General features: G+C 39.6%; 2 protein-coding genes and 2 pseudogenes across 2 annotated transcripts; all 4 read right to left on the reverse strand.

Annotated features, from left to right (window-relative positions):
• Positions 1-3,923: 3,923 nt before the first annotated feature.
• Positions 3,924-9,775, reverse strand: LOC143859456 (uncharacterized). The gene is made up of 2 exons (XM_077370162.1): positions 7,048-9,775; positions 3,924-4,318 (listed from the first exon to the last, which is right to left on the reverse strand). Exons 1-2 carry the CDS (start codon positions 9,773-9,775, stop codon positions 3,924-3,926), a joined length of 3,123 nt encoding a protein of 1,040 aa, XP_077226277.1.
• A 26,689-nt stretch (positions 9,776-36,464) lies between these two features.
• Positions 36,465-38,198, reverse strand: LOC143859368 (putative receptor-like protein kinase At3g47110). Its single transcript, XM_077370088.1, has 2 exons — positions 38,005-38,198; positions 36,465-37,052 (listed from the first exon to the last, which is right to left on the reverse strand). Exons 1-2 carry the CDS (start codon positions 38,123-38,125, stop codon positions 36,655-36,657), a joined length of 519 nt encoding a protein of 172 aa, XP_077226203.1. The 5' UTR covers positions 38,126-38,198; the 3' UTR covers positions 36,465-36,654.
• On the reverse strand, positions 38,160-39,064 carry LOC143859457 (putative LRR receptor-like serine/threonine-protein kinase At3g47570 pseudogene; annotated as a pseudogene).
• Positions 39,065-45,391: 6,327 nt separating this feature from the next.
• LOC143859458 (N6-adenosine-methyltransferase non-catalytic subunit MTB-like) lies at positions 45,392-50,833 on the reverse strand (annotated as a pseudogene).
• Positions 50,834-55,579: the final 4,746 nt, after the last annotated feature.

Below are 55,579 nucleotides of genomic sequence, written 5' to 3' on the forward strand. Positions count from 1 at the left end.
CCCCCCGAATTCTATAAATAGGGGGGAAGGTAAGCGTAAATCATATTTTAACTTCTCTCTGGTTTAGATTTTTAACTCCTGGTTATTTCTCTTCTGGTTTTTCAGTTCAAAATCTTTTCCTGATTTCAGAAAACCCTAGTTTCTTTACTTTAGAAGAGAGAAAGTAGAGAAATTCTTAGGTAGCTCACACTGGCTGTTAGCATTCCGCCGAATTTTCGAAGATTCATAGCGACATCTTTCAAATATCGCCATTGTTCTGCCAAATTTAGCAGAACTACGAGCTGTTTTTTCAATAATATTGTCATGTACAACTAAATCCTATGTCCAATTCACTTGATATTGATTCATATAGGCTCCAAAGGGTTTTGTAACTCCAAAGCTGTTAGAATTCTGTTTAGAGGGTTAAACTGTGAGCTTCGAAAAAGCTCTTAACTGGGCCATTTAATGTATCATATTGGTTTAAAACTAGACCTGAACTTAAAATAAGAAAAAAGGAAACTTGAAATTAACAACCCTATTCGATTCACATTGACAGGGACCATCAATTTATGATGACATCCCCCTAAATTATCGATAATCATATTATTTCCCTCTAAATTGTTTCTAACATGAATTTTCTTGCAAAGTTTGGAAAGGAAAAGTGTCACTAAAATTTCTTACATTTTTAAAACAAGAAAAAAGGAAACTTGAAACAACCCTATTCGATTTACATTGACAGGGACCATCAATTTATGATGACATCCCCCTAAATCATATTATTTCCCTCTAAATTGTGGGAAGAAAAAATTTGTGTAGGCTCCGTTTCTTTGGACGTAAAATTGGACATAAAATTTGTTTTATGTTCATTTTTTTGATGTGCCACAACACAATACATTGTAATCCAAGAGTCTTCTCCACGGGATGATCTAAACCGTTCATTAGGTGGACCACTTCACACAAACGGATTGCATCCCACAGGCCTATTTTTTGCTGGCTGATCCGAGCCGCTCAATTTATGATCCAAAATATAAATCGCTTCTATCCACAAATCATTTCTATGGGCTGATTCGAGCCATCCATTTGATAGGGTTGCGGTGCAAACAAGTTGCGCCCCCCGCATTGCTTTAGAATTATCCAAACCGTCCATGTCACGAACCTCTTTGGGGAAATAATGAGCCTCACTTGAGTGACTGAATCCCTCTAGAATAATTTTCAGAATTTATTGTTAGTGGGCCCAAACAAGACTAAAACTCCCTTGAAATTTGAACTTTTTCCAATCGAAAATTATGTTGGCTCGCTTGTTCAACCCAAATCACAATTGTAGGACCACAAAATTCGCACAAACTCCTCTCATTAAGAACTTCATGAACACTCTTTCTCAACACTTGCTAGAAAAGATGGAAAACATGGTGGAAATGATCGAAAAGATCGAGATAATGTAAGAAACGGACACGGAAATAGAAAACACTAGAAAACCGGTAGAAAAACATTAACTTCTTTGTTAATTAAAGCGGGGCAAAATGGGGGTGTCTACAGATGCCCCTCTTTGGTAGAGATGACGTAGTCCTTGAATACCAAAGCAAAAGTGACAACATCATTTTGCGCAGCGTTTTGCCAACAAAGGACTCTCTAAACAAATTTTATGTCGATAGAAACGGAGCTGTAAGAAAAAATTTCCTGTGAATTTTTTTTTTTTTTTTTGCAAACCAAAAAGGACTTTAAGCACTCTCTCTCTCTCTCTCTCTCATGTGAATATGATAAACGTATTGAACTTAAAATAATATAAAAGATAAATAAATAAATAAAATTAAAACACATCATGAGGAGGTCATACACCTTGGAGAAAATGGAAATTCCAATGGGTGGATCGTGAGAAATCACAATGACAATGCCAATGGGTGATCCTCCGTTTATAATTTAGGTTCGCTCTAAATCTCTCTCATTAGACATGTAGAATGAAGATACGAACAAATTTTTTTTATTTGTTGTTTGTTCTTATCAAGTGGGATAAGATAAAAAGATATGAAATTAACGATAGGGAAAGATAAATGCCCCCCTATTCATTACTTAGGAAGAGACAAATAGAAGGGAGTAATGCTAGGAAAATAGGGCTGCAATTAATCACACGGAAAAAAGAAAAAGTTGGTTTGGCCTCTTGCATTGCAATGCTTCCCTAGGATGTAAACATGCTTTTGAGGATGGCTATTGATACAAATAAATTAAAAAAGCTCATCCTCAAAGAAATGGAAGGCAAGGAAGGAAGTATCTTTCGGCTTAAGGAGTTAATTAAGTTCCTTAGGATTCCTGATATGGCTTTGAATATAGAATCACACGTAAAAAATAGTGTCAGCTGGAGATGGTTTTAAACTCCAATTGAAGAACTTTTGTCTTGGCCGAAACACTATCATGAAAACGGAAATGGAAGTGGGAGAGTGAGGCAAAACAAACTATAAATGGCTTTTGTCTTTTGTCACCTGCTGTTTGTTTTGGGGAAATGATTTCAACACACACATCTTTTGACACAAGAGGCTCATGTTTCTTGTCTTTTATATTTAAAGAGATGTAAAAGGGTTTTTACTGTCCCCAAAAAGCACTTACCTGACAAGTAAATGCTAAAAGACAAGATACATGAGCGCATGTATCAAAACATAGTTGTGCCGAAATCATTTCCCTTGTTTTAACTTCTCTTATAGTTTGACAGAGAACCCACCAACCTCAAATCTCAATTAATCACTCCTCAATGGATTGGAATTGAAAACTTTTTTCTTATTTTCATGTGGCTAGAGTAGAGTAGAATGTGGTGTTGTACCATTCACCCTTCCTAAAACAGGGTATTCTTCACCCATCTTTTAAGACAGTAGTTCTAGGCTTTATTCTTCATAAAATTGGTTTTATATTACACATCACGGAGTAATATAAAACGTCCTTTATTTCTCATGTTTAATCATAGTTAGCAAAACTCTGTTTAAAATGACGTTTTTTTACTTTTTGTTTTATTGGTGTGCCGTTTAAAACTTTTACAACGAATAAAACTCTATTTTTTTGAGGCAAATGTTTTAAGCACGTTTAAAATGCATTTAAAACATTTTAAACACGTTTTTCCGGCCAACTTTCTAATTTTAGCACCACCATATTTTGTAAATGACAAAATTCTAAACTCATTTTCTTGTGTTTCTTTTTTTTCCTATGGTTTTTTCAACCAGTACCGTATTAAACTCGAATTTTTGCTGTACCGTTTTTTTTTTGCCGAATCACATTTTGCTAACTATGGGATTATTCGGTTTGTGCGTGCTGAGTCCAATAATGGAAAACAAAATAATCAAGGGGTGGCCTAAAGGAAGGAAAAATCAAAGAGAAATTTTGAAAGCAAAACCTGAAAAATTCAAAGGAGAATAAAAATAAGCAAAAGTAGGAGAGTGTTTCTCATCAAAATAGGCCTATCTCACTCCGTACAAACTTGGAGAGAGGGTTTCTCCAAGACTGAATGTGAAGAAACACATTCATCACATACAAATTCAAATGAAAGGAGAAAAAAGGAGAATGAAGAATAAAGCCTTCTTCCACAAACTTATCTTTAATTTCCAACATGTGGCTACCTTGTTCCAAGAATGGCTTGGTAATCATCTTCCATAAATCTTGCAAGATGGAATGATCAATGTATTGCAGTGGAAACCTTCACACTCAAGTTTTGATAGTAATTTTGTATTAATAGGTGAAGAAAATATAGATATGAGAAAGAACATTACTTGCAAGTGGCACCACCAAACAAAACGCATATAATATAACAATAACTTACAAATACATTGAAGAAATAACATGTAAAATTGTAATTTTTGTCCATTGGGAAACAAAAGCGGATGTAGCGGTGAAATTATTTTTTCCATAGTATCTCAAAAATTACCGAGGTAAGATAAACCTTCACTGACAAATAAGGCCCTATTTCATCATTCTCTATGGATCCCAGCACCAAGATATATGTTTCTAACAGAACACATTTCCTTTACAACGTCTGCCATCTCCATTCGTTCTCTCGGAGATTCTGCAGAACACACCACTCCAATCCTCACTAAGGATACCAAACACTCTTGCAAACGACGTATCTTATCATTGTAATTCTCAACAATGTTTGTAGCTCTTTCTTCATCATCTTCTAAAAGAATTAATGGATCCAGAATCTCCATCACTCGATCAGGCAAAGACAACTGGACAAATTTGTGAAGACTTAGGCCATCCTTAAACATGTCATCTGTGGGGTGCTTTCCAGTGAATATCTCCAATAAAAGAATCCCATAGCTATACACATCTCCGGCTATGGACACATGACCACCTGCCCCATATTCTGCAATTCCACACATCTTTTACACTTTTTGTTGTGATAAAGGATATAAGATTCCAGGTAGAAACTAAAAGTAAATATGAGGTTTGATTTTGAAAAAAAAGGAGGAAATTTTATCTAAGAGATGATAGATAATTGAATGATCTCTTCACATTTAGAAACCTACGTTGCATGGAAAGAGTCTAGAATTTTTAGAGAAACACATAAGAAGCGATTTAGCACAATGAAAGAAAATGTAGAACTTATGTCCTGTGTTGCATTTTTACAGGTACGAGTGTCAGAATCTTCTGACTTGGGTTTTTAGTGTCAAATAAAGTAAACCTAAAAAAGAATGATTTATAGATTCGCCAAAATATTTTAATCATTTGTCAAATTTTAATTTTTTTTCATAATACTATTATTTTAACCAATAACATATTTAATTTTTAATAAGTTAAGTAAATATAATGTTTTATTTCTTTTTAAAAAAAAATTACTAATAGGATGGGTAAAATTCAAAATGTGTGATAATTATAAAGTTGTGGAAGTAGCATCTAGAAAAAACAGAAAAGAGATAAAAGAGATCGACTGTCTTAGAGACTCCTGCAATTTGAGACGTACGTGTCCCACATGGGTACTTCACCCATTTAGAAGAATCCATATAACATGGGTTTTGGCCAATCAAGTCATGTAAGTGATGAATAGCATTCCACTATATATTACTCAAAACTGCTAGCCAATTTTGGTTCTCAACATGACTTTTTCATCTGAAACCAACCAAGTCTTAGTGATTACACATGCAAAAGCACTACAAAAATAGATCAAATTAAACTTCATACTATTTATAAGGTAAAAAATTCGTAGAAGTAGAAGGAAATGAAATGATATCATTTTCTAAGTACAAACAAAATAGTTGTAAATATCATCTTTAATTTCACTTTCATGTTAACTTGGGAGAGGCTACTTAAAAGGAAATTGTTGAAAATCCATTAAACACAAGAAAGTAGAATGAATAGTGCACGCCAACCAAACGTGTCTTCGAAAGGGAAATGGCATAAATTTACCTTCCTTTCCAAGGGAAACACTATTTCAGTCACAACATTAATCCAAAAGTCTCGTATTTATTATTAGTAATTATTAGAAACCTCCTTGACCTATATTTATCAAACACCTTGAATTTAGGGATTATGGGCCCTAAGTCCTGGACATGACTCTGTCTAGAACTATATAACCAGACTAGGAAAGTATCGCTTGTCATGTGCTCAAGCTATTTTGGAGAACCTAATTCATCTTTCTCCCAAACCACTTTTCTTTGAAAAAAATCACCAAAAGTTGAAATGTTTGACTAGCGATTAATAGAAACAACTATTTATTAGACAAAAGAAAGGGCTCTAAGTGTGGGAACCATCCTCCACTGACATCTAGAGGGAACTGTGTGCACCTTCAGCAGATGGCGTGGAGTGAACTTGTGATGCGCCAATTGGGATCTTTGGCGGCACTCATTAATCTGGAAATCCTTGTGAGGCCGATGCCAGAAAGGGGCTACTTGACCCCCACCCTTCGTCTGAACCAGTGGAGTGAAAACAAATACCTAACTCTATGTTTTATTTAAAAGAATTGACATTGCATTAATAGTCAAAAAGTATTGGGCGGGGACAAGATGTCCCACGCATAATACTTAAAAGTGGTCCGGAGACCCATTACAAAGCCTGTTAGATAGGTGAGATAACCGGCGACACGACTAACATGGACTCCCTATGCTAGAATATCCACCGCCTCATTAGCCGACCTCCTACGATGCTCAATCCTTGGCTTCAATAATCTTATTTAGTCCAAAATCTCAACAATTAATGCAGTAACCACAAAATTTACAGATGTAGTAACCACAAAATCTACAGATGCAAGAGGAGACAAGGTGTTATAGCTTCGTGGATGATTAGTTGCTAAATGGTCGGCTTTGTCACACTCCTCAGAGTGTTATACCTTCGTTCAAGGGTGGTTGCCGATCGTCCAGCTCTAGAAAATCTTGGCAAATGGTTCACCCAATCTTTGAAATGGCAAAGGGGTTGCACACATGGTTTAAGGCTGTGGCAATGATGCCTAGCGGTAGTGGGATCCAATCAAACAGAGGCTCGTCCGATTGGCCAACTCCAAGGCGTTTTGGTCCTTTTTGAAAAGTTGGATAATTTTGAAAAAGGCACTTTTCATGGTAGTTTTGCTTCTTTCATTGGAATATATTTTCTCTCATGGGTCTTTGGGGTGTTTTACTGCTCTAGCTCATTTAAGAAGCACGATTTGATTCATCATTGGAGTGTTGGGCCATTTTTTGTTGAGAAACATTAGTCATGGGTTTTTTTGGAAATTTATTTACAAAATTTCTCATTATTTTCTAATAATATTAGAGATTTTATTGAATAATTAAATAATTACTTCTCCGAATTTTTCCAAAATTATAACCTTTTAACCATTTACATGATTAGCATTTTCTACACAACTATTTTGCATAAAGAACTCATGGTCATAGGTACTAAAAAGGCCGCCTATTATTCGGGTGACATGTACGAGACCACTTGATGTAAAATAACATTCCTATATACTCTGTCAATAAATATAGAAATGCTATCAAGTAATTTTTTTGGTTCAAGATGCTAATTTAGCCTTTGTTGCACTACATTATATACCTAATAAGTGAGAAATATTTTAAAAAACTCATTGAGAATAGACAGTATGACGAAAATTGATAAAATTATTACCTGGAGCAATGTACCCAATAGTTCCCTTTAATCCAGTCGTGCTGCTTTGGTCTTCAGATGAGCTCTGAATGATTCTTGGATAAAACTTGGCTAACCCAAAATCACCCACATGAGCATTCATGTCTTCATCCAAAAAAATGTTGCTTGGCTTTAGATCACAATGAGCAATCGGTGTATGGCAATGATGGTGAAGATAATCCAGCGCAGAAGCTATGTCAATTGCTATGTTTAATCTCTTAATGAAGTTTAAACTTCCTAATTGATGTTGCCCATCTAATTTTGAATGCAACCACTTCTCTAGACTCCCATTTGGCATGAACTCAAGCACGAGAGCTTTGAAATCATTACCTCCAAAATCGATGCTTGTACAAGAAGTTATGATCTTCACAAGATTTCGATGACGAATGTTTCTCAATGCGTTGCATTCAGCTATGAAACTCTTTGAAGCTCCCCTTAAGTGAAGGTTGAGTACTTTGACAGCAACAACATTTTCAATGCGACTGAGGATTCCCTTATACACTGATCCATAACTTCCCGTGCCTATCAAATTGGCTGAAGAGAACCCATCTGTTGCCTTAAAGAGCTCTGCATAAGAAACCTTTAAATGCCGACCCTCCATAGAAGATATGGAAGATGGTTTCTTGCTTGACTTTCTTATCCAATAAAGAGAAGCAGGGACACACAATAAGAAAATCAAACATACAACCGCACTTACTACTAGGATGATTACTCTAGAAACATGGGCTTTTCCTCGTTTGTCATTAGCTAGGACTGGGCATGTAGGCAACTTTAATTCTGGGATACCACCACAAAGATTATCATTTCCCGTGACTGAAATTGCACTGGCATTTCCATAGACCCCTTGTTTTGGTACTTCACCCTCAAAATTATTGAAAGACAAGTTTAGATATTGTAGAAACTGAAACCCCTCTAGATATTTTGGAATCTTCCCTGAGAAGTTATTGTATGAAAGATCAAGGACTTCAATGGATGTTAAAGTAGTAAAAACCGATGAAACATCTCCTCGGAAGGCGTTACCCTGAATATAAAGTTCTCGCATGCTCTTACAATTTGCAAGAGTGCTTGGGATTTCACCAAACAATTTGTTCTGAGAAACATCCAATAGCTCTAGAATTTTCAAGTTACCCACTTCTGAATGGAGAGAGCCAGTAAAGAAATTTTGAGACAAATCGAGTGCCATTGATAGCGAAGAAAGGCCAATAATTTGTTTTGGTATCGTACCTGTAAGGTTATTTTGTGAAAGGCGCAATCTTAAAAGTTTTGTACAGTTTGCAAGAGATAGAGGTATGCTTCCTTGCAGGTTGTTACATGATAAATCGAGGTCGGTCATTTGAGTAATATTTCCAATATTGTATGGGATTTTCCCGGACAAACTATTACCACCCAAGCGGAGTTGTTGTAAGTTCTGGAGCATCCCAATTGAAGTGGGAATAGAACCCGTGATGAAGGTTCCATATATACCCAAATGATTTAAGTTGATGAGATTCCCGATCTGACTAGGGATGTTACCAGAAATTAGGTTTTCTCCTACTGACAACCAAAAAAGTTGAGTTGAGAGATTGGCTATGGAGTTGGGAAATAGGCCAACAAAATGATTTCTCTGTATGCCCAACCAATTTAGGTTACTACAGTTGGTCAAAGAAGTGATAAATTTCAAGTCATCAGCTCTACCAAGGCCTAGGTAATTATAGCTCAATTCAACTCTGAGTAGATTCTTTCCCCATCCAATATTTCCAGGCACTGGTCCGCTAAACTGGTTATCATTCATTTCAAGCCATACAAGACTTGAAACATTGGATAATGAATTTGGAATGTGTCCGGTAAATTGATTGCCTGATAAAAGTAGATATTGGAGTTTAGGAAGAGAGAATCCTATGTTGGGTGGAAGGGTTCCGTGTAACTGGTTATCTGTCACGGCAAACTGCTCAAGAAACGAGAGATTATTATAAAAAGAGGAAGGAACCGTACCAGATAATACATTTTCAGAAAGGACGATCCATTTCAAGTTATTAATTCGGGCCAGGTCATCTGGGATGTGTCCCACCAAACTATTTCCCCTTAAAAAGAGACGGGTGAGAGATGAAACGTTCCCTAGTTGAGGAGGAATGCTTCCTGTAAGATTATTAGGACCCAGATACAACCAGGATAGCTTCGGTAGAGTGCTAAGTTGGATGGGAATTTTCCCTGTCAACTCATTGTAATTCAAATAGATGACTCTGAGGTCCCTACAGTGGGTGAGATTGGATGGAATTTCCCCTCCCAAGGAATTATGGCTCATATTAAGATGTCGCAGTCTCAATAGACGGCCAATATCTTGGGATATTTGGCCATTGAAGCTGTTTTCTTGGAGGTGGATTTCCTTAAGGAATGTGAGGTTGGATATGGCAGGAGACAAATAACCCACCAATTTCTGCCCACTAAGGTTCAATACAGTGACCCTTTGATGCCTCCGACCGCACGTGATTCCATTCCACTGGCAGAAATGGAGAGTATGGTTCCATGATAATAAGGCTCCAAGAGGATCACTCACACCATCCTTGAATGAGAGCAGAGCCATTCGATCGGTTTCGTTTCCTAGTAAGGTGGTGGTGGTTATAGATTCTGAAAGTAGTACATTCATAGCAAAGAAGAGATTTAAAGAGAGGATAAATGACCAAAGCTCCATGCTGGTTGAAGCTCTTCTTGTGCTGAGGAACAGATACGCCATTTTTTTTGTCTGCCCATTTTCATTTCATCTCACTAGACCTATATGTGGAATTTGGACTCCAAATTTCAAACTCTAGTATTTGGTTTTTTTTCCTTCAAGGCGGTCCACGAAAGTCAACTTTCAATTAAATTTCTGTACTCTCAACTCCAGTCCAAAAAATTTCTCTCTATTATAGTGATTGGTGATGTAGCCATCAATTGACTTGACCTCGTCAATCCCTTCAATTATAACACTGCTCGCTCCAAGCCGGCCCAGTCGGTTTTTGGCTTTTAAAATAAATTTTAAATCCAAAACTGATTACCGAGTCAAATTGTGTTTATTTTTAGTCCAATGTTCAGCTTTGGACTCAAAATCCAAAACATAAACTGGCTTAGAGAATTCCATGACTAACCATTTGTAGTTAATGAGAGTTTGCATAGTGTCAGAAAACGTGTCACAAGGTGTCTAGGCATTAGAGTTACTAGTTAAGTCTCTATTCGTTTTGGATATTGAGAATTGGTTTTTTGACCAAAAACTGATTATATTTTGGACTAAAAATCAATTCTCAAAATCCAAAATGAACAGGACCAAAGTCTTTCACAGAGGATCACTTCTTATACCATCCTTAAAGGAGAGCAGAGCCATTCGATCAGTTTCGTTTCCTAGAGAGTCTCCCTCATGTGGACGAAGCCCTGACGCGCATTTGCCATTTCAGGAAGTGGAAGCCACCCTTAGGAAGCAAATGGACAGGAATTCCCATGAGTTGTCATAAATGGTAGCTTGCCAAATTTCTGAAGTGATGAGGTCCTTTCAGTCCTCTAGCGAGATTTTTCTACGTAGGTAGACAGACTGTTCGGTTTTCTATCCGACAAAATGGTGCCAATTGCGCTAGTACAATCACCTCTCTAGCACGATAACAAGCCTGTCCTGTAGCTAACGTACTGAGGCTGTGCTTCTGAGTGCTCCTACTAGTTGGAGGGTGGAATTAGGTTCGTTTAGGTCCAGCTTTTATCTAGACTGAGTCCTAAAAATGACCGAGTCAACTAAGTATATAAAATCTTGAGTGTAGGGTTTCCATTGCGGGATAATTAGGTTCGTCTAGGTCCTTGTCCAACTCATGACCGAGTCTACAGAAAACCCACCAGTCTCAAACGGAATTAGGTTCGTCCAGGTCCAAGTTAATCAGTCAAAGATTTTCCGAGTCTCCGACACTCGCCCAATAAAATCTTTGTATCTTTGAAGAAAGAAAAATAAAATCCCTTCAAAGAGGGTTACAAGATGTATTAGCAACATGGGGAATCTGTGGATCATTTGTTCATGCACTGTTCTTTTACCAGGATCATATGGAGATGTATCTTTCTGAGGTTTGGAATCACTTGGGTCTTCCCAAGAACTATTCAGAATCTTTTGAGTATTTGGGGGTTTGTGCCATGGAAAAAGAGAGGGAAATTATTGTGGAATGTGTGTTTGCTAGCTACGTAGTGGGTGGTTTGGAACGAAAGAAACTCTAGGGTGTTTGAGGGTTTGGCCAAATCACCTTATTATTTGTACATGCGGATTATAGCATTGGTCATATCGTGGGTTAGATGTCTTCCATCCTTTCTTTTTGTATCGTTCTTTGATCTTTGGGAACATTGCAGGGAAGTGTGCTCTAGTAGTGAGAGGAAAATTAACATAGTCCAAAGATGGGAGCCTCTGATGCTAGGAATGTTGAAAATCAACTTTGATGTGCTTGTTTTGGAAACCCGGGTCCAGCGGAGGTGGGGGTCTTTGTCGTGATGAGTTTGGTGAGATACTTTAGGCTTTTTCTGGTCCTATTGGTGTGTGTGATTCTTCTGAGGCGGAAGTCAAAGCGGCCTATTTTCGGATCAAGAAGTTGAGTAGGGAAGTCTTGGACCATATTATTGTTGAAGGGGATTCATTGAATGTCATTCGGTGGTTGAAGGGTGGTGTAGCTCCTCCTTGGAGATTTTTGGCGTTATTTGATGAAATTGAGGATTTTGTTGCGGGTTCGACTATTGTCTTTAATCACATTTGGAGGTCGGAAAACGAAAAGGCGGATGTGTTAGCCAAGCAGGGAGTTGGGAGGGAGAGTATTTTCTGGTTAGATCATCTTCCCCCGTAATATAATTTTGTTATTTTTATTGTCTCTTTTCTTCTTCTTCCCTGTTTCTTCTTTCTTGTTTTTGTTCTCTGGGTTGCCCGTTCTCGGGTGCTCCCTTGTCAATTAATACAAATCAATACAAATCGCTATTTCAAAACAAAAAAGATGTAAAGAAGATGTACAGAGAAGTCCTATATCCAAATCTTGTTCAAAGGATGAGAGGAGCAACTTAAGTTGATTCACTCTTTTAAGACGTTCCAAATAAGTTTGAGTGCCTGAGGCTAACTTCATATAGCTTATATGAGGTGGCGCTCACAAAACATAAGGGGCCCACATTCTTAGGATGATCCAAAGCATTCATTTGAAAGGCCCCATTGGATCATCCTAACCCATCCAAAAGTGGAGGGCAAAATGGATAGACACTTTTTGTCTACAAATCTGCCCATTTTTGCCTCCACTTTTGGAGGGGTTAGGATGATCCAATAGAGTTGATTTGTTGTACACACCCTATCTATGATGGGGCCTTGCAAATGAATGGTTTGGATCATCTAAACAAAGTAGGTGCCTTATGTTTTGTGAGCGCCACCTCATATAAGCTTATATGAGGTTAACCTCGGGAACTTTACTCTCTCTCTCTCTCTCTCTCTCTCTCTATATATATATATATATATATATATATATATATATAGTTTTAGACTAAAACAAGTGTTGGAATGGCATGTTGGTAAATCTACTAAGTTCCGAAACAACTAGCTGATATAGCCTAACAACTAGTTTTTCAGCCCACTCCAATTGACTGCCCTTGTCGACTGGGGTAGGGCAATCGCTTGGCCCTGCTAGTTTGCACATTTAAAGCTCAATGTATTTCAATCTTTTGGGAGAGTTGGCTAGGTCTTGTCCCATGTATATTATTACGTTAAGGGACACTAATTAACTTAAATAAGTGCCTCTAACAACCTCAAAACAAGAAGAGGACTTTTACATTCTAAAAAGAGTTGAACTCAACTTGATCTACTCTTAAACTTCAAGGTTTCAAGTCCATCTTGGCTCCTTGGATCTCCTAAGTCTTTGGCACTCAAATATGCTCTAAATTAGCTCCTTTGACTTTATCCAAGCATCCTTGAATTGCACAACCCAAACATTCAAACATATTACTGATATAAAATCACTTGTGTTTGGAATCATCAAAACAAGATAGTGTGGATCCGTGATATGGGAGCGGGTTGCTGGTCGGGGATAACCCCTTCTAGCAATCAAGTCCCAAGCAATGCATCAACTCCAAGACATAACAAGAGTAAAAGAGATGAAATGGCCACTGTCTTACTAAGATATCAATGTCTTTGGATCAATATTTTAAGGCGAAATATATGGTGAGTGATATTGACACATATGCATGCCTTTATGTTTTTTGCTTCTTATGGATTAGGTATGATGAGTGATATTGAAACCTATGTTTATATAGCATTAATGCAATGCAAGGTCGTCCTCCAAAACAAGAAGTTTGAGATTTTGTCTTCAACTTAGAAGGGTTGACAGTAGAGGAGAGACACGATGCATATGCTTGTGACTATCGATGTGGAACGAGCTTAATGATGAAGAGAAGCGGAAATGGAGTAAGTCGGTCTCTTGTGACCATTAATGCCCAAAAAATGGGTGTAAACAAATACAAAACCCCTAAAATTTCTACAAGCCAACTATGTCTTAGGGCTTAATATACCCTAACATTAGTCGTTGGAACTTCTTAGTACTCCGATCAACCATTGGATGCAGCATATCAGACCAATTACTGACAATTACTCCTAATCATTCGGAAATTAAAATTAATGGTTTGGATCATCTAAACAAAGTGGGTGCCTTATGTTTTGTGAGCGCCACCTCAAATGAGCTTATATGAGGTTAACCTCAGGAACTCTCTCTCTCTCTCTCTCTCTCTCCATATATATATATATATATGGGTCCCGCTGGGTCCCACTTAAGCGCACCAATGGGAGACGTTATAAGCGCACCAAAAAAATGGTGCGCTTAAGCTCACCAACAGTTTTCTCATATATATATAGTTTTAGACCAAAACAAGCGTTGGAATGGCATGTTGGTAAATCTACTAAGTTCCCAAACAACTAGCTGATATAGCGTAACGACTAGTTTTTCAGCCCACTCCAGTCGACTTCCCCAGTCAACTGGGGTAGGGCAATCGCTTGGCCCTGCTAGTTTGCACATTTAAAGCTCAATGTATTTCAATCTTTGGGAGAGTTGGCTAAGTCTTGTCATATGTATATTATCACGTTAAGGGACACTAATTAGCTTAAATAAGTGCCTCTAACAACCTCAAAACAAGAAGAGGACTTTTACATTCTAAAAAGAGTTGAACTCGACTTGATCTTCTCTTAAACTTCAAGGTTTCAAGTCCATCTTGGCTCCTTGGATCTCCTAAGTCTTTGGCACTCAAATATGCTCTAAATTAGATCCTTTGACTTTATCCAAGCATCCTTGAATTGCACAAATAACACAAGATCTACAACCCAAACATTCAAACATATTACTGACATAAAACCACTTGTGTTTGGAATCATCAAAACAAGATGGTGTGGATCCGTGATCTGGGAGCGGGTTGCGGGTCGGGGATAATCCCTTCTCGCATCACGCCCATGCGGTAATCAGGTCCCAAGCAATGCATCAGCTCCAAGACATAACAAGAGTAAAAGAGATGAAATGGCCACTGTCTTACTAAGATATCAATGTCTTTGGATCAATATTTTTAGGCGAAATATATGGTGAGTGATATTGACACATATGCATGCCTTTATTTTTTTTGCTTCTTATGGATTAGGTATGATGAGTGATATTGAAACCTATGTTTATATAGCATTAATGCAATGCAAGGTTCTCCTCCGAAACAAGAAGTTTGAGATTTTGTCTTCAACTTAGAAAGGTTGACAGTAGAGGAGAGACACTTCAATATGATTAACGAGCTTAATGATGAAGAGAAGCGGAAATGTAGTAAGTCGGTCTCTTGTGACCGTTAATGCCCAAAAAATGGGTGTAAACAAATACAAAACCCTCAAAATTTCTACAACTCGATATCTTAGGGCTCAATATAAAACCCCCAAAATTTCTACAAGTCAACTATGTCTTAGGGCTTAATATACCCTAACATTAGTCCTTGGAACTTCTTAGTACTCCGATCAATCATTGGATGCACCATATCAGACCAATTACTCCTAATCATTCGGAAATTAAAATTAGTGGTGGCTAACTCCCCAAAAATTACATAACAAAAAAGAAAATCTGATGGTACCGATATTTTCAGAATGATGGAATTGTCTTGAGATGTGTCCAGATTTAATGGAATCAGACGTTGTAAATTACAGATCAAGGGTCACAAATACCACTTTATGTATTTTCCATATCAACCATCCATTTGTAGTGCCACCAATGGGAATGCTAAGATATGAGTAATTGATCTAATCTCAGCTTATGGCCAAAGTTATATATCATCAAGATCGAACAATAAGGGGTGGATTTATCACTTCCCTAAGTTTTGGGTCCGACATGGGCATTTATGTATAATTGATACCGTTGATCTTATAGACCGTCAGAAAACTTCCCACGTAGCTCTGATAACAATTAATTCAGAGGCATTGAGGAGAAGCACTTTTAGGATAAGGGGCTAGGATCATCCTATCAAAGTGGGTTCAAGGGCAATGGAGCACGGATGTGAACGTTGATCAGTTCAATGGATCCAATCACTTGTCCGTGGTACATTTCGGCATGAAAACCAAAAACGGTTTCTACATACGGTTTCTACACACTAGCTTAAAATACAGTGTCCGTGGATCCAATCACTTGTCCGTGTGAGGTAGGGTGTCCACAAAAAATCAGCTTCATAGGATCATCCCAACCCTACGTCCATTTTACCTCCACAAATCGTAGGGTTGGGATGATCCTATGGAGCTAATTTTTTGTGGACACTCTATCTATGTGAGGGCCAATTAGATGAATGCTTTGGATCACCCAAACAATGTGGGCCCCCACTGTATTTTAAGCTAGTGTGTAGATAACTTATCTACACTTGTGTGTAGAAACCTTTTTCTCGACCAATATTATATATTATCCAATCCTCTAAGCCGTTGTGGGGCCACGTGTCAGCCCCTCTCTATCCAAAGGTTTTAAAATCGCAATTAAAGCGCAATTAGGGGGTCTTGGGCAACGCATCTCATTCTCTCCTAAATCGAATGCTCCCTATAAAATAGTAATTGATAAATACTAGAAAGCAATTAAATATCATATAATTTCTCTCCCTCTTTATTATTAACGTTTTAAAGAGAAAGTGGAGAGAGAGATTTACACATGGTAGGCTTACCTTCTACACATGCTATGCTATATAAACACAAAAGCGCAAGATTTATTCTCCTCTATGAATCTACTAATTTGTTTTTCTTACAATGGCAGGAAAAAGTTGACATGGAGCCTATATCCCTAAGGATCCCATTGACAAAACCATAATAAAAAGGTTTGTCTGGTGAGCCATAGCATTTGGAAGTACATAGCATTTGTATTCTTTCATTGTCTCTTGTTTTCTAATCTTCACTGTCTCTTGCATATGGGCTTTCTCGCTGATTTTGCTGTGGTCATTACTATATTTTAATGCTCACTGTCTCTTGCATTACCTTTCAAATAGGATGAGATCATCGGGAACAGGGAGAACATGTGTGCCAGTAAACGGCAAAGCGACTCCCGTCTCATGGAGTCCAACTAACTTTCCATATGTCTCTCTACACGATATCTAACTGATTTTATCGCTGGTAGTTTTCCAAACGTATACGACCTTAATAAACTTACTTTGGGGCCGGGTATTACACTAGGATCATCCGATCAAAGTGGGTTATGCGCAATGGAGCATGGATGTGACGCTTGGGCCAATAATTTGGGCGGCCAAGATCATTTGACCCAATCCGAACATCAGGTTGAGGAGGGTCAACTCTAACCCAACCAACCTTTAAATCTATCGACCCTAACCCAACCCATCTAACCCGATAAAGGGTTGGGCTCGGCTTGGTCAGGGCAAAAACAGAAAAGAAAATATATAAAAATGGATGTTAGGGGGACAACCTTGGGTTCAGGTCTGGTCCGATGGCGAGACTTCAACTCAAACCCAACCCAACCCTATGTAAGGCCAACTTAACCTAAGCTGAAATCGGGTGAACCCATCAGGTTCAGGTTAGGTACTACTCAATTCCACATTACCGTACTTCTCTTAGATCCAAATGGGATCCATGCTTCTGTAGCGAGTGATTTCAAAGTCAGACCCTTCTTCTTGTTTGCCTAAGTAAGCAGTCCAACCCTTATACATTTCTCATGAGGATCTCATTATAGAGCTCCACACCACGCATGGGAATTTGGCTCCAAGTCGCCCAGCTTTTGAATGACTCAACTGGTGTTGGATGTCATGAGGCAATCGATCAGCCCCTCTTTCAAGTTAATTGAGTTGTGATTAGCAGTCTTTATAGGACATGTAATCTGTGTATAGGAATAATTCTATGCATTTTTAGTTTTAGCTTCTCATGATGAACACTAAACAAGGTGGTTGCTATATCATTTTGAATCCCTCTTTGAATGCATGTGACCATGTTCACGGATTGGAAAGGGTTCCTGAGCATAGTTAACTGATAATGTAGTACAAATTCAAATGAAAAATCAGTTTCCTACTCAATATAGCCATTGAACCTGCTAGTTCAGCTCCCAAAATTTAATTGTCAGCGGAATTTAGCTATTTCTATAAGTACTTTTTGGTTAACTAATGGATAAAGATATACCTTTCTGTAACTTGGATGGATGGGCATGTGAAGATTCTGTATTCCAATTTCTAAGACTTAATCGTGCTTGCATATTTGATGATCTAAAAGTTCAAAGAAAGAAATTTTTTTTCACTAACATTTAAAAAAAGGGTTTTTCACCATCATTTGTTAGGTTTGTCACTAATCTAATCTCTCTCCATTATCTGCATTTCTTTGACAGGCAGAGGTTGTTCAACCTGCCTTTGCGCTGGGAAAGCCTCAACATCAGGGACTCCTATACATGAATGGAGCATGGTAATGGAGATGCACCGAGTCATTGTCGTTTTTGTACATGTCAACTACTTTGAGATCAACCAATTTGTTATATACTTTTAGATCAAATTAAAGTCTGCCCACAATTCATGTTAAAAGGGGGGGCACATAATCCTACGCGCAGGGGTGGGGTGGGGGGGATCATCTCCCCAAACTAATTTGTAAATAGTTGAAGACACCCAATTTTGTCAAGGTGGAACTAATGGTAGGTTGTCGCGAGGAAAAATCTCATGTCGAGTCCTAGAGCACCGGCTCCTTTTCTCTCAATCTCTCTTTAGGTTATTGAAACAGGAAAATACTTTTCGAAAATGATTTTATCCCAGAGATGCAACAAAAGCCTGTCTTTACACATCACCCGCCTTTTACGGCAAAACCAAAAAGCCCATTATCACACGCAATGTCAGCCGAGAAGTTAACTTTGAGTAAAAAACATCTGTTTAACCCAAAAATACTTCGTGTCTCGAAAACTAACTATATTAGATTCATTGGAATCTTCCCCGGAACGAGGAATTCAACGGATTTGATCGCGCGTGATTCGGAGTCCAATCGGAGGACTTACGGTCAGCCGAAATTCCCCAAAAGAGATGAAAAATCACAGTTTTCGAAAAAACACAAAAGACAGGAAATCACATTTCCCCATACAACTGACATGGCACTGATGTGACTCCAAATTTCGCAAATTGTGAAATTGGGTTTTCCAATTTCGTAATTTGAGAAATTTGAGTGGAAATTTACAAAAATACCCCACGCCCCCGCCGGAATTCTATAAATAGGGGGGAAGGTAAGCGTAAATCAGATTTTAACTTCTCTTTGGTTTAGATTTTTAACTCCTGGTTATTTCTCTTCTGGTTTTTCAGTTCCAAACATTTTCCTGATTTTCGGAAAATCCTAGTTTCTTTACTTTAGAAGAGAGAAAGTAGAGAAATTCTTAGGTAGCTCACACTGGCCATTAGCATTCCACCGAATTTTTGAAGATTTGTAGCGACATCTTTCAAATATCGCCGTTGTTCTGCCGAATTTAGCAAAACTACGAGCTCTTTTTTCAATAATAGTGTCGTGTACAAATAAATCCTATGTCCTCACTTGATATTGATTCATATAGGCTCCAAAGGGTTTTCTAACTCCAAATGGCTTACCAATTGAGTTTACGAGTGTTAGAATTCTGTTTAGAGGGTTAAGGAACCTATATATAGGCTAGGGTGAAAACTAGTCGTTTGAGTGGCATTTTAGTAAAAACTGCCAAGTTCCAAGAACTAAGCAAATCTCGGCCCACACTTTCTATCTGTTCTCTCTATTCTTGTTTGTACATTTGATTCTATCTTTAATTTGTGGATTGTTGTTTGATTTGCCATTGAGTTTGAATTCCGCATTATTTCTAGCAAAAGTTTTTATGACCCAATTTTCATAATACTAATCTAGTGAGCTCAACAATAGTCGGTAAAACATGATTCGGCAAAAAAAAATAAAAAATAGGAAAGCCAAAATTTTATATTGCATTTGTTCAAAAAAAAAAAAAAAACTAAGTAAAAAAACGGAGACACAAGAAAATGAGTTTAGAATTGGGAAGTGATATATCCGCCCCTTTTGATCACTAGGAACACCCCTGTCAATGTTTTTGGCAGTCAGGGGCATTTAATTCTTCTGACAAAAAGTACAACAGCCCCTCTTTAGTCATTGATGCACTGACGGGGGTGTTCCTAGTGATCAAAAGGAGGGGATATATCATTTCCCTTAGAATTTTGTCATTTACAAAATATGGTGGGGTCAAATAAGAAAGTTGGCCCAACAAATATGTTTAAAACGTTTAAAACGCCTTTAAAATGTGTTTAAAACGTTTGCCTATTAAATGGAGTTTTATTCGTTGTAAAAGTTTTAAATGGAACACTAATAAACGGAGTTTTGCTAACAATGGTCGGTATTGGATTGGATTTATCCAAATCCCACGTGTAACTGTTGCAGTTATCCAGGAGACCTGTCAGTTGTGATTACTTAGATAGAATTTCCCTTTTTATAGAACTCTCAATTGAAGAGAGCATTCATTCGTTTCTTATCATCCTTATTGACCGCCACAAATTAGCTTAAAATAATCACTGATGTTTTTACATTTGCCAGTGGTAAGGACCACCTGTCACATTATTGTCACATTTTATCAAGGGAAATGACATCACCACAACCATGTTTTAATAGTTGCACTTTCCCACCTTGTCTTTTCTTTTTAATTTTCTTGTGGGAACTGTTATAACCTTCTGACATCTCTTTAAATATTAAAAGACAAGATGCTTTAGTGGAAATATCAAAACATGGTAGTGCTGATATCATTTCTTAGCAAGCAATTGCCCATTTTTGTTACATGTTCAAGCAATTAGGGTTATTATATTAATGTGAGTTTTGTGCAATGATCATTCTACCCTTTTTCGTCGACCAATATTATAGATTATCAGTTTACATGTGTCCCACGTTAAATATTAAAAGACAAGCTGCTTTTGTGGAAATATCAATACATTGTAGTGCTGATATCATTTCTTAGCAAGCAATTGCCCAGTTTTTTTACATGTTCAAGCAAATAGGGTTGTTAAGTTAATGTGAGTTTTGTGCAATGACCATTCTAATCTTTTCGTTGACCAATATCATAGATTATCAGTTTACATGTGTGCCCCCTGGATGATTGAGATTAGGGCTGCAACAGGGTCGGGTTGGGTCGGGTTTTTCAAAACCCTAGCCCAACCCTGGATCCCATTATCTCAGCCCTGACCCGCCCTGACCCTGAGTCAGGGCCGAAAAACCTCAACCCATTACCCGCCCTACAGGGTATTGTGCTGGCCCTGGCCCGCCCTGATTAGCCCTGATTGGGCCGGGCCGGGCCGGCCCTAATTGACCCTAGTGCAAATACCTGTTAAGAGTGCCAAAAATAAAGCAACCACTTATCATATGGAACAAAATGATCAATAAACAGAGAAAGGGAACAAAACAAGACAATATGAATTTAACAACATGAGGGCAACAGAGACAATTAATAATAATAATCTAAAGAAACATCAATCCAAGATAATTGAAAACATTAGCAAAAGAAACATGCACAGATGGTTCAATTCTATAATAGAAAACTCAGGGTCGGGCCGGGTCAGGGTACCCGAGGCATTAACCCAAAACCCGCCCGACCTGAGTCAGGGTAAAAAAAAAATGAACCCTGACCCGCCCTCAGGGTTAGAAAATCCAGCCTTGACCCTGTTGGGGCTCAGGGCGGGTCAGGGCCAAACTTGCACCCCTAATTGAGATAGTTTTAACAAGACATAAAATAACATATATTGCTTTGTTGAATCTCAGATTTATCCTCCCCAAGCCCCACAAAATCCTCCCCAAGCCCCCAACTCCTACTTCTTCTTCTTCGGGGAAGAAAGCTGTTAGCAGCAAGGGTACCTCACCTCGTTTGAGTTCGCCTGGAAGTTCTTCTTCCCAGAAGCAGTCTAAGAAATCCCGAAAGAAAGCATCTAAATACCCTTCCCAGGCAAAAGTAAAAAGTTATGACAATTACGGTGAAAAGAATTTCCCTGAGAAATTCTCCCATTTTTCCTTTGATTTTGAGAAATTCGTCCGGCGAATTTCGAGAGTTACACATCACCGACAATCGCCCGACATAACCGGCGGTCAAAATTCCAATTTTTGCTAAATCCCTACAAAACACCCCTCGGGTAATCAGGAGAATTACATTCCCTGCTATTTTACTCAAAAAAACGTAACCAAACAGAGCAAATAGGTATTACCCTTCCCACCTACGCCCCTGAAACTTTTGAAATTCAAAATTTTCCCGCCCTTTCTCCTTTGCTTCCCAAGGATGTCTTGATATCCGAATCACCAAAAACCAGTGGTCAAAGCCCCTCCCCCTCTCCCCCAAGTACGGGCCCACCCATTATCCCACAGCTTGTTGAGGCTGTAAAATCCTCTATCCCCCCCAGAATCCACTCACCAGAATCTTGTATACCCCAGCTGACAATAACTCCATGGAGCTCCCTTTTCCACAGAAAGGAGGCAAAAACATGAAAGCTCAATTTCTTCAACCCTGACATGGATGCAACAGGAAATAGAAAGATTCAGTTCAAGGAGGAAGAAATGCGAGAAATTGGAAACAAATGGAGACATACTCTTGTGGGATATTTCATTGGAGAACGTCCCTACTTCCTAAATCTTAAAGACAATCTCATGAAGAAATGGAAACTTAAAGGTGAGCTGCAAATCTATGCTTTAAGTAATGGTTTTTATCTATTTCAATTTACCTGCCAAGAAGACAGTGACCATGTCCTAGAGTCATGTCCCAATCTTATGGAGGTCGGCCGATGGTCTTGAAAAAATGGTGCCCTGGTACCTACTTTGAAAAGCTCATGCTTACCTCTGTTCCCATTTGGATCCGCCTACCCGGGCTCCCCCTAGAATTCTGGAGTGCCAAAGGAATCAGTAAAATCACAAGTTTTATTGGCAATCCTCTGTATATGGATTCACATACTGCCGAGTTTACCAGACTAAATTTTGCCAGACTATGTGTGGAAGTAGAAGCTGGTGCCGCCCCTTATCCAGAATTTATTCCGATCCACTCACCCAATGGAATCCACAATCAGGTTGTGGAGTATGATTGGAAACCTGTAGCTTGCAAAAATTGCAACAATTTTAGCCACTCTTCTGAAGCTTGCCCCAAAAATGTTGCCCACCTGATATAACACAAATACAGCGTCGTTCTCAGACATCGCCACGTGTCGCCCATACACAAGGAGAACCTAGCCATCATGAAGAAAGACGTTGGAAAATGATAAAGACCATGCAAACATGACACGCGTCGCCGTCCAGGCCTCATCATCACAAACTATGGAAGGAGATGGCCGACGAAGCCACGCGCGCTGACAAGGCAGGGGACGGCCCAATCCTGCAAAGGAAGGCTTTCTCTCCATAATGATGAAAGGGGCCGCGCGCCTCCCTTTAAAATGGAGGGAAAGGAAGAAGAGAGAAGAGCCCACATTATCTAAAAAGGATTTCCCCCATTCTCAGCTTCACAGAAAAGCCACCGGAAAAAGAGGCGAGGCAACAACAGAGGAGACTAGGAACACAGTCCTACTCTCCCTACTAGCCCCCTCCGACCTACTCATTCACACACCCAGAAAAGAACCCGCGTGTTGGCCCTGGTAACCCTGATCGAAACCCCTTCCCCCTCTCACTGTTCTTTATATTGATTGGTCGAAGGATCTGACTTGGGTGTCGAAGTGGTCGTCCGGGACCCACTCCGGACCCCCTAACCCCCTTTGTTTGTAATTGCAGACCCCGCGGAGGCCCTCTACCGACCGTGCGATCGCAGACCCGGATTCAGACGCCATCATATTGGCGCCATCCGTGGGACTCGTCGAGCACTGAACGCCTTATGGCGATGAGAAACCACACCCAACAGCAAGAGATAGGGGTAATGACCAGAAGCCAGGGTCAACGCGCGCAAACCCACACCTGAAGCTCCCGGGAACCCGACTCACCGCTCTCGGGCCGACACCAGCCCTCCTCCAGCACACCGCAGATGGTCCCCACCATGGAGATGTTCAACGAACTCCGCCGAGAACTACTCCAACGCTTGCCTCCTCCGGCCCCGGAGAGGCCCCTGACAACACAGGACCAGACAGAAGCCTACGACGAAGGCAACGAGGAACAGCCAGGGGAGCGTCATCCCCGGCGAAAGCGAGCACCGACTCGCCGGACGCCGTCTCCATCAACAAATAGTCCTTTGCCCCCAGCAGCTAGGGGGCGCCAGCGAGACGGCGGGAAGCAGGCTACACTGAGCCGCACTCCCCCTGTCCAAGTTGCCCGTCTCCAGGAACCACCCCTGGCTCGGGCGGAAGAAGTGGCAACCTCAGCGCAACCGTCCAGCGTGGATCCAATAGCCGACTTGCAGAGGCAGATTCGAGAGGTAAAACTAGAAATGAAGAAGCCCTACGCCCATGGCATCCTCGACGAATGGGAAAGGGAAACGACATCCCCGTTCACCGCGGAAGTCTTAAAGACCCCAGCAGAAGCAGGCATAGACCTCTCCCGTTTCGGTTTGTACGACGGAAGCACCGACCCTCTCGAGTTCCTCCAAACCTTCAAAAGGGTAATGACGCTCCGAGGAGCGTCGGACGGATTCATGTGCAGAGCCTTCGCCTCCCTGTTAAGAAAGACCGCTAACGACTGGTACATGAGATTGGAGCCCGACTCCATCGCATCTTTTCATGAATTCGGGAGGAAGTAGATTCGCCAACAACCGCCTCCGCCATGATCCAGCGGACGCCCTCTTAGCCCTCCGGCAGGGAAGAAACGAGACCCTAAGAGACTTCATGTTAAAATTCAATGCCGAATTAGCCCAACTCTCTAACATGGATGTCCAAATAGAGGTCGCCACACTAAAGCATGCCACCACCGATCCGAATTTAAAGCTGCATCTCACCCTCAAGCCGCCACGGGACCTACAGGAACTTGAATCCAAGGCTGACAAGTTCTACGGGCAGAAGAAGCCTGCGCCCGAGAGCGGAACCAGCCCGGCCCCGATGAAAGAAAAAACAACGACGACCGAAGGATCCTGAGGCCGAGGGCCGAGGAGAAACAGGAGAGCCGGAACCCCATCCCCGTCTTCGAAAGACTGGGAAGCACCCCGCTAAAGGTTCCCCTCTCCCATGTCCTACTAGCCATCAGAGATCAGGGTCTCCTGACCCCCCCCCAAGCGAATGGCCACGGACCCAAAGAAGCGGTCCGCCAAAAAGTTCTGCGAATTCCACGGGGATCACGGCCATGAAACTGACCATTGCTTCCACCTCCGCCTCCAGCTGGAAAAGCTCGGCGAGGAGGGCCACCTAAACCAATATCTCAGGAGCCCTGGCGAAAGTTTGCGCGAGGTCCAGCATCCACCCGACGAGCCCAGAGGCAGGCGTCGGTCACCCGGTAGGCGCCGGTGGAGCGGCCGCCACCGATCCACTAGCCGGTACCGATCCCCGAGCAGGCATTGCTCCAGAAACAGACGTCGATCCCGTAGCAGGCACGGCGCACACCGCCACCAGCGCCCTCGGAAAGACGAGCCCCCCGAACAACCGCAAGCCCACGAACAGCCGCCTACCATCATAGGAAAAATCAATATCATCGCGGGAGAACCGGCAGCGGGAGGGCCGACAACAGCCGGTCGACGGGCCTACGCAGAGCGGGTGTTCTCCATGGATATGCCCTCCAAAAAGGCCCGAACAGATCCACCCCGACAAGACCAGATCATTACCTTTTCCAACGAAGACCTCGACGGGCTACAGGTCCCGCACGACGACGCACTGGTCATCAGACTAGTCGTCGCCAACTTCGACATAGGAAAGATTCTGGTCGACACCGGAAGCTCCGTCAACGTATTGCACCTCGGAACTTTTGAAGAGATGAAACTAGGTAAAGAGAGGCTGGGACCTGCAAAGTATTCCATCTACGGGTTCTCCGGTGCGTCCGTACGGGTCGACGGTAAGATCGACTTACCCGTGACTTTTGGGACGTACCCCCTCCAAAAAACCATTTTGACCACCTTCATGGTCGTAGATATACCATTCACTTACAGTGCCATCATTGGGCGCCCCGCTCTAAGAGATTTGGGGGCAGTGGTCTCCACCCCCCACCTCAAGATGAAATTCCCCACTCCAACTGGAGTAGGGGAGGTCCGGGGACAGCAGATGATAGCACGCCAATGCTACGCAGCGAGCCTAAGAGGAACCAATGCCCCGGCAGAAAACTTCATAATCGGTAGTGAAGACCCCCGGCAGCAGGCCCACACAATCAGAGGAGAACCCGCCGAGGAGCTAGACTCCATCCCAATAGCTGAAGATCAGCTGGAGAGACAAGTCCGGATAAGTTCCCTACTGAAAGGCGCCCTGCGAGACCAGATGATCGTCTTCCTCAGAGCAAACAAAGACATGTTCGCATGGTCCGCAAAGGACATGCTCGGAATCCCCAAGGAATTGGCTATTCACAACTTAAACGTGAACCCAGCCCTTAAACCCGTTCTGCAAAAAAAGAGGAACTTCGCGATAGAACGTCAAACTCATATAAAGGCCGAAGTAGAGAAGCTACTACAAGCCGGGTTCATCAGAGAAATCCGGTACCCTGAGTGGCTGTCTAACGTCGACGTTATGGTCAAAAAAGCTAGTGGAGGCTGGCGGGCCTGCATAGACTTCACAGACCTAAACCGGGCCTGCCCAAATGACCCCTACCCCCTCCCGCGCATAGACCAACTCATCGACGCCACATCCGGGCACGAACTCCTCATCTTCTTGGATGCGTTCTCGGGCTACAATCAGGTGAAAATGCACGAGCCAGACATCCCAAAAACAGCGTTCATTACCGATCAGGGGGTCTACTGTTACACCGTTATGCCATTCGGGCTCAAAAACGCGGGCGCCACCTACCAGCGGCTCGTAAATAAGCTATTCCGGGCGCAAATCGGAAGGAACGTAGAAGTATATGTAGACGACTTGCTGGTGAAAAGCCTGGAAGCCTGCAAGCACATCTCCGACCTTCAGAAAACTTTCGACACTCTGCGGCGAGCCCGGATGAAGCTGAACCCCACCAAATGCGCCTTCGGGGTAACTTCCGGAAAGTTCTTAGGGTTCATGGTTAGCCAGAGAGGGATCGAGGCCAACCCTGAAAAGATCCAGGCCATCCTAGACATGGAGCCCCCGACAACAGCGGTAGAAGTACAAAGGCTCGCGGGTCGAATCACAGCCCTCGGCCGATTCATGCCAAAGTCAGCGGAGAAATGCCAACCCTTCTTCAAACAACTGAAAAATATACAAGAATTCGAATGGACCCCGGCCTGCCAAGAAGCGTTCGATGCCCTGAAGCAATACCTTCAGACACCACCCTTACTTGCAAACCTGAGCCGAGGGAGGAACTATTTCTGTACCTAGCCATCAGCCCCACGGCGGTGAGTGCGGTATTGGCCAAGCGAAGCGACAAGCATTTGGAAGTACATAGCATTTGTATTCTTTCATTGTCTCTTGTTTTCTAATCTTCACTGTCTCTTGCATATGGGCTTTCTCGCTGATTTTGCTGTGGTCATTACTATATTTTAATGCTCACCTGTCTCTTGCATTACCTTTCAAAATGTAGTTGACTAAAATTTCCAATATACTTATGTATATTACGCTTACTATCCCTACTTTTGTATTCTAATAACTAAAAAACCTAGACTCCCTTCACTTTTGCTCAGCCGTTTATTCGACAGGGAGGTAAGTTATATGATAAAATTTTAATTTTCTTCTTATTGTTTTTGTTTCTTTCGATCTTAGCGGTTCTTTCATATCTGTCCCTTAAAATAAAAACCCACCATGATCTTGGGTTTGTATGTTGCTGTCTATTTTTTTGTAGTTGACTTGAGCCGTTGCTTATATGTAGTTGTTTATTATACATGTTCCAAAAAGAAAGTTACGTAATTTGGATGATAGGATTGAGATGTAGGATGAAGAGGTAAAAACAACTACTTTTGTTCGTTCCTCTTTTTTTTCTACCGTATTTGGAAATTGGTTCATGATGTGCAACCATATTCTTCTCTGATCATTTAGAATTTATTATCTTTAATTCCTTCTGTGATTTCTCTGTTTGATTTTGTTCCAATGCAGGATGACTGTTCAAAACATGAAACTGAGGAATTCAAGATTCTAACTTTTGTCTCTTTGAATTGCTTGATTTTTTTTCCTGTTTTTAATAGTGTTATTGGTTTTGGTCTTTTTTGTTTGTTTTTGGATGCAGAGGTTCAGGTTTATTTGACTTTGAGATGGTTGGAGCAGAACATGACTCTCTCTCTCTCTCTCCCTCTTCCTCTTCCTGTTTGAAATTTGAAAATATCCCGTATGTTTACTGTAGTTATATAATTGAGAATTTTGATCGTATAAAACCTACCTGTTACCCAATGGCTTGCAGATGGAAATAATTTAGAAAATACCCATAGACACTAATTGCTATTTAACAATCAAAGCTTCTGAATGATTCAACGACCACCCAATTTCTATTGCCAACCTTCACGTCATCCCTTTTTTGTACCCAAGGTGCAATGTTGGTTGTCATTGAAAGGTGTGCCTTATGACTACATTCCAGCTGTTAATATTTTGGGCACCAGCGCAAATAAGCGTTGCCCATAAAATCAACCTTCAGGTCATCATATGGAGATGATTTTCGGGGAAAGACTTATTTACATTGGACCCCATCAAATGAACGGTTTGGATATTGGAATAAAAATCGTAATGAATTTTCTAATAAATATGTGTTATATGGTGTAATATGAAGGCAAACGTATTTTTTTAACATAAACTGGGGTCACCTTTTTCAAAGATCTAAACCCTTCAGTTGGAAGGCCCCAACATAGATACGTCGCACAACGAAAATCATCTCCACTGGATAATCCTAACTCTTTGATCTATAGAGATTTCTTTATGGTGTAGTTTATCTATAGATTAAAGAGATAGGATCGTCCAATGGAGCTGATTTTTGGAGCACAGTCTATTAACATTAAGGCCCAACAAGTGAGAGGTTTGGATCCTCAAACAAGGTGGTTTTCATTATATTTTTGAAATATATGCTCACCTACGGATTTCATTATTCATCTAGCCCTCCCTAGACCCTGTAATGGCAGGAGCCTCGTGCACTGGGCCGCCCTTTTTTATGCTCACTTACGGACATATGCAACACAATATACACTGGGCCCACCTCACCTACGTGCATGCATCATATAACGCGGCTTTTTTTTTTTTTAGGAAAATTCGAAGATCCAAACCATTAATTTGTTGAGCTTCAACCTAAGTAGTTTGTAACCCAAAATCATCTCAATGATCCCTGTGGAATGCCTGCCAGGCGTATAACATTATTAACTTGGTCCAAACGAGTCATCATCTGATAAGTTGGTCTCTTGTGTAAACAAATACAAACTGGGTGTAAACAAATACAAAAGCCCCAAAATTTCTACCAGTCCATATCTCAGGGCTCAATATAAACCCCCAAAATTTCTACAAGTCAACTATGTCTTTGGGCTTAATATACCCCAACATTAGTCGTTGGAACTTGTTAGTACTCCGATCAACCATTGAATGCACCATATCAGACCAATTGCTGACATTTACTCCTAATCATTTGGAAATTAAAATTAGTGGCTCTAACTCCCCAAAAATTACATAACAAAAAGGTGTGGGATTATTGTCTATAGGGAGTGGGAATATCAATGTCAATCCCCTAAATATAAATATCAATATTGTCGAATTGTGAGCCCCTCATAAACGAGTTAAATAGCTAAAAAATATTATTAGAAACAAATTCGTGCCAAAAGATTGTGTAAATGATCTAATCTCAGCTTATGGCCAAAGTTAGTTACCACCAAGATCAAACAATAAGTATTGGGTCGATAGGGGGGCATGGGCATTTACGTATAATTGAGACAATTGATCTTATAGACAGAAAACTGCCCACGTAGCTCTGATACCAATTAATTCAGAAGCCTAGAGGAGAAGCACTTTTTGGATAAGGGGCTAGTTGTCACGCCCCAAACCCCACCCTGGGCATAGGACATGACAGCGCCGAATACCTGCAAAGCAAGCCCTACAAGTATACAAGGCTAGCAAAAAATATCAGATCCAAACATAAAAATAAGCTGAACTTAAAGAAATTTAGAAACATCTCTTACAGGGTTCACATAATACTCACTGCCTAACTGACCAAATCAAACTAAAAGATCTCCAAGGTTAAGCCTCGACTTCCTCGTTCGCCTCACGATGATCTAAATCTGAAAATGTTATAAACCACATTCAGCTGAAAAGCTCAGTACATAATAAAGCACTACTCTAAGTGTAGGTCTAAGCATGCCATGGTTCAATAAGGGTCAAATAAGGTCAGAGCTGAATAATGTAAGTCTCAAACAGAAAGAGTGGGTATAACGATAATCGAAAGAGCATATCAAAATAGAATACTGAACGGATGTGCAGTCGAAACTAAATAGTATCAAACAGTAATCAAAGCTAGTATCAAAATAGAAGTCAAAGCCAGCATCAAAACAGAAACCAAAGCCAAAAAGGGTGTCCAGAATATCAAAACAATAGTCAATGCCTTCGGAATTCAAAGTTCAAAATGCAAACTCCACTTCGAGATCATCGGCTTAGTCCAAAAAGCAAGTTATTTTCACCCCGACTGCCCACGGGTCCAAAAAGCAAGTTATTATCTCCCCGATTGCCCACGGGTCCAAAAAGCGTGTTATTGCTTACACCAACCGCCCACGGTGTCGGACCTAGTTCCTAGGTTCACATACTTGTCGACAGGGCCAACGTTTATCCCCCATTGGCGGGATCACAGTTCTTATGTTCACATATAGGCTAATGCCCATGCCCCACAAATAGGTGTTCAAAGTTCACATAACCTAAGCCTCTAAATAGGTGTTCAAAATTCACACAATTCAAAAGAAGGTATTCAAAGTTCAAAGTGGGTGTTTCACATTAGTTCCAAAGGTCCAGATAACGGATCCAAAATTCAGAGTCCAAAACAGATATTTCCCAAAGATTCAGGTGTCATATCAAAGGTTCGTAACAAACTAAAATAACTGAAGCAATGACGGTAACAAAAGCCATATGAGTCCAAACAGATGGTATCGAAGAGTTCATAAGGATAATCGTCAAAGCTCAGTAAAAGGGTTCTATAAGAGTTTCGAAAGTTCACTTTATAGGTAAACTCAACATTATCGTGGCAAAGGCAAAAATCAAAGTAATCCATATCGGTACAAAGCCAAAGAGTCAATATCGAAACAATATCATAACAAAACTGAAATCAAATGGTATATAGGATAATAAAAATAGCATGCTAGACCCAAGTGATAACTGAAATCGTATAGGTACAAATCGGAGGTACACAAACAATAACATATGTAATTAAAGATAATGGGTTAACGGTTCACCCAAAGTAGTACGTTATTACGTACCTCTTTGAAATACAGATAATTGGCCATCCTAATTGAGATAGGGGTCTAAGGAGGATGGAAATTCTTGATTAATGGAAAAAAATTACTGCTATTGAAAAGCCATAGATAGAGGTAGAGACAAAAGAGAATTAGACATCCACTTTTCATAGGGAAAATAAAATCCTACAGCTAAGATCACTTTGTACCACCTTAATCGTCCAAAGTAGGCCCCAAACAATCCGATTAAGCAAGTTAAAAACTGCTATAAATTCTTTCCCAAATAAATTCTCATTGGTCTAAAATTACTTTACGATTGCCTCCTTTGGAAATCGAAAGTGGTAAAATTGCCTTAAACCATTTGATAATGACACTCATCACAAATTAAATTCTATACTTTTAAATTCAAATACCCTTTCTTTGATAATGGCACCCACTAACTTCTTACTTTGGGGCCGGGTATTACACTTGGATCATCCGATCAAAGTGGGTCATGCGCAATGGAGTATGGATGTGACGCTTGGGCCAATAATTTGGGCGGCCAAGATCATTTGACCCAATCCGAACATCAGGTTGAGGAGGGTCAACTCTAACCCAACCAACCTTTAAATCTATCGACCCTAACCCAACCCATCTAACCCGATAAAGGGTTGGGCTCGGCTTGTTCAGGTCAGGTGAGACTTCAACTCAAACCCAACCCAACCCTATGTTAGGCCAACTTAACCCAAGCTGAAATCGGGTGAACCCATCAGGTTCAGATTAGGTCCTACTCAATTGCACATTGCCGTACTTTCTTAGATCCAAATGGGATCCATGCTTCTGTAGCAAGTGATTTCAAAGTCAGACCCTTCTTCTTGTTTGCCTAAGTAAGCAGTCCAACCCTTATACATTTCTCATGAGGAACTCATTATAGAGCTCCACACCACACATGGGAATTTGGCTCCAAGTCGCCCAGCTTTTGAATGACTCAACTGGTGTTGGATGCCATGAGGCAATCGATCAGCCCCTCTTTGAAGTTAATTGAGTTGTGATTAGCAGTCTTTATAGGACATGTAATCTGTGTATAGGAATAACTACTTTGGTGTTTTCTCTGCATTTTTAGTTTTAGCTTCTCATGATGAACACTAAACAAGGTGGTTGCTATATCATTTTGAATCCCTCTTTGAATGCATGTGACCATGTTCACGGATTGGAAAGGGTTCCAGAGCATAGTTACTGATAATGGTATAAAAATTCAAATGAAAAATCAGTTTCCTACTCAATATAGCCATTGAACCTGCTAGTTCAGCTCCCGAAATTTAATTGTCAGCGGAATTCAGCCATTTCTATAAGTACTTTTTGGTTAACAAATGGATAAAGATATACCTTTCTGTTAACTTGGATGAATGGGCATGTAAAGACTTTGTATTCCAATTTCTAAGACTTAATCATGCTTGCATATTTGATGATGTAAAAGTTCAAAGAAAGAAAAAAAATTTCACTAACATTAAAAAAAAGGGTTTTTCACCATCATTTGTTAGGTTTGTCACTAATCTAATCTCTCTCCATTATCTGCGTTTCTTTGACAGGCAGAGGTTGTTCAACCTGTCTTAGCACTGTCAAAGCCTCAACATCAGGGACTCCTATACATGAATGGAGCATGGTAATGGAGATGCACCGAGTTATGGTCGTTTTTGTATATGTCAACTACTTTGAGATCAACCAATTTGTTATATACTTTTAGATCAAATTAAAGTCTGCCCACAATTCATGTTAAAAGGGGGGCACATAATCCTACACGCGGGGGGTGGGGTGGGGGGATTATCTCTCCAAAATAATTTGTAAATAATTGTAGACACCCAATTTTGTCAAAGTGGAACTAATGGTAAGTTGTCGCGGGGAAGAATCTCATGACGAGTCCAGAGCGCCGGTTCCTTTTCTCTCAATCTCTCTTTAGGTTATTGAAACAGGATAATACTTTTCGAAAATGATTTTATCCCAGAGATGCAACAAAAGCCTGTCTTCACACAGCAACCGCCTTTTACGGCAGAACCAAAAAGCCCGTTATCACACGGCATGTCAGACGAGAAGTTAACTTTGAGTCAAAAACATCTGTTTTTACTCAAAAAAACTTGGTGTCCTGAAAGCTAACGATATTAGATTCATTGGAATCTCCCCGGAATGAGGAATCCAACATATTTGACCGCGCCTGATTCGGATTCCAATCGAGGAGTAACAGTCCGCCGAAATTCCCCAAAAGAGATGAAATATCACAATTTTCGAAAAAAAAAAGACGGGAAATCACATTTCCCCATACAACCGACATGGCATTGATGTGACTCCAAATTTCGCAAATTGTGAAATTGGATTTTCCAATCTCGAAATTTGAGTGGAAATTTACAAAAATACCTAGCCACCCCCCCCGAATTCTATAAATTGGGGGGAAGGTAAGCGTAAATCATATTTTAACTTCTCTCTGGTTTAGATTTTTAACTCCTGGTTATTTCTCTTCTTGTTTTTCAGTTCAAAACCTTTTCTTGATTTCCAGAAAACCCTAGTTTCTTTACTTTAGAAGAGAGAAAGTAGAGAAATTCTTAGGTAGCTCACACTGGCCGTTAGCATTCCGCCGAATTTTCGAAGATTCGTAGCGACATCTTTCAAATATCGCCGTTGTTCTGCCAAATTTAGCAGAACTACGAGCTGTTTTTTCAATAATATTGTCATGTACAACTAAATCCTATGTCCAATTCACTTGATATTGATTCATATAGGCTCCAAAGGGTTTTGTAACTCCATAGGTGTTAGAATTCTGTTTGGAGGGTTAAACTGTGAGCTTCGAAAAAGCTCTTAACTGGGCCATTTAATGTATCATATTGGTTTAAAACTAGACCTGAACTTTGTGCAAGTTAGCCCTTCCATCAAATATCGACAACAATATGAGTTGAAAACTCTTGCGTGCAAGGTAGTGTTGTTGTTTTAAGCTTAATAAATAACTAAGCTTAGAACTTCCATATCTAACATTTAAAATTTACACTTTTATAAATAAAAAAAAATCATCATCATTTTCGGTTTTTCCACACTTGTTCGACATGCTTGTTTCTAACATGAATTTTCTTGAAAAGTTTGGAAAGGAAAAGTGTCACTAAAATTTCTTACTTTTTTAAATCAAGAAAAAAGGAAACTTGAAATTAACAACCCTATTCGATTTACATTGACAGGGACCATCAATTTATGATGACATCCCCCTAAATTATCGATAATCATATTATTTCCCTCTAAATTGTTTCTAACATGAATTTTCTTGAAAAGTTTGGAAAGGAAAAGTGTCACTAAAATTTCTTACATTTTTAAAACAAGAAAAAAGGAAACTTGAAACAACCCTATTCAATTTACATTGACAGGGACCATCAATTTATGATGACATCCCCCTAAATTATCGATAATCATATTATTTCCCTCTAAATTGTGGGAAGAAAAAATTTGTGTAGGCTCCGTTTCTTTCGACGTAAAATTGGACATAAAATTTGTTTTATGTTCATTTTTACAACATAAAACAAATTTTATGTCGAAAGAAACGGAGCCGTAAGAAAAAATTTCCTGTGAAAGTTTTTTTTTTTGCAATCCAAAAAGGACCTTAAGCACTCTCTCTCTCTCTCTCTCTCTCTCTCTCTCTCTCATGTGAATATGATAAACGTATTGAATTTAAAATAATATAAAAGATAAATAAATAAATAAAATTAAAACACATCATGAGGAGGTCATACACCTTGGCGAAAATGGAAATTCCAATGGGTGGATCGTGAGAAATCACAATGACAATGCCAATGGGTGATCCTCCGTTTATAATTTAGGTTCACTCTAAATCTCTCTCATTAGACATGTAGAATGAAGATACGAACAAAAAAAATTTATTTGTTGTTTGTTCTTATACAGTGGGATAAGATAAAAAGATATGAAATTAAAGATAGGGAAAGATAAATGCGCCCCTTTTTCAGTACTTAGGAAGAGACAAATAGAAGGGAGTAATGCTAGGAAAATAGGGCTGCAATTAATCACATGGAAAAAAGAAAAAGTTGGTTTGGCCTCTTGCATTGCAATGCTTCCCTAGGATGTAAACATGCTTTTGAGGATGGCTATTGATACAAATAAATTAAAAAAGCTCATCCTCAAAGAAATGGAAGGCAAGGAAGGAAGTAGCTTTTGGCTTAAGGAGTTAATTAAGTTCCTTAGGATTCCTGATATGGCTTTGAATATAGAATCACACGTAAAAAATAGTGTCAGCTGGATATGGTTTTAAACTCCAATTGAAGAGCTTTTGTCTTGGCCAACACACACATCTTTTGACACAAGAGGCTTATGTTTCTTGTCTTTTATATTTAAAGAGATGTAAAAGGGTTTTTACTGTCCCCAAAAAGCACTTACCTGACAAGTGAATGCTAAAAGAAAAGATACATGAGCGCTTGTATCAAAACATAGTTGTGCTGAAATCATTTCCCTTGATTTTACTTCTCTTATAGTTTGACAGAGAACCCACCAACCTCAAATCTCAATTAATCACTCCTCAATGGATTGGAATTGAAAACTTTTTTCTTATTTTCATGTGGCTAGAGTAGAGTAGAAGGTGGTGTTGTACCATTCACCCTTCCTAAAACAGGGTATTCTTCACTCATCTTTTAAGACAGTAGTTCTAGGCTTTATTCTTCATAAAATTGGATTTATATTACACATCACGGAGTAATATAAAACGTCCATTATTCCTCATGTTTAATCATAGTTAGCAAAACTCTGTTTAAAATGACGTTTTTTTTCTTTTTGTTTTATTGGTGTGCCGTTTAAAACTTTTACAACGAATAAAACTCTATTTTTTTGAGGCAAATGTTTTAAGCACGTTTAAAATGAATTTAAAACATTTTAAACACGTATTTCCGGCCAACTTTCTAATTTTAGCACCACCATATTTTGTAAATGACAAAATTCTAAACTCATTTTCTTGTGTTTCTTTTTTTTACTATGGTTTTTTAACCAGTACCGTATTAAACTCGAATTTTTGCTGTACCGTTTTTTTTTTGCCGAATCATATTTTGCTAACTATGGGATTATTCGGTTTGTGCGTGATTAGTCCAATAACGGGAAAAAAATCAAGGGGTGGCCTAAAGGAAGGAAAAATCAAAGAGAAAAGAAAGCAAAACCTAAAAAATTCAAAGGAGAATAAAAATAAGAAAAAGTAGGAGAGTGTTTCTCATCAAAATAGGCCTATCTCACTCCGTACAAACTTGGAGAGAGGGTTTCTCCAAGACTGAATGTGAAGAAACGCATTCATCACATACAAATTCAAATGAAAGGAGAAAAAAGGAGAATGAAGAATAAAGCCTTCTTCCACAAACTTATCTTTAATTTCCAACATGTAGCTACCTTGTTTTAAGTAATGGCTTGGTAATCATCTTCCATAAATCTCGCAAGATGGAATGATCAATGTATTGCAGTGGAAACCTTCACACTCAAGTTTTGATAGTAATTTTGTATTGATAGGTGAAGAAAATATAGATATGAGAAAAAACATTACTTGCAAGTGGCACCACCAAACAAAACGCATATAATATAACAATAACTTACAAATACATCGAAGAAATAACATGTAAAATTGTAATCTTTGTCCATTGGGAAACAAAAGCGGATGTAGCAGTGAAATTATTTTTTCGATAGTATCTCAAAAATTACCGAGGTAAGATAAACCTTCACTGACAAATAAGGCCCTATTTCAACATTCTCTATGGATCCCAGCACCAAGATATATGTTTCTAACAGAACACATTTCCTTTACAACGTCTGCCATCTCCATTCGTTCTCTCGGAGATTCTGCAGAACACACCACTCCAATCCTCACTAAGGATACCAAACACTCTTGCAAACGATGTATCTTATCATTGTAATTCTCAGGAATGTGTGTAGCTCTTTCTTCATCATCTTCTAAAAGAATTAATGGATCCAAAATCTCCATCAAACGATCAGGCAAAGACAACTGGACAAATTTGTGAAGACTTAGGCCATCCTTAAACATGTCATCTGTGGGGCGCTTTCCAGTGAATATCTCCAATAAAAGAATCCCATAGCTATACACATCTCCGGCTATGGACACATGACCACCTGCCCCATATTCTGCAATTCCACACATCTTTTACACTTTTTGTTGTGATAAAGGATATAAGATTCCAGGTAGAAACTAAAAGTAAATATGAGGTTTGATTTTGAAAAAAAAGGAGGAAATTTTATCTAAGAGATGATAGATAATTGAATGATCTCTTCACATTTAGAAACCTACGTTGCATGGAAAGAATCTAGAATTTTTAGAGAAACACATAAGAAGCGATTTAGCACAATGAAAGAAAATGTAGAACTTATGTCCTGTGTTGCATTTTTACAGGTACGAGTGTCAGAATCTTCTGACTTGGGTTTCTAGTGTCAAATAAAGTAAACCTAAAAAAGAATGATTTATAGATTCGCCAACATATTTTAATCATTTGTCAAATTTTAATTTTTTTTCATAATACTATTATTTTAAAAGTTGGATAATTTTGAAAAAGGCACTTTTCATGGTACTTTTGCTTCTTTCATTGGAATATATTTTCTCTCATGGGTCTTTGGGGTGTTTTACTGCTCTAGCTCATTTAAGAAGCACGATTTGATTCATCATTGGAGTGTTGGGCCATTTTTCGTTGAGAAACATTAGTCATGGGTTTTTTTGGAAATTTATTTACAAAATTTCTCATTATTTTCTAATAATATTAAAGATTTTATTGAATAATTAAATAATTTCTTCTCCGAATTTTTCCAAAATTATAACCTTTTAACCATTTACATGATTAGCATTTTCTACACAACTATTTTGCATAAAGAACTCATGGTCATAGGTACTAAAAAGGCCGCCTTGATGTAAAATAACATTCCTATATACTCTGTCAATAAATATAGAAATGCTATCAAGTAATTTTTTTGGTTCAAGATGCTAATTTAGCCTTTGTTGCACTACATTATATACCTAATAAGTGAGAAATATTTTATAAAACTCATTGAGAATAGACAGGATGATGAAAATTGATAAATTTATTACCTGGAGCAATGTACCCAATAGTTCCCTTTAATCCAGTTGTGCTGCTTTGATCTTCAGATGAGCTCTGAATGATTCTTGGATAAAACTTGGCTAACCCAAAATCACCCACATGAGCATTCATGTCTTCATCCAAAAAAATGTTGCTTGGCTTTAGATCACAATGAGCAATCGGTGTATGGCAATGATGGTGAAGATAATCCAGTGTAGAAGCTATGCCAATTGCTATGTTTAATCTCTTAATGAAGTTTAAACTTCCTAATTGATGTTGCCCATCTAATTTTGAATGCAACCACTTCTCTAGACTCCCATTTGGCATGAACTCAAGCACGAGAGCTTTGAAATCATTACCTCCAAAATCGATGCTTGAACAAGAAGTTATGATCTTCACAAGATTTCGATGACGAATGTTTCTCAATGCGCTGCATTCAGCTATGAAACTCTTTGAAGCTCCCCTTAAGTGAAGGTTGAGCACTTTGACAGCAACAACATTTTCAATGCGACTAAGGATTCCCTTATAAACTGATCCATAACTTCCCGTGCCTATCAAATTGGCTGAAGAGAACCCATCTGTTGCTTTACAGAGCTCTGCATAAGAAACCTTTAAATGCCGGCCCTCCATAGAAGATAGGGAAGATGGTTTCTTCCTTGACTTTCTTACCCAGTAAAGTGAAGCAGGGACACATGATAAGAAAATCAAACATACAACCGCACTTACTACTATGATGATTACTCTAGAAACATGGGCTTTTCCTCGTCTGTCATTAGCTAGCACTGGGCATGTAGGCAACTTTAATTCTGGGATACCTCCACAAATATTATCATTTCCCGTGACTGAAATTGCACTGGCATTTCCAAAGACCCCTTGTTTTGGAACTTCACCCTCAAAATTATTGAAAGACAAGTTTAGATATTGTAGAAACTTAAACCCCTCTAGATATTTTGGAATCTTCCCTGTGAAGTTATTGTTTGAAAGATCAAGGGCGTCAATGGATGTTAATGTAGTAAAAACTGACGAAACATCTCCTCGGAAGGCGTTAGCCTGCATATAAAGTTCTCGCATGCTCTTACAATTTGCAAGAGTGCTTGGGATTTCACCTTACAATTTGTTCTGAGAAACATCCAATCCCTCTAGAATTTTCAAGTTACCCACTTCTGATGGGAGGGAGCCAGTAAATAAATTTTGAGACAAAACGAGTCGTATTGATAGCGAAGAAAGGCCAATAATTTGTTTTGGTATCGTACCACAGAGGTTATTTTGAAAAAGGCTCAATGCTAAAAGTTTTGTACAGTTTGCAAGAGATAGAGGTATGCTTCCTTGAAGGTTGTTAGATCCTAAATCGAGGTCAGTCAATTGAGTAATATTTCCAATACTGTATGGGATTTTCCCGGACAAACTATTATTTCCCAAGTAGAGTTGATGTAAGTTCTGGAGCATCCCAATTGAAGCGGGAATAGAACCCGTGATGAAGGTTGAATATATACCCAAACTTTGTAAGTTGATGAGATTTCCGATCTGACTAGGGATGTTACCAGAAATTTGGTTTTCTCCTATTCCCAACACATAAAGGTGAGTTGAGAGATTGGCTATGGAGTTGGGAAGTGGGCCAGCAAAATGATTTCTCTGTAAGGACAACTCATTTAGATTATTACAGTTGGTCAAAGAAGTGATAAATTTCAAGTCGTCAGCTCTACCAAGGCCTAGGTAATTATAGCTCAAGTCAAATATGAGTAGATTCTTTGCCCATCCAATATTTTCAGGCACTGGTCCACTAAACTGGTTATGATCCATATCAAGCCATTCAAGACTTGAAACATTGGATAATGAATTTGGAATGTGTCCGGTAAATTGATTGCCTCCTAAAAGTAGATATTTGAGATTAGGAAGAGAGAATCCTATGTTGGGTGGAAGGGTTCCGTGTAAATGGTTATTTGTCAAGGCAAACTGCTCAATAGACGAGAGATTATTATAAAAAGAGGAAGGAACCGTACCAGATAATAAATTTGAAGAAAGGACGATCCATTTCAAGTTATTAATTCGGACTAGGTCATCTGGGATGTGTCCCACCAAACTATTTGCACCTAAATCGAGAAAGATGAGAGATGAAACGTTCCCTAGTTGAGGTTGAATGCTCCCTGTAAGATGATTATGACCAAGAAACAACAAGGATAGCTTCGGTAGAGTGCTAAGTTGGATGGGAATTTTCCCTGTCAACTCATTGTAACTCAATTGGATGACTTGGAGGTCCCTACAGTGGGTGAGATTGGATGGAATTTCCCCTCCCAAGGAATTATAGCTCATATTAAGATGTCGCAGTCTAAATAGACGGCCAATATCTTGGGATATTTGGCCATTGAAGCTGTTTTCTTGGAGGTGGATTTCCCTAAGAAAGGTGAGGTTGGATATGGCAGGAGATAGAGTACCCACCAAGTTCTGCCCACTAAGGCTCAATACAGTGACCCTTTGATGCCTCCGACTGCACGTGATTCCATTCCACTGGCAGAAATGGAGAGTATGGTTCCATGATAATAAGGCTTCAAGAGGATCACTCACACCATCCTTGAATGAGAGCAGAGCCATTCGATCGGTTTCGTTTCCTAGTAAGGTGGTGGTGGTTATAGATTCTGAAAGTAGTACATTCATAGCAAAGAAGAGATTTAGAGAGAGGATAAATGACCAAAGCTCCATGCTGGTTGAAGCTCTTCTTGTGCTGAGGAACAGATACACCATTTTTTTTGTCTGCCCATTTTCATTTCATCTCACTAGACCTTTATGTGGAATTTGGACTCCAAAGTCAACTTTCAATTAAATTTCTGTACTCTCAACTCCAGTCCAAAAAATTTCTCTCTATTATAGCCATCAATTGACTTGACCTCGTCAATCCCTTCAATTATAACACTGCTCGCTCCAAGCCGGCCCAGTTGGTTTTTGGCTTTTAAAATAAATTTTAAATCCAAAACTGATTACCGAGTCAAATTGTGTTTATTTTTAGTCCAATGTTCAGCTTTGGACTCAAAATCCAAAACATAAACTGGCTTAGAGAATTCCATGACTAACCATTTGTAGTTAATGAGAGTTTGCATAGTGTCAGAAAAAGTGTCACAAGGTGTCTAGGCATTAGAGTCACTAGTTAAGTCTCTATTCGTTTTGGATATTGAGAATTGGTTTTTAGACCAAAAACTGATTATATTTTGGACTAAAAATCAATTCTCAAAATCCAAAATGAACAGGACCAAAGTCTTTCGCAGAGGATCACTTCTTATACCATCCTTAAAGGAGAGCAGAGCCATTCGATCAGTTTCGTTTCCTAGAGAGTCTCCCTCATGTGGACGAAGCCCTGACGCGCATTTGCCATTTCAGGAAGTGGAAGCCACCCTTAGGAAGCAAATGGACAGGAATTCCCATGAGTTGTCATAAATGGTAGCTTGCCAAATTTCTGAAGTGATGAGGTCCTTTCAGTCCTCTAGCGAGATTTTTCTACGTAGGTAGACAGACTGTTCGGTTTTCTATCCGACAAAATGGTGCCAATTGCGCTAGTACAATCACCTCTCTAGCACGATAACAAGCCTGTCCTGTAGCTAACGTACTGAGGCTGTGCTTCCGAGTGCTCCTACTAGTTGGAGGGTGGAATTAGGTTCGTTTAGGTCCAGCTTTTATCTAGACTGAGTCCTAAAAATGACCGAGTCAACAAAGTATATAAAATCTTGAGTGTAGGGTTTCCATTGCGGGATAATTAGGTTCGTCTAGGTCCTTGTCCAACTCATGACCAAGTCTACAGAAAACCCACCAGTCTCAAACGGAATTAGGTTTGTCCAGGTCCAAGTTAATCAGTCAAAGATTTTCCGAGTCTCCGACACTCGCCCAATAAAATCTTTGTATCTTTGAAGAAAGAAAAACAAAATCCCTTCAAATAGGGTTACAAGATGTATTAGCAACATGGGGAATCTGTGGATCATTTGTTCATGCACTGTTCTTTTACCAGGATCATATGGAGATGTATCTTTCTGAGGTTTGGAATCACTTGGGTCTTCCCAAGAACTATTCAGAATCTTTTGAGTATTTGGGGGTTTGTGCCATGGAAAAAGAGAGGGAAATTATTGTGGAATGTGTGTTTGCTAGCTACGTAGTGGGTGGTTTGGAAGGAAAGAAACTCTAGGGTGTTTGAGGGTTTGGCCAAATCACCTTATTATTTGTACATGCGGATTATAGCATTGGTCATATCGTGGGTTAGATGTCTTCCATCCTTTCTTTTTGTATCGTTCTTTGATCTTTGGGAACATTGCAGGGAAGTGTGCTCTAGTAGTGGGAGGAAAATTAACATAGTCCAAAGATGGGAGCCTCTGATGCTAGGAATGTTGAAAATCAACTTTGATGGTGCTTGTTTTGGAAACCCGGGTCCAGCGGGGGTGGGGGTCTTTGTCATGATGAGTTTGGTGAGATATTTTAGTCTTTTTCTGGTCCTATTGGTGTGTGTGATTCTTCTGAGGCGGAAGTCCAAGCGGCCTATTTTCGGATCAAGAAGTTGAGTAGGGAAGTCTTGGACCATATTATTGTTGAAGGGGATTCATTGAATGTCATTCGGTGGTTGAAGGGTGGTGTAGCTCCTCCTTGGAGATTTTTGGCGTTATTTGATGAAATTGAAGATTTTGTTGCGGGTTCGACTATTGTCTTTAATCACATTTTGAGGTCGGAAAACGAAAAGGCGGATGTGTTAGCCAAGCAGGGAGTTGGGAGGGAGAGTATTTTCTGGTTAGATCATCTTCCCCCGTAATATAATTTTGTTATTTTTATTGTATCTTTTCTTCTTCTTCCCTATTTCTTCTTTCTTGTTTTTGTTCTCTGGGTTGCCCGTTCTCGGGTGCTCCCTTGTCAATTAATACAAATCAATACAAATTGCTATTTCAAAACAAAAAAGATGTAAAGAAGATGTACAGAGAAGTCCTATATCCAAATCTTGTTCAAAGGATGAGAGGAGCAACTTAAGTTGATTCACTCTTTTAAGACGTTCCAAATAAGTTTGAGTGTCACTTGGTTCATTTAGAATGGTTTAGTAACTCATATATATATATATATGAGAAAAGGGTGCCTGAGGCTAACTTCATATAGCTTATATGAGGTGGCGCTCACAAAACATAAGGGGCCCACATGCTTAGGATGATCCAAAGCATTCATTTGAAAGGCCCTATTGGATCATCCTAACCCATCCAAAAGTGGAGGGCAAAATGGATAGACACTTTTTGTCTACAAATCTGCCCATTTTTGCCTCCACTTTTGGAGGGGTTAGGATGATCCAATAGAGTTGATTTGTTGTACACACCCTATCTATGATGGGGCCTTGCAAATGAATGGTTTGGATCATCTAAACAAAGTAGGTGCCTTATGTTTTGTGAGCGCCACCTCATATAAGCTTATATGAGGTTAACCTCGGGAACTTTACTCTCTCTCTCTCTCTCTCTCTCTCTCTCTCTATATATATATATATATATATATATATATATATATATATATATATATATATAGTTTTAGACTAAAACAAGTGTTGGAATGGCATGTTGGTAAATCTACTAAGTTCCGAAACAACTAGCTGATATAGCCTAACAACTAGTTTTTCAGCCCACTCCAATCGACTTCCCTTGTCGACTGGGGTAGGGCAATCGCTTGGCCCTGCTAGTTTGCACATTTAAAGCTCAATGTATTTCAATCTTTTGGGAGAGTTGGCTAGGTCTTGTCCCATGTATATTATCACGTTAAGGGACACTAATTAACTTAAATAAGTGCCTCTAACAACCTCAAAACAAGAAGAGGACTTTTACATTCTAAAAAGAGTTGAACTCAACTTGATCTACTCTTAAACTTCAAGGTTTCAAGTCCATCTTGGCTCCTTGGATCTCCTAAGTCTTTGGCACTCAAATATGCTCTAAATTAGCTCCTTTGACTTTATCCAAGCATCCTTGAATTGCACAACCCAAACATTCAAACTTATTACTGATATAAAATCACTTGTGTTTGGAATCATCAAAACAAGATAGTGTGGATCCGTGATATGGGAGTGGGTTGCTGGTCGGGGATAACCCCTTCTAGCATCACGCCCATGCGGTAATCAGGTCCCAAGCAATGCATCAACTCCAAGACATAACAAGAGTAAAAGAGATGAAATGGCCACTGTCTTACTAAGATATCAATGTCTTTGGATCAATATTTTAAGGCGAAATATATGGTGAGTGATATTGACACATATGCATGCCTTTATGTTTTTTGCTTCTTATGGATTAGGTATATGAGTGATATTGAAACCTATGTTTATATAGCATTAATGCAATGCAAGGTCGTCCTCCAAAAGAAGAAGTTTGAGATTTTGTCTTCAACTTAGAAGGGTTGACAGTAGAGGAGAGACACGATGCATATGCTAATCTTGTGACTATCAATGTGGAACACTTCAATATGATTAATGAGCTTAATGATGAAGAGAAGTGGAAATGGAGTAAGTCGGTCTCTTGTGACCGTTAATGCCCAAAAATGGGTGTAAACAAATACAAAACCCCCAAAATTTCTACAAGTCAACTATGTCTTGGGTCACAAATACCACTTTATCCACAACAATTATTTTACAATAAGATGCTATCAGTGCTCTCATTTCATCATCAGCATTCGACAAAATGAGTTGACAGTTCAAGATCAAGCCTAGAGGCATCAATCTAACCGTCAGACGATAATTAAAGGTGTGGGATTATTGTCTAAAGGGAGTGGGAATATCAATATCAACCCCCTAATGTATTTATCTAATTAATAAATTTCACCGTTTCAAAAAAAAATACAAGTTTGCCTATCGAATTTAGACCATAATGTATTTTCCATATCAACCATCCATTTGTAAATTACAGATCAAGGGTCACAAATACCACTTTATGTATTTTCCAGATCAACCATCCAAAGTTATATATCATCAAGATCGAACAATAAGGGGCGGATTTATCACTTCCCTAAGTTTTGGGTCCGACATTATGTATAATTGATACCGTTGATCTTATAGACCGTCAGAAAACTTCCCACGTAGCTCTGATACCAATTAATTCAGAGGCGTTGAGGAGAAGCACTTTTAGGATAAGGGGCTAGGATCATCCGATCAAAATGGGTTCAAGGGCAATGGAGCACGGATGTGAACGTTGATCAGTTCAATGGATCCAATCACTTGTCCGTGGTACATTTCGGCATAAAAACCAAAAACGGTTTCTACACACAAGTGTAGATAAGTTATCTACACACTAGCTTAAAATACAGTGGAGGGCATATTGTTTGGGTGATCCAAAGCATTCATTTGATGGGCCCTCACATAGATAGGGTGTCCACAAAAAATCAGCTTCATACGATCATGCCAACCCTACATCCATTTTACCTCCATAAATCGTAGGGTTGGGATGATCCTATGGAGCTAATTTTTTGTGGACACCCTATCTATGTGAGGGCCAATTAGATGAATGCTTTGGATCACCCACACAATGCGGGCCCCCACTGTATTTTATGCTAGTGTGTAGATAACTTATCTACACTTGTGTGGAGAAACCTTTTTCTCAACCAATATTATATATTATCCAACGCTCTGGCCAATAATTTGGGAGGCCCAGATCATTTGACACATCGCCATATTAGATAGTAGGGGCATAGGTATAAGAACCATGATACTGTGTCCCCACCCCAATTTTTAGGGTGGAACTATTCCCTATGTCATTAAAAAAAAGATAAAAAAAGAACCATGATGCTAATTATAGGGGTGCCACTCGAGCCCGATTCAGTCAGTTTGTGACCAACCTAACCGAAGCAGAGGTCACATGACTCAACCCTAGCCCGACTCAATCCGAACCACAGGTTGAGGAGGGTCAACTCTAATCCAAACAGCCTTTAAATCTATCAACCCTAGCCCAACCCATCTAACCGGATAGAGGGTCTGGTTCGGCTTGGTCGCGACAAAAACAGGAAAAAAATAGAAAAAAAAAAAGTATATCAGGGGACCAGGGTCAACTCTAACCCAAACAGCCTTTAAATCTATCAACCCTAGCCCAACCCATCTTATAACCTGATAGAGGGTCGGGTTCGGCTTGGTCACGAAAAATTAAAAAAAAAAAAAAAAAATAAAAAAATAAAAAAATAAAAATAAAAAATATATATATATATATATATATATATATATATATGAGAATAGAGTTCCTAAGGTGTCACCTCATATAGCTTATATGAGGTGGCGCTCACAAAACATAAGGGGCCCACATTTTTGGGGCGATCCAAACCACTCATTTGAAAGGCCCTTAGATGGATATGGTGCCTACAAAAAATCAGGTCCATAGGATCATCCTAACCCTTCCATTTATGGAGGTTAAAAATGGGCAAATTTATGGAGGTTTATACCCATTCATTTCAACCTCCACAAATGGAAGGGTTAGGATGATCCTATGAAGTTGATTTTTTGGGCACACCCTATCTATGTGAGGGCCTATCAAATGAATGCTTAGGATCATCCAAACAAAGTGGGCCCCTTATGTTTTTAAGCGCCACCTCATATAAGCTATATGAGGTGACACCTTAGGAACTCTATTCTCATATATATATATATATATATATATATATATATATATTAGGTGACAAGGTCAACTCTAACCCAAACAGCATTTAAATCTATCAACCCTAACCCAACCCATCTAACCCAATAAAAGGATAAAATGTTGGGCTCGGGTTGGTTGTGACAAAAACAGAAAAAAATATAAAAAAAATGTATATTAGGGGACGAGGGTCAACTCCAACCCAAACAGCCTTTAAATCTATCAACCCTAACCCAACCCATCTAACCCGATAAAAGGATAAAAGGTCGGGCTCGGCTTGGTCGTGACAAAAACAGAAAAAAATATTAAAAAAATGTATATTAGGGGATGAGGGTCAACCCTAACCCAAACAGCCTCTAAATCTTTCGCATGCATTCATCTTTGCACTTTTAGTTTCTATCTCTATTACTATTTATATTTCTACTTTCAGTTTCTACCTTTATTTTAATGAATAGTTGTTTTGCTTATACTAACCGTTTAATCATAAGAAATGTTTTTATAATGTAATTCTCATTTTGTAGCTCTTATTATGCAAGCCACTAAGGGATCTTGTTCAGCTCGTTATGACTCAGTTAGTACAGTTTTTATAGGTTTACATGATGACATGAACACAAAATAAGAGAGCTTATAGGGATTGAGGAAAGTGTGTTCAGCCATTGTTGGTTTGACTAGTTATCCTGTCAGGCAATTTGCCTTAGTTTGTTTTATTCAGTGGATTAGTTTCAACTTATGTTAGGAGGCTTCCAGATTTTTTTGTGTTGGTAGTTTGCAAATTCAAAAGGAAATGAAATTACTATTTTATAGTTGAGAGTCAGCTTTTTCCCTTTTGAGGTAGCAATTCGGATTTTGAGATTTTGAAAAAAAAATTATGTCTAAAAATTTACCCCAAATCCAGGTCGTTACACACGGTTGGCTCCACGAATGAAACACATCATATTAATGGATATTCATACATAGGCTACACAAACAGAGGGAATAATTCACTCTTTTCTCCTCTTGAGAGGGAGAATTGCTATGATTTGTGGATACGAACACGAGTGTCGCGTGTTGACACACGGATACGGCAAACTCCCAAAATTTTGAAACGGGGACACAACTAAAATAGAACGTAGATATAATCATAATTTGTGGATATGGATTCCTATGTCAAGTTTCAACACGGATACAAGTTGTCAGACATGAGGACATCTAAGAATCTAAAAATGGTGAAATGTACATACATATAAAATTACTAATTATTGTATAATTTGTAACAATATAAATATGGTAATCATTTAACAAACTAATAAATCTCAACTATAATCTAAAACAAACATGAGATAATCAAATAACAGCACATTCATCAATTTAATCTAGTTATCTTCCGTCTCTAATATACAGCTAGTAAGGGAGACCAATATGATATAATGAACATAGCATTGGTCCTATTGGAATAAGAGTTTGTTTAGAGTTTTAGGTTTAGGGGAGGGGAGGGGATATAACAACAAATATTATTTAACGAAGAGTTAAAAGAAGAGTTTATAATAAAAGAAGAGTTAATGATAAAAGAGGCATACAATATTCTATAATAAAGTAGAATGTCACACTTGACACAGTACAAAAACGTGTCCATAAGCCCGTATGAAGTCTAACACTTCTAGCATTACAGTTAAAGGTGTCTAAAGGAGTGTCGACACGCTTGTTGCATCAGACACGACATGACACGACACATGTGCCGGTAATAAATTCAAAGTGCCGGCTAAATCATAGGTGAATTGGTAACTGCATCCAATCTTCGAAAAAGTCCATATTGTTTCGATTATTCAAATTTTGATGGGATATGGACCTAATCCCTATGAATGTGAGCAAACCTTATTCCGTGATTGTGCAGAGTGCAGACAATGGCATAAGAAATATAAACCACTTAAGAAATGTGTGCAGATTCTGGATTTGAATGCCAGAAAACGTGTTTAGGTGGCAAATTTGGAATCATGAATACTAGCCATCAGGAGGTTATTCGTCAATAATTATGTCTGGGTCAATGTTGGCATGGATAACATGACTATCAGTGCTACGGCGAACAGTTCCTTTTATGCCCATCAAGCAGTGTTCCTAGTCCACAAAATGAGGCCACAAATTATAACAAGATATTTATCCATAAAAAAATGAAGATTATATGCACCAAGCAGAAAATATTAAGGCAATTATAACCAACCTTAGAGGGCTGAAACAAAGTGTGTGAATCATGGTGCGGTCCTGGAGTCGCATTCAACCTGTTTGTCCTCACCCAACATATATCCTCACATCTCCGAAATCGCCACTAAATTAAGAGAAAAAAATACCATACAAACAAAAAAGAAGCACATTAGAGGGAATGAAAGGATATATTACAGTTGAAAACATTACTGCATTCCAGCAGGGGGCAATGAAGTGAAGTTTTTTTTTTTTTTTTGGTCTGTATTATGTGTGAGCATAAAGTCCAAACTCCAAGCATCCATTTTCCAAAATAAATAAATAAAGTCCAAAGCAATGCAATGAAGTTAAGAGATGTTATCATGTTAATGCTATCAGATATTTTCTTTAGGGTCCTCTCTTAGCTGTGGTAATCAAGATCAATACTCAATTCCGATGTAAGTGAAATAGTAATTTCTGTTATGCTCAACTAACATACCTTCTTTAGGCACAGGCGTCCCTGCTCAAGACCCACACCTTCACCAACCCAAAGGAAGATAAATGGAGTGTCAGCAATTGACTGAAAACATGGTAAGAGCAGAATTAAGACTTCAGAGAAAAGGCACAAGGTTATAAAATAATATGAATGGACAGCAAATGTTGCATACGTAATTATGTAAATAGATTTGAGAGAAAATAAAGACATCCACACCATCGCCAACACTGAAGCGAATAAACTTAGGACAAGTAAATGATGTACCTCAATTTTTAGATTTTGTATTTCTTTTGGTGTCCAGTACTCCATATGGTCAGTAACACCAGGAGCCCGATGGACATATTCCTCCCATGGGGGATCGACAAGAATGACATCGAACTTGGTGCCAAAAAATTCCGAGGACAACACATGCTCACGCAGGTCGCACTTGTAATACATGGGTGGGGATGCAGATTTGGCCACAATTTCATCTTTCCTCTGAATAAGTTCCCTCAGCTTTGGGTAATCCTCCACAACACTGGTGAGTTCTAGCTCCCTGATGAAATTCTGTGGTCGCATACCAGTATCCACAAAATTTTGGGAGTAGTCATTTTGCTCTCCCCTTGAAGGAGCTTTACCAGGGTGAGCACTAATCCTAGGTGGACCCCAACCCATTGGAGCATTATCATGAGATACCTCCACAGCACTGGTGAGTTCTAGCTCCCTGATGAAATTCTGTGGTCGCATACCAGTATCCACAAAATTTTGGGAGCAGTCATTTTGCTCTCCCCTTGAAGGAGCTTTACCATGGGGAGCACTAGTCCTAGGTGGACCCCAACCCATTGGAGCATTATCATGAGGTACTCCACGTCCGATTGGTGCCATTATATTAAATCCAGGACCAGTTACGTTGGAGATACTCCTCTTCCAGGGCCAAGTTGATTAAAATACATTGCATGGTTTGGGCCAGTCCCCATATTAGGAAGGAATCGCGGTCCTGACAATCGAGGTGGTGGTATGGGAGAAAGTCCAGGTGGGGTAGCTAACATATTCATATCAGAACCTCGAGGTTCAGGCCAAACAATGGGCCCTGGAGATGGAGGAGTGAAAACCGGTACAATTGGTGGGCCTGGAGCTGCGGACATGTTCGGCCCAATGGGCTACATGGGTCCAGGTAGCAAGCCCAAGTGACCAAAGGCAGGTCCCACAATAGGCACTGGGATTAATACACTTTGCCTGTCCCTCCCCTGAACGCTTCCTCTTCGTCCTCTCCAGCCTCCTATCCTTCCTTGAGGAATGCCCCTATTGAAAGACCCCAGTCCCTGGTTATTTCCAAATGGAGACTGTGAACCCCTAATAGAAGTCTGGCCTGCACTAGTAGTATGCCTAGAAGACATGGATCCAGACTCCTCGCTCCCACAATCGAGAGACTCGGGCCTGATCTCTATCACATCAGAATACTCATTTGTAGTTCCAACACTAGAGTTTTTCACGCCTTTAGTCCTGGTTCTATCTTTTCTATAAGCAGGTGTATCATGAAGCTTCTCATTATCCATTCTATCCCGTTCCATTCTATCCTGTTCACGCCTCTGTGAGTCCCATTCCGTTTTATAGTCAAAATCACCATCCCCATCTTTTGCCTCTTTATCATTCCAGCTCTGCTGCCTTTTCCTCCAACTATCTTTAGAACCTCCTCAATCCTTATCTCTGCCTTTGGATCTATCATTTCCGTAAGCTTCTTTTTCACATTGCCTCTGTTTGTGGCTAACGCTTCTTTCATTGTCAGATTGAGAGGAACCTCGATCAATTTTTTTTATTTTTTATTTTTGACGAGAAAGCTGGGGTTCGGCAAGACCCCCACCAGAAATAAATAAAAGCAAAGGAGAATACAATATCCAGGCCCAAGAGCCACAAAAAGGAAAACAAACTACAAATCAATAATAAAGAATAATATGAAAACAGAACCCCAACGACCAGGGGCAAGAGCAGGCAAATCCACCCAAAACAGATTCAAAACGAATCAAGATAGCAGGATTCTTCGGAGGCCAACGAGATCAGCCCAATCTAGGATAGACTTGACCCTTTTCATCTGCTACGATCAAGTCCAGCAACTTAGGCGACGCAAGGAATGGAACAATATCAAAGCCTTTAATAGGGCAATGGGTCTTGGATAGGTAATCAGCTGCTGCATTTCCTTCCCTCCTGATATGGGAAATTTTCCATCTAGAGAGCTTGGCCAGCAAGGATTTGATATTACTTACAGTGGTAATACTTTTCCAAGGGATGGTTGATTTGCCTTGTAATACTTCCACAACGAAGAGAGAGTCTGATTCGATCCAAATATTCGAAATGTCAATATCAAGAGCCAGACAAATACCCACTTCGATGGCCTGTAATTCAAGCCCGAAAATCTCTGCTTTGGAAACCTCAGTAGAGAACATGGATAGAAGCCAGCCATCATCGCTTCTGATTAGTCCCCCAATTGCGGCACCATTTTCTTCCAATGAAGCATCTGAATTAATCTTAAAGTGGCCTGCGTGAGGTTTAGACCAGGAGCAGGATTTGTCATTGATAACCCGGGGGGAGAATTTGTACCCAAAGGTTGCAGCAGCACAAATATTCCCTTCAGAAAAGAGGTCATGGCAGTGTGTAGAACTATTAATTTTGAATCTGACTTCCTCTAGAATATTTCTAAGAATGAAGGTCTTATGATGCTTCTTGTTTTCAAAGATCCTGAGATTTCGCTCTCTCCAAATGTGATAGATAGTGGCTTGGAAGCTGATTCTCATAGCTTGGGCTAATTGACCTTTGCCTCCAAAATGCAGTCTAAGCCACTCTTCCTCAAGCACTAGACTACGAAGAGGCCTTCGCCTCCACCCAGCTCTCCACAAAATAGAACGCCAAACCCAAGCAGAATATCCACACTGGAAGAATAAATGATCAGTAGATTCAACAGCATGCAAGCAGAGGGGGCAGGACTTGTCATGAACAATTGAAACAAGGAAAGTTCTGTCCCTGGTGAGTAATCTACCCTGAATTGCTTTCCAAGCAACAATAGAGTGCCTTGGGATGTTCTCTTTGAACCAGATGGATTTGGTCCACGAAAAAACAGTAGATTGATGACGAATAATATCCCAAGCACTCCTCAGCGTGAAATTACCATCAGCATTAGGCTTCCAAATAGCATCATTTCGCCCTGAGTTAGAAAAAATGCCATTGTTTAGGAATTTTCTTTCCTCCCGAAGCGAATCTTTTAAGATAATAGGATTCCATTGGCCCTGGAAATTAATTTGGGAGAGGATTTTAAGATCAGCAAGCAAGGGATCAGTAGATTGCTTCGAGAAGTTCCACTCCAGCCTACCATCAGGGTGCCAAGGCTGAGACCATAGATCTATCTCAGCTTCTTCACCAATGACATAACACGTGTGATTTGCAGCAAACTCCCTGGCTTTAAAAATACTCCGAATGGACCATGAGGGTCTAGATGGCATTCTAGTGGTCCAAATATTTCTATCTTTAAGAATCTTCTTGTAGAACCATCGGGCCCAAAGAGAATTTTGCCTTTTGATCAGATTCCAAAAAAAAATTATTTGCAGGGCCTGATTAACATCTCTGATATTTCTCAGACCCAGCCCGCCTTCGGATTTAGGCCTACATACATGATCCCAAGCCACGGTATGGATAGTTTTCCTATTCTCATTCCCCCCCCCCCATACATAGTTTCTAAGACATTGAGCAATCAAATCAAGGGTGCTTGCAGGGATGTTGAAGGAGGAAGACCAAAACACTTGGTAAGCCATCAAGGTTGATTTAACAAGCTCCACTCTACCAGCCATAGATAATGTCTTTGCGGACCAACTCTGAATTTTCTTCCTAACCTTAGCCACCAGAGGTTGACAGTCCAAATTAAAGAGCCTAGAGGAGAACAGTGGCAACCCGAGGTTGGGAACCTTCCTTGAATCCAAATCTGTCAAGAATGGAGTTTCTGATATGAGAGGAGGAATTCGAAAAGAAGATTTCACATTTATCCTTGTTGGCTTCCAGCCCTGTAATGTTAGTAAATTTCCTGAGGCACTTCAGCAAACCACTAGCAACCTCGATCAATTTCATCAGACTCTTGATGATGTCTCTCAATTCTCTCAGGGCTTCGTGACCTTTTAGTGTGCCTCACTTCCCTACCACTTCTATCTGTATTAACAGACCTCTCTCGACTTTCCGCATCATCACGGCCACTATGTGCAAGGTCTCGTTGCTGTCAATTCTTCTTAGTTTTCTCTCCATGGGCTCTGGAGCTCAGCCTATGGGCACTAGACTCAACATCCTTCACCATTTTATTTCTGACACTCCTCTGCTTATTGTCTCTAACACCTTCTGATCTTTCTTCTTGAGCCTCTGACATGCCTCTACTTTTACTCCTCTCTCCATCAACCCTTCTCTCTTCCTTCTTGCTTGATCTAGCACCCTTATCAATATTTGAATCTAAAGCCCTCCTTTTACTCTTTTGTGATTCAATTCTTGCATCAACATTTCTATCTCTAGAAGACGCATGCTTATGATCCAAATAACCAACATCATCGGCCTTTCTGACAGATTCGGATTCATCCCATCTGCTCCGCCAATTCCTTTTCCGTTCACAACTTCCAACCCTACGATTTGTAGAGGTAAAATGGACGTGTATAAACCTTCACAAATTAGTCCATTTTTTGCCTCCAGAGTTTGAATGGTTGGGATGATCCTATGGATCTGATTTTTTGTGGACACCCTATCTATGTGAGGACCATTCAAATGAATGGTTTGGATCACCCAAACAATGTGGGCCCCCACTGTATTTTAAGCTAGTGTGTAGGTAACTTACCTACACAAGTGTGTAGGAAATATTTTCTCTCTCTCTCTCTCTCTCTCTCTCTCTCTCTCTCTCTATATATATATATATATAAGTAAAGCGGAATCCTCTAAGCCGTGGTGGTGCCACGTGTCAGCTCCTCTCTATCAAGGATCCCATTGACATGGAGCCTATATCCCCAAGGATCCCATTGACAAAACCATAATAAAAAGGTTTGTCTGGTGAGCCATAGCATTTAGAAGTACAAAGCATTTGTATTCTTTCACTGTCTCTTGTTTTCTAATCTTCACCTCACCTACGTGCATGCATCATATAACGCGGCTTTTTCTTTTTTTTAAAGAAAATTCACTGGGCCACTTAGTTTGAAGATCCAAACCATTAATTTTTTGAGCTTAAACCTAAGTAATTTGTAACCCAAAATCATCTCAATGATCCCTGTGGAATGCCTGCCTGGCGTATAACTTTATTAACTTGGTCCAAACGAGTCATCATCTGATAAGTTGGTCTCTTGTGTAAACAAATATAAAATGGGTGTAAACAAATACAAAAGCCCCAAAATTTCTACTAGTCCATATCTCAGGGCTCAATATAAACCCCCAAAATTTCTACAAGTCAACTATATCTTTGGGCTTAATATACCCCAACATTAGTCGTTGGAACTTGTTAGTACCCCGATCAACCATTGAACGCACCATATCAGACCAATTACTGACATTTACTCCTAATCATTTGGAAATTAAAATTAGTGGCTCTAAACACCCCAAAAATTACATAACAAAAAGGAGTGGGAATATCAATGTCAATCCCCTAAATATAAATATCAATATTGTCGAATCGTGAACCCCTCATAAACGAGTAAAATAGCTCAAAAATATTATTAGAAACAAATTCGTGCCAAAAGATTGTGTAAATGATCTAATCTCAGCTTATGGCCAAAGTTAGTTACCATCAAGATCAAACAATAAGTATTGGGTCGATAGAGGGGGCATGGGCATTTACGTATAATTCAGACAATTGATCTTATAGACAGAAAACTGCCTACGTACGTAGCTCTGATACCAATTAATTCAGAGGCCTAGAGGAGAAGCACTTTTTGGATAAGGGGCTAGGTGTCACGCCCCAAACCCCACCCTGGGCATAAGACATGACAGCGTTGTATACCTGCAAAGCAAGCCCTACAAGTATACAAGGCTAGCAGAAAATATCAGATCTAAGCATAAAAATAAGCTAGACTTAAAGAAATTTAGAAACATCTCTTATAGGGTTCACATAATACTCACTGTCTAACTGACCAAATCAAACTAAAAGATCTCCAAGGTTAAGCCTCGACTTCCTCGTTCGCCTCACGATGATCTAAATCTGAAAATGTTATAAACCACAGTCAGCTGAAAAGCTCAGCACATAATAAAGCACTACTCTAAGTGTAGGTCTAAGCATACCATGGTTCAATAAGGGTCAAATAGAAAGGTCAGAGCTGAATAATGTAAGTCTCAAACAGAAAGAGTGGGTATAACGAT

The sequence above is a fragment of the Tasmannia lanceolata genome, unplaced genomic scaffold (genome assembly GCF_043159265.1).
Source record: "Tasmannia lanceolata isolate RefF3 unplaced genomic scaffold, GAP_Taslan_0.1 ptg000029l, whole genome shotgun sequence".
NCBI lineage: Eukaryota > Viridiplantae > Streptophyta > Magnoliopsida > Canellales > Winteraceae > Tasmannia > Tasmannia lanceolata.

What these genes read in the sequence shown, in the direction of transcription:
- LOC143859368 (XM_077370088.1), bottom strand. Translation starts at nt 38,125, where the DNA reads ATGAATGCTCATGTGGGTGATTTTGGGTTAGCCAAGTTTTATCCAAGA. An exon ending in TATTGGGTACATTGCTCCAG is followed by an intron (nt 37,053 to 38,004) that starts GTAATAAATTTA and finishes GTGGAATTGCAG; the next exon opens with AATATGGGGCAGGTGGTCAT.
- LOC143859456 (XM_077370162.1), bottom strand. Translation starts at nt 9,775, where the DNA reads ATGGCGTATCTGTTCCTCAGCACAAGAAGAGCTTCAACCAGCATGGAG. An exon ending in TATTGGGTACATTGCTCCAG is followed by an intron (nt 4,319 to 7,047) that starts GTAATAATTTTA and finishes GTGGAATTGCAG; the next exon opens with AATATGGGGCAGGTGGTCAT.